At 37.4% G+C, this 72,089-nt stretch overlaps 1 protein-coding gene and 1 pseudogene across 1 annotated transcript; both read left to right on the top strand.

The window, feature by feature from the left end:
* Window positions 1-33,747: 33,747 nt before the first annotated feature.
* On the top strand, window positions 33,748-36,096 carry LOC113265736 (serine/threonine-protein phosphatase 4 regulatory subunit 3B-like). The gene is made up of 2 exons (XM_026513239.3): window positions 33,748-35,246; window positions 35,412-36,096. Exons 1-2 carry the CDS (start codon window positions 33,748-33,750, stop codon window positions 36,094-36,096), a joined length of 2,184 nt encoding a protein of 727 aa, XP_026369024.2.
* A 23,226-nt stretch (window positions 36,097-59,322) lies between these two features.
* On the top strand, window positions 59,323-70,700 carry LOC113265797 (protein tyrosine phosphatase type IVA 1-like; annotated as a pseudogene).
* The last annotated feature ends 1,389 nt before the right edge of the window (window positions 70,701-72,089 follow it).

The following is a 72,089-nucleotide window of genomic DNA, read 5'->3' as shown; positions in this document are numbered from 1 at the left end:
GTCCCTCATTATTTATTTTTTGAGCCATTGCTTCTTCATTCTATGTTAACAGAAAGGATCTTTTATTTATAGATATTATTATGACTTCCATAAATAGTCAATACATACATAGTGCACATATTCACTTTCTGTGTGCTCTATTATGTTGTACAAATTCTCTTCGTTGATGTTCAAAACTATAATTAAAGCCAAGTCTTAATGCTTCCCCTTCACTAACACTTGTATTTTGTTGTAAGCAAAAGAACAAGAGTTGAGCTTATCATGGTGATTTATTTGATTTTCATTTCAGTGATAGATTTACATCTGTCCTCACACAGAATGGAGAGAAATCAGTGAACATTTACAGAACTGACATAAAAGCCAACTTAAGTTTTCTAAAACACAATAATCATTAGACAACCTGCAATTGCTTTTCTTTTTTAAATTTTCATTTACAAGAATATTTTGTGTAGAATTATAGTCTCTGTTAAGAAGTCAGGAAATGTCAAATTGTCTGACAAATGTTCTCATATCCTAGATTTACAGCAATATCTATGCTCAGGAAGAGGTTTTTAAACAGGCAGCAATTTTATACAAATCCTTACAAAATAATCATGGATACCAAGTCAAAGGCTGAATGTCATTCAGTAATATTCAACTAAGGAAAGAGAGTTGAACACCATGGGAGAATGGAGGGGCATGACATGATGTCGAAATCTCTAGGGGAGGATGTTTCAAATCTTAGAGTTCCTGAGTTTCTTATATGCTCTATGTCTCTGCTCAAGCCCTCTAAAGGGCAGTGAAAAACCACTGTAGCTAATGGCAGAATGTTGTATCTACCATCTGATACCAGATAGAAAAAAAAAAACTTTATAAACAATTGTCCTGTTAGAACAGCTATTCCTAGTACAACAGTGGGTTTTGTGGTGATCCTCTATCTTCAAAGACGTCGGAGGTTTTGAACCTAGTCCAGTCGTCCTTGTAACTCTAACTCAAGGAATTTATGGGTGCATGTCACATCCAAGAAAGTCTTCCTGAGCACTATGAATCAGAACAAGCACTATATTTCATTGTTGAGGGGTTTATCAATGATGTGTAAGTAGTATTGATGAGACACAGTTGCACCAGAGAATGGGAGGTACTTTTTTACTCTTGATGGTGCTACGTGGCTGCCAAGGTACAGAAGTTGAAGAGCCACTAAATTTCTTGAACTGAAGTAGTCTGTGCCAATCCAATCTCATATAGTGTGATCACACATGTTCTAAGAATGTAGTGACTGGGGCATTAGCAGTTGTGTTTATGAATCAAAAGATCACTACAGTGCTGCTGTGTGTGCTGTGCTGCCACCTGCTCAGTGTCCCTTTTTACAACAAAGTAAACTTGATATTGGGGAAAGTGCACTATGTCTCCTAAGCTTGACAATCCAAACTTAGACCACGCCCTGTGGTTGATCAGAGTTTAACCTGTACACATCTATTTCATTGAGCTTCCATTTCATGTTCAAAGTGTACCTTTGGCTTTCCTCATAGAGTGTGATTCTAGTTTTCTTCTGCTTCTCTTACTATACTTCTGGTTTTACTTTGAAAGCTCCTGCACTTTCTTCCATCTCCTAAGTGCATCAGTTTACCACTGAGGTAGATGGATCAAAACTGTTAGACTTATACACATCTGGATTTGCATCCTGGCTCTGAAACTCAAGGGCTGTTTTATCCTGAGAAAATCAGTTAATCTCTTGGAGCATCAATTTCTTATTGGTATTCTAGGTGTTCCATATCTCATAATGTTATTTATACCACATATAAAGTTATTTTGAATGTGTAAATGGATGAATGAATGAAAACACACCTAGTAAATACACTTATATGGGGGTGCCTGGGTGGCTCAGTCAGTTAAGCATCTGCCTTCAGCTCAGGTCATGATCCCAGGATCCTGGGATCAAGTCCCGCATCAGGCTCCTTGCTCAGCAGAGAGGATGCTTCTCCCTCTGCCTGCCACTCCCCCTGCTTGTACTCTTTCTCTTTCTCTCTGTCAAATAAATAAATAAAATCTTTAAAAAATACACTTACATGAACCTATATGTTGCAAAAGTTAAGAGTAGTTGTCATCATCAGTTTTTGCATCTTACAATACCTGTAGTGGGGGACACTAATATGTATTAATGGCATGTACTATACCATATATTTACATAGATTATATCACCCAAACCATCAATGTAAACACTATATTCATTTTACATAAAATCGGAAGTTCTGAGAGTTTTTTTTTTTTTTTTTTGGTAATTTGAACTTTATAATTGCTAGGAATCAAGGTCATTTTATCAATTTCACCAAGAGCATCATATTAATACCATCATCATATGCAATCTTCAAAACAAGTCCATAAGTACTATTATCCCATTTCATAGATGAAAGAAATGGATATTTAGAATTATTAGCATTTTGTGAAGCAAGTATTGAAATTCAAGCTTGCCTTATTCTAAAGTCTATAATCTTTCAATTAATAATGCTACCTCTAATTAATTCAGTGACTAGAACACAATATGTGAGAAATATATATTTGATGAATATATATTTTGTACTTTGTTCCTTTGAGGTAATATCATTTGATATCTCACTCTGTAAAGGGGATGCACTATCATTCAGCCTGTGGATGACAGGAAAGTATGTGGCTGATATTGCAACAACTTATATTAACATAATCTATGATAGAAAATTTCACATGTGGAACCCCTAAAATTAGAATAAATTTCAGAATTTTAAAACCAAATGTAATAAAGGAAGAAAATATTCTTACTTAAAAGATAGTATTTTCTAAATGCTTCTTTTAGATAGAGATAGAACTAATATTTTAATGAATTATATGTAATGAAAACTCTGCTACAACATTGCCTATAATCTGTTGAAGAGTACAACAATTAGAATATTGCAGGGAAAATAGGATAGTAGACAGAAAGGTGTGGAATGATAGAAAGTATAATTTGTTTGATTGGCATAGAAAAAGTTGACTAATGTAACAAAGCCAAGGATAGATGTTGGGGGAAAAAAAGACTTTATAAGACAAAAGAAAGAAATACTATTTGTTATGGGTTGAATTGTGTCCCCCACCAAAAAAATATGTTGGAGTCCAAACCCCAGGAACCTTTGAATGTGACATTATTTTGAAATCAGGTGTTTGCAGATGTAATCAAGTTAAGATCAGATTATTAGGGTGAGTCTTAATCCAATATGACTAGTGTATTTATAACAAGAGGGAAATTTCAGGAACACACAGACAGGAGAATGCCATTTGAAAACACAGGCACATCGAGAGAAGACACTTATGTGTAGACGGAGGCAGAGACTGGAGTTATAGTGCCACAAGCAAAGAACATCTAGGGCTACCAAAAGTTAGAAGAGGAAAGGAAGGATCCTCCCCCAGAGGTTTAGAGTCTTTATAGAGAGTAAGGCCCTGTCAAGATCTTGATTTCAAACTTCCAGCCTCTAGGATTTAGAATAAATTTCTATTGGTCTAAGCCACTAAGATTATGGTACTTCTTTAAAGCAGTTCCAGGAAACTAATACACTATTTTTAATATCTTCATTGGAAAAAAACCCCTAAAAACAAATAAACAAAAACCTCTATACTAATCTTTTCATAGGCCATAGAGTATACAAAGTTGTTTTAGAGTGGAGAGTTGTGTGAAACTCTCAATTTTCACTCTGTAAATATCTTAACATGGGTATGTTCTCATTCTTGACAAAGATTTGAAGTGAAAATGAAAGCTTTTTCACTGTTTTATAAATCTGTGATAACATGATTTTTCTTTGTCTTCAACAATAATATGATTTTTTTCCTCATTGCTCTGTTTGCCAAATCTTGACAAACTAAGCGCAAAGAAAGGTTGAGCCAACTTATATTTTTCTCTGAATTACGAAAGCTTTTTTGAGGCTCGCTTACTTCATAATTGCTTCAAGGTCACATTTTACTTTGATGTAGGGTCCTGGTCAGAGCAAACCACCAGAATACAGCAGTTTAAAAATGAATAACTTATTTATGTGAGTTATTTATTGCTGTGTAACAAATTACCCCAAAACTTAATGGCTTAAACCAACAACATTTATCATCTCACAGTCACTATGAGTCACGAATCTGAACACGATTTAACTGGGTCTTCTGGCTTTAGGTTTCTCTCAAGGCTGCTTACATCTATAGGCTCAACTGGAAAGAATGTGTTTCTTCCTTTATTCAGGTGGTGCTGGCAAGATTAGGTTCCTCATGGGCTGCAGGATTGATGCCTTAGGTCCTCGTGAGCCATTGACTGGAGGCCTTCCTTGGTTCCTTGCCATGTGGGCCTCTCTAGAGCATCTATCTTGTTTTATGACAGTTTGTTTTATTAAGTGAGAGAGCAAGAGAGAGTAGCAGCAAAAAAGAGTACAGCACAATAGAAGGCATATACCTTTGTAACCTAATCACAAAATGATATCACTTTTGCCATACTCTATTCATTAGAATAAAATATTCTAGTAATTCCGATTCTATTCATTAAAAGCAAGTCACTGGGTTCAACCTATCCTCAAGGGGAGGGATTACACAAAAGCATGAATATCAGGAAATTGGGTCACTGAGAGTCACACTAGAAACTGCCTACCATATTATTGTGAGGCCAAATGATAAATATGGCTACCAGCATTAAATGATGATATATCTATTTATTGGAATAACAGATAAATAATAATAAATAACATCTCATAAGCTGAATCAATAAGTAGGTATAATAATCTTATAAAAAAGACTTTGCAATCAATAATTAAGAAATTACATAAATTTCAATGAAAAAGTAAAAAAGAATGAATGAGAATTCCAAGTTACTATTTTGACAAATTCATGTATCAATGCCAAACATTTAGCCAACAGTTTTACATATTCTTCAATGGATGAGAGCAAAAGCTTTGAAGTCATGCACATATGTGTTCAAATCTACGGTCCACCATTTAATAGTTTTGTGACTTTAAACAAGTTATTTAAAACTTCTGAGTTCTGTTTCTTCAATTCTAAAGTGAGAATACTAATGCCTGCATATGAGATATTTAAATCTGATCTTACATATAAGGTACTTAACCTGAATAAATAGTAGCCATTGTTATTTTTATGACTTTTACTGTTTCAAGATGATCATTTGCTCTGCAATGAAAGAAACAGTTATAATTAGAACAGAAGGAGTGTTTCAATATCAGAATATAATTACTGATGCCAGGAGTAATACACTGGGCAGGTGTATAAGCTTCATTTACAGCAAGCAAAGATCCAAAAAAAAAAAAAATCATTGAACGTGTGAAAAATCCTGACAATAAACAGAAACAAAATGTGACTCAAAGTAAGCATATGGAACAAAGTTGGGAAACTGACAGTGCATTGAGATATAAAGAAGTAGGATGTTGAAATTTGGCAGTGATTCCTAACAAAGATATCCTTCCACCTCAGGAACTAGTTTCACTGATACACACATGTATGACAGTTTTGTAACCTAAAGATTCAGCTTGAAATCTATGGCAGATTGGTTGCCTCCATGAGTCAGTCCAATTTTTCATTCTTCCCTGTATCCACTCCATTGGGAGCTTCTCTCACTAATAAGTAGTGAGGCATAAGGGATGCTGTAAACATTCTGGGTGATGAGACAGTGCCAGAAAAGGATGTCTACCCAGTCCCCCCTCAGAGGCCCCCTTCATTTGGTTTTCCATGGATTCACTGTCCCATGAACATAAGATTCTTCAAAAGAACAATGACCATTTATGTCCTACTATCTGTCAGGCATTTTCATGAACAACGCACACACACAATCACACAACCAACATATTATTTCTGACTTTTTGACTTAGTGATTATACCATTTGTACAGAAGGGAAATCTGGATTTGAAAAGAGTTAAGAGATACGCCTAAACAAATATAGACATATAGATCAATGGAACAGAGTAGAGAAACCAGAAATGGATCCACAACTATATGGTCAACTAATCCTCAACAAAGTAGGAAAGACTATCCAATGGAAAAAAGCCTCTTCAACAAATGGTGCTGGGAAAACTGGACAGCAACATGCAAAAGATTCTGGACCACTTTCTCACACCATACACAAAAACAAATTCAAAATGGATGAAAGACCCAAATGTGAGACAGGAAACTATCATCAAATTCTAGAAGAGAACACAGGCAGAGACCTCTTTGACCTCGGCTGTAGCAACTTATTAGGCACAATGCCGGAGGCAAGGGAAACAAAAGCAAAAATAAACTATTGGGACTTCATTAAGATAAAAAAATTCTGCACAGTGAAGGAAACAATCAATAAAACTAAAAAGCAGCTCAAGGAATGGGAGAAGATATCTATCTGTAAAGGACATATCTGATAAAGGGTTAGTATCCAAAATCTATGAAGAACTTAACAAAGTCAACACCCAAAAAACAAATAATCCAGTTTAGAAATGGGCAGAAGACATGAATAGACATTTTTCCAAAGAAGACATACAGATGGTTAACAGACACATGAAGAGTTGCTCAACAACATTCAGCATCAGCGAAATGCAAATCAAAACCACAAAGAGATACCATCTCACACCTGTCAGAATGGCTAAGGGCTGAAATTAACAACACAAGAAGCAACAGGTATTTATGAGGATGAGAAAAGGGAACTCTCCTGCACTCTTGGTGGGAATGCAAATGGGTGCAGCCATTCTGGAGAACAATTTGGAGGTTCCTCAAAAAGTTAAAAATAGAACTACCCTATGATCCAGCAATTGCACTGTTATGTATTTACCCAGAGGATATAAAAATACAGAATTGAAGGGGTACATGCACCCCGATGTTTATAGCAGCATTATCAACAATAGCCAAACTATGGAGAGAGCCCAAGTGTCCATTGACTGATGAATGGATAAAGAAGATGTGGTAAATATACACAACGGAATATTATTCAGCCATCAAAAGGAATGAAATCTTGACACTTGCAAAGACATGGATGAAGCTAGAGTGTATTATGCTAAGTGAAATAAGTCAGTTATAGACAAACTCCATATGATCTCACTCATATGTGGAATTAAAAAAAAATAGATGAACATATGGGAAAAGGGAAAAGAAAAAAAAGAGAGAGGGAAACAAGCCATAAGTGACTGTTAATGACAGAGAACAAACCGAGGGTGAATGGAGGGACATGGGTGGGGGATGGGCTAGATTGATGATGGGTAATAAAGAGGGCATTTGTGATGAGCACTGGGTATTGTATGTAAATGATGAATTACTGAATTCTATTCCAGAAACCAATATTGCACTGTATATTACCTGACAAAATTTAAATTAAAAAAAAAAAGTACATTGAGAAAAAAAAAGATGCCTAAAATCACAGAACTCATAAATGTCAGATATTGGATTTAAACATAGGTTTTCCCACTCCTAGGTAAGTGAGTTTCCACTAAAATCCTTCTGCCAGTAAGATGTTAGAGTTAGGGTCAGACGAGATTGATCTAAAAGATAATCAAATAATTTAGAATAATAAACTTTTTACATGACTTTGTGTTCATTTGCATTTGATTTATATGTGTTTCCATGTTGTAAAACAAAATATTTTCACAGAACACAATGTAATAGATGTTATACACTAATTATTGCAGCTCACATGGTAAAGCCAGAAAATTCAGGTTCATAAGAACAATCACTAGATCTGTTTCCTCATGTATAATGATGGGTGCGAAAATTCCATCAGAAAATTTTATTTTGTTTCTGAAATCATAAAACTCTAAAGAAAATAAAATTATATTTTTTCATCTCTTTTTTATATGTTTACTTTGTCCTTTTAGATAAAGCCAGGAATGAATAGTTTATACATCAATAAAATGCTGTGTAATGGCAGTGTAGATAACCTACAAAAAACCATTTATTAGGGCTGAGTAGATAAGCTAAAGTGAACTAGAATAGCTAAAACAATTATGGAAAAAAAAGAATATAGCTGGAAGAATCATACTATTTGATCTTAAGAATTGCTATATAACTACAATGTGATATTGACAGAGACACATAGATCAATGGAACAAAAGGGAGAACCAAAACATAGACCCACACAAAGATAACCAACTGATTCTTCAAAGTGTAAAAGCAATGCAATGGAAGAAAGATATTCTTTTTAGCAGTGTGAATAATTAGACATCCTTAGGCAAAAACAAACAAACAAAACACCTCAACCTGAACCTCACACCTCATACAAAAATTAACTTAAAAAATTACAGACTTAAATGTAAAACTATCAAACTTTTGGAAGAGAACACAGGAAAAAAAATATTCATGACCTATAGTTAGGCCGAGAGTTCTTAAAGATGACTCCAAAAGCACAACCTATAACAGAAAAATAAGGGTAAGTTGGACATCACCAAATTAATTTTTTTGGCTTTGCAAAAAACTCTGCTAAGAGGATTAAAAGACAAGCCACAGAGGAAGAAGAATATTTGGAAATCACATATCTGATAAAGGACTCATCTAGTATTAAATGTATCAAACCGACATGTTGTATACCTCAAACTTATACAGTGTTATACGTTAACTATATCTCAATTTAAAAAAAATAAGAACTGAAAAGAGTATATAAAGAACTCTCTCTTCTCAACAGTCAGCAAATGAACAATCCAGTTAGAAAATGGGCAAAGGCTTGAATAGGCATTCCACCAAAGATATCCCGCATGGACTCTCTGACTAATGAAGCAGAAGGCGAAAAGTTTTGGAAAATATTTGCTTTGCTGATATGGGTAGCAACTTTTTCTTTTCCTCTTTATTCATGTTCCTTCCCAGAAAATGTACGTAATGTTTGGAAATATGAAATCCATCTTGAAATGAGAAAGACAAAATTCGCATAATCAGTATAGTGGAACAAAAAGATAAAAGAAAACTGATACCTTATTGACATTATTGATTTACTGTGTCAGCCTTTCCCCTATTTTTATAGATTTCCTCTTCCTCCATTGAACATCTTCCCATAAAAAAAATGAAAATGAGTACACTGGCAATGTGAATTTTCTGTATTGTTTGAGAACATTCAGTTCTGCTATAGAGAGAAAGAAGACAAATGAGATAGATGAAACTCATACCAAGTATTAAGCATAGAGAGTAATTTAAGCAGGTAGCTTATGAAATATAGGTGAAGCTCACAGGATTTGTTAAGAATAAGTAATAAGTAAGGAAATGTCTTATAAACCATAGGCAAATTTCATAAGATGTGTTAAATTTTGATAGTAAGTTAGCAACTGATGGAAGAGTCCAACCCCTGGTTAAAATCCTATGTGTGATTTCTCAGGCCTGACCATAGGCACTTAAAATGGCTTTGCCTGACGGTCCTCATGGGGGAAAGCCACCCTCTCCACAACAGACTGGTGCATAGTCAGTGCACTGCAGTCTCTGAAGGGAGCTGCAGCAGGGGCCTCGAGCTCCCTGGCCAGTCATGCTATTTCTCATGTTTATATTCCCAGCTCCTGTGTCTTCATTCCTAGGTCTCTTTATCTGAGGCCTTGGGCAGAACGGTTCAGGAGCCTTGGCTGAGGCATCCTTACAGGGAAGGGAAGAGGGAAAACCTGAAGACACTTTTCTCCACTCTGATGAAGTATTCAGTACTTTTCCACTTCTAGCTTTTCCTCCTTGTCTCCCCACACCCCCAAGCCCCAGACTCCATCTCCACTCCAGGGTCTATAAAACTACTGGAACCTTTTGTTCAGGACTCCCTCAAAAGTGAGACAACCTCCATGACTGTGCAGATCCACCTGACCCTGACCTGTGCACCATTCTTTGGGGAACATGGAACGAAGGGAGTCAGCACTTTCTCCCATTTTAAACTCTTGCTTATATCATCACAGTAACTGGTTAAAGGCTTAAGTCTTTCATTTTTGGCTTGCTGCTTTCATCAGCCACTCTAACACCTGACAGCTCAGCTCTCTCTCCCCCAACTCAGCTGAGCTTCTGAAACTGGTAAAACATTTAATATGTAATATATGATGGAAACAAGTAACACAGATAAGAAAGGGATACAAAGACAAATAATCATGCCAAACTTTGGCATGTGATCCCTAAATCAATCACCCACAGGTGTTACCTAATATGGTCCCATTCTGACCCTACATGACATCGGCCTAAGTAACACATGCACGTGTGCATACACACACACACACACACCATAGTTCTTCATAAGGCTAATTGGTGAGCTCCAGCTGTTGATCAGGCATATTGCCCCCACATACCTCAATTGAGCAAGTATGTGTTTGGCACAGAAAATTTATTTTGCTCTTTTACTCAAAATACAATTTGTTTTATTTTATTTTATTTTATTGCCTATTTCCTTCTTTCTTTTTTTTTTTTTACTTTTTTTTTTAAAGATTTTATTTATTTATTTGACAGAGAGACAGCCAGTGAGAGAGGGAACACAAGCAGGGGGAGTAGGAGAGGAAGAAGCAGGCTCCCAGCAGAGGAGCCCGATGTGGGGCTCGATCCCAGAATGCCGGGATCACGCCCTGAGCCGAAGGCAGACGCTTAACGACTGAGCCACCCAGGCGCCCCTTACTTTTTTATTTAAATTCTAGTTAGTTAACATATAGTGTAATATTAGTTTCAGGAGTTGAATTTAGTGATTCATCACTTACATATAACACCTAGTGCTCATCACAACAAGTGCCCTCCTTAATACCCATCACCCATCTAGCCCAGCCCCCACCCATCAACCCTCAGTTTGTTCTTAATCTTTAAGAGTCTCTTATGGTTTGCCTCCCTCTCTCTTTTTTCTCTTTCCCCTATATTCATCTGTTTTGTTTCTTAAATTCCACATATGAGTGAAATCATACGGTATTTGTCTTTCTCTGACTGACTTACTTCCCTTAGCATAATACGCTCTTGCTCCACCCACGTCATTGCAAATGGCAAGATTTCATTCTTTTTCAAAACTCAATTCCTGTCCTCATAACCAACTTTCTGGGGAGGAAGGCTAATGCAGTAGCAGTAGATAAAGGCATAATACTAACAAATTTTTTCCTACAAGAAACAGCAAGAGTACAACTAATAATCTAAAAGAAATTAAAACAATCCACATGATAACATGGATGTGAAAGTCACAGCAGCATTATTTATATTATCAGTAAAGAGGAGCCACCACATGCCCTTCAACTGGGGTCAGATGAAAAATAAAACACACATATATCCACACAGTGTAATACAACTCCATGGAATACAAATCTATGTTAATGGATCAGAACATTCAATATTATTAAATGCCAATAGAATGAGGGAGACCTACAGATTTTAAAACATGGCTATTAAAATTGCAGTTTATTTTTTTAGCAGATATTGACACATTGACACTAAAATTCATAAATTAATGTCAGCGTTCCAGAAGAGCCTTAAAAATCTTGAAAAAGAATAACCAAATAGTAGAATGAAAATTTTCTCATTTCAAAGCTTATTAGAGAGAACAGTACCAGTAATAGAATATAAATATAGACCAACTGAACAGAACTCATAGTCCAAAATAAATGCATATATTTTTCAGCAACTGAAATCTGGCAAAGTTTCCAAAGGATTCAATGAAGAAATAATAATTTTTTCCACAAATGATGTTGGAATCATGACATTATCATCATGCTAAGGATGATTGAAGGACCTTAATTCAATCCCCTCCTCCCAAAGCAATTAATTAACAATAGACAACAGGCTTACAAGTAAAGGCCAAAGCATTAAAACCATTAAAAGAAAATGGAATCCTGCATCTTTGTGCTCCAAAAATATACAATGATCTCTTAGACACAACACCAAAACCACACATGCAAAAAAGAAATGAATCTATCAAAACTAAAACCATTTGGAGATCAAATACTAATATTAATAAAGAGCAATAGTAAATCACAGACGCAGGGAAGTATTTGGAAATCATATATTAGATAACTGACTTGTGTTTTGAATACATAAAGAATCCTCCAAATGCAAGAACATGAATAAATAAAATTCAATGTAAGCAAAAGATTTGAATAGAAACTCACCCAAGAAGATGTACAAATTGCCAGGCGACCTATGAAAAGATCAAAATCATTTGATTTAAGGACATAAAATGTCAAAGCCATTTTACACCCACAGGAAAGGGAAAATTAAAAAAAGAGAAACAAAGTAACAAGTGTTTTTGAGGATGTGAAGAAACTAGAACTCACATCTTGCTGGCGAGAATGAAAACAATTGCAGCCACCTTGACAAGCAGACTGTCAGCTTCTAAGATGTTAAAAATTGAAAAGGATTCAGTAATATTGTAAAAATAGATTTCTACAGCAGAGAACTGAAACATAGACCCAACCAAAGACTTGTAAGTGAAGGTATAGGAGCATTACATATAGTAACAAAAAAGTGTAAATATTTGGAAAGTTCTTCAACTGGTGAATGCATAAAGAAAAACTGGTGCATCCATAAAATTGAGTATGAGCTGCATTATGAAAAAACAACGTTATGATACATGCTACAAGAATGATGATCCTCAAACAATTATGCTAAGTAGAAAAAGAAACAAGACCAAATACATTGTATGATCCCCTTTCCAAGAACTTTCCAAAATGGCAAGGAAAAGAGAGAGAAAGTGGATTTGTGGTTTGCTGGAACTGTGGCTGGGAACAAGGATGGCTGGAAACAGGCACAAGGTTTTATATTTGTTGTGGTATTACTATTAAAAATTGAATTCTGGCAATGGCTACCCAACTTTGTTGCTTTACTAAAATTCACTGGATTGTTACATGTGTGAATTTTTATGCTATATAAATTATATCTCAATAAAGTTGTCAAAACAATCAATTCCATTTCTCCATGCCAGAAATGTGAAGTCAGAAATTAGAATTTAGGAAACATTATCATTGTTAGTAGCCTGAAAAAGAGGAGAAGAATTTGGTGCAAAATTAATAACAGATAAGGTGCCTTGAGTCTTTGCTGTTCTTTTACTCCATTCAATACAGAGTGCACAATTTAAGATTTTTTAGAATTGCTTTTATATATCATGCATACTCAGTAGATTCTGTGTCCAATATAATAATCAGTTTTGCACAAAAGAAAAGGAACTTGTTTAAAACATACAAGGGGCACCTGGGTGGCTCAGTTGGTTAAGTATCCAACTCTTGGTTTCAGCTCAGGTCATAATCTCAGGGTCATGGGATTGGGCCCCATGTTAGGCTCCACACTTGGCCCGGAGTCTGCTTGGAATTCTCTCCCTCCCCCTCTGCCCCATCCCTGCACTCACTGTGTGCTCTCACTCTCTCTCTCAAATGAATAAATAAATAGAATTTTTTAAAAATAATAAAACATACAAATAATTGAAAGCATTATGAAAAGAAAATATAACTTATTTACACAGTATTTTCATTCAATTACATACTAATTGTTTCCAAATAAGACTGATCTGATTCTAACTCATTATCCATATCTATAAAGCACACAGGGATACCTCATTTAGCTTAAGCATGAAATCACAAGTTGTTCTGGTTGGTTTTTATAGTTATTATCATTGTGATTTGGATATATTACTTATTTGCTGTCACAAATGGGGGGATGGGGGAATTCCTATACTTCAGGGGTCATATTTTCTTATCTTTTCAAGTTAGTACAATAAAGATTTTACAAGTTTTAAATGGAAGAGGATTTGTGAAGCTCTGGAGAAGGATTTGAATTTAATCTGAAAATCACTACGAGAACAAAAATAATTTTGAAAGGTTTGAATTTTCACTGATTAGTAGTTAAGACATCGTCAAGAGATGTGTAAACACAGATAATTTCCTATCAGCATTTTTTGTTTGTTTTACTATCCCTGAAGAGATGAATAATTTGTAATCATCCTCTAACTGTATTGGAAATTGTTATTGCGTGGGGCGCCTGGGTGGCTCAGTCAGTTAGATATCTACCTTTGGCTCAGGTCAAGATCTCAGGGTCCTGGGATCAAGCCCTGCATCGGGCTCCCTGTTCAGTGGCAAGTCTGCTTCTCCCTCTTCCTCTCCTTCTGTGATCTCTCTCGCTCTCTCTCAAATAAGTAAAATCTTTTTTAAAAATAAAAAAATAAACTGAAAAAGGAGTTGTTAATACTTGCTAATCTGCAATGCTGAGATACTCAAATCCTTTGATACCATTATTAAAAAACAATACTTAAAAGAATTTACTTAGATGCCAACGATATGTATTTATTCTTGAAATGACATCGATTAGAGATGCCAAACGCCAGAAATATCTGCTTGAGTTTCTTGTACAATGATTTAAATTCTAACTCATTCACACTACTTTTCCATATTCTAGAGTATTCAACACCAGAACATATCTAAATCCATGGAAGCCACAGATCCTTTCCTCCCCAACCACTATGCATTTTGCTGCTTGACTTAGGTCAGTTTATTTGAAGAAAATAATCACTTTTTGGTGACGTTGTCTGAATAGATGACATCTCAAAACTTTTAAAAATGGTGTACAGATGGAAGTGGGAAACCAATAGGGAAGGAAGGAGACTCTTAATGCTTGCAGCTAGTCACACCTTGCACTTCAACATCCAAACCATGACTGTACCATAACATTCTCCCTCATGCTTTAAACCTAAGTAAGCAAAACCCAAGTGGACAAGAGTAAAGTGGAAACAAATCTATTTGGCCCTAGATAAAGGGCCTGATTTTTACATTAAGTTACATCATTTGATGTACTATAATACCAAAATATGTCTTAAATGGTTTTATTTTAATATTATGCAAATTAAGCTAGTCAATGAATCTGGTTTCATGCCCCATCACCAATTACACACTATTGTACAAAAAGTTAAATAACCTTTAAGCATTTACTATTTTAAAAATCACCTTTTCATCATGTCTTGTTTTAATAAATGGTGAACATTCCAAGTCCATCTTGTATGTCTTTGTGAAAAGAATGCAAATTGTCTTTTCCTATGCATAGAGATGGTTGAACATTTTATTCTCTTCTGTGTGAGGTAGAACACTAGCCCTTATTGATATGATCTTGCATTACTCACAAAAATTTTTACCAAAATTGTTATGTTAAACTGATATAAAATGTTTAAACATTCAAGTACAGATGTTTGCATCAATGCAATGTTGTTTTAAATTCTCTCTGAAAAAGCTTCTTCCACATGATAGCTACCTGGAATTTTATGTTATCATAAAATTACTAAATTAATAAAAACATGAAATGAAGACAGCAAAAGCAAACAAATACAAACAAAAAAACACCAAAAAAAAAAAAAAACCACCTACCTCTCCACACATAAATTAAAAACAACACAAACTGGAATTACTTTTGCAGGTACAGGGAGCTTGCTTGAAGCACAATGAGACACTATTCTAAAAGTAGAGTGGTAATCTCAGAATAACAGATTATGTGATCTTGACAGATGTCTTTCTTGACATAAAGAGTTTAGAATGTTAATGAGGTGAACCTGACATGTGAATTAATCCAATAATGTGCAGTCAAGGAAAGTTGTCCTCCACATTTTTTCCAAAAGTTCTCTCCATTAACAGCCTACAAAACCCTGAAAGAAGATCGTTCATTTAAAATACTCTGATTTTTTTGTAAAGGAGCATTCTCAAAGTACTGAGCATAACCGTATTCAAAAATCAGATTTTCCCCCTGGTTTTGTTGAAATTGTTGAATGTTTCTAGTGACTTGATTCATAAAGATGTCCACATTTTCATTCCATATACTTTGAAAATATTGCAATATCATATCTAAACATGAGCTTTCAAGAAAAAATGAAGAGGAAACTAAGTCAAGAACTTTAAATGAGTAAATGTAATTAGCTCTTTTTTATGAAACCTGAAGTAATTCATATTTTCTGAGCACTAAAGTTTGGAATCGGCATTTGATCCATTGACTTAACTCTGAAATGTAGAAACTATTTGGCGTTCTATTTTTCCCTCCTACTCAAATTTTCAGAGAGGACCACATTGATCACCACAAACTAAGAGTTGTTACGTTTCTAAAATTCATTCAATTTGCCATATGATTAACAATGTTAGTCTAGGAGGAGAAAAAAAAGTAGGTGTCATCATGAAAAGCATAATTCAATTAAAATTTCCAAAACTTTAGTAAGCTTCTAGTGTACGTCAAGGGATGTGGAAAATAGAAACACTAAAATGAATAACATACTTGCAGAAAACTAAGCTTTCCAAAAAGTTATTTAAAATATTTTCAAATGGAAATGCTTATCTTACCAAGATTACAGTTAACAAGTTCATCTACTCAAGATCACAGATGACATACCTAAAATATGTTCATACCAACTCTTCGCTAGTTGACTACCCAACAGAGCAAAAGTTTAAAAATCCAGTAAAGGGGATTATTAATGCTAAATTCAACACTGCCATCCTAACAAATAGACTCTTATACTATTTTTCCAATGATATTCAAATAAAAAAATTCAAAAGATCCAAAAGAACTTATTATCTTACTCCCCAAATCTATTCTTTCTCTAGTTTTTCTAACCCATTAAATGGAATCATCATTAATATTTTTGCCAAGGAGAATCAATTATGTCACCTCCCTTACCTCATCTGATTTACCCCACTCTCCAAAGCAACACTAAAGCACTTTAAATAGCTTTAGTACTTTATACAACATTGCCCAAACTAGCATCACTCTTTTACTACAGTAACTTTTTGTCTCTCCTACCAGTGTCTATTTACAAGCCTTCCTAATTTATTCTGCACATAGTAAAACTTTAAAAAGCATTTAAAAACACACATATTTAAAAATACACACATTGGAACATGTCACCTCATTGCTCAAAATCAGTTGCCCAAAACCCATGAAATGTTTCCCATTGCTCTTATGATAAAGACCAAATTTCTTAACATTGACTAAAGCCCTGTAAAATTGAGTATTTTATGTACTTCATCTCATGCCATGTTCCACATAGCTCTCCAAACTTTAACAACACTGACCTTCAAGTTTTGGGAAATTACAAGCACATATTCTTCCTGGAATGTTCTCCTGCCTGTCTTACCTCATTTTGACTTAGTTAACACATTTTCATATTTCAGACTTCAGTTCATCTCTGACATCTTCAGGGAAAGTCTGACTGACACATCTCTTCCCTAACCAGTTTGAGTGTCCCAGTGCAGCCGTCGGGGACCAGTTAGGAAACAGAACTCACACCACGGAGGTATAGACTAGAATGGGTATAAACTATAGGGAAGAAATAGTGTTACCAGATATCAGGAGTTGGAGCCAGCAAATGGATACTTGAACCACAGAGGTAGAAGCTGCCCAGTTGGAGTTACAGGCAAGGAGGAAACAGAGCCACTGCTGAGAGACCCTCCAAAAGCAAAGAGAGAGGGGAGAGTTATTCTGGCCTCTCTCTGCTTTGGACCCTCCAACCTTCTGCCCAAGCCTTCCATTAGTCAAATCCATGAAGACACCAGATGGCAGAGAAGCCTGCACAAGTTGTTTGCAGAATTAGCTCTTGTAGTATTAATTGAGTGAGAGAAGGAAGAGAATGGATCTGACAGCAAAGAGGCAAACAACTGGCACACCCAGTTTTATGTTTACAAACAATTTCTAATTTGTCTTCCCACAACTCCTCATGATTAATATATGGCTTTCTTACTAAAGTGTGGGACCCTTGGGAGAGGAATCACGAATGTCTTTTTAGTGTTGTAACTGCTGCCTAGCATGGTCTTTGGTAGATGTGTTGAATAAGTACAAAAACCGTTTGATTAAACCAACTACCTCTTGTTATTAAACAATGTTTTAACCACTATAACACAATTAGTCTGAGTGTATTCCAGGTATCCTTTAACATATTTGGGGGCCACTAGCCTTTTTTAGTATCTTATGAAAGTCATGAGCTCTTTCTCCAGAAAAATGCACAGAAGCACAGAATATTTTACATTGAGTTTTTGGAGAGGAGGCTCATAGACAGGCTGAAGCCCACCCCAGAATTTTTTGTACTTCTAATCTAGAACCAACATGATCTTCTCCAGATGGATGGGGAATTCTCTGGGTACCTTTTTGTTTTCTCAATATCTGGGACCCACTACTGTTCTTTAGTGGGAAGGGACCAGGTGATGTATACTTTTTGCAGAGAAAAATTTTCTCACCCAAAATGCTTGTAATGACCCATCATAAGTCTCAGGACCTCAGATTAAAATTATCCTGGAAAGGAAAATTACTTATCCATTAAATTCAAAATTATGTTTCCTCTTTCTTCAGTGACCAATTCATCATGAAAACAGTCTGATTTTAAAATGGCTTCTAGGACTATATACATGTTCCATATTTATAAATGTTTAATTTACATAACAGATGTCACTGAGCTTTGATAAATTTATACACAATAGAAATGTAAATACATAAAATGCAGTATAGTAGTGAATATTTATTTGGGACTTTATTAGTTACCTATTTCTCCATAGCAAATTATCCTAAAACTTAGTGCCTTAAAGCATCACATTTATCAGCTCACAAGACCTGTGGGTCAGGAATCCAGGTGCAGTTTACATGTGCCCTCTGGCTTAGGGACCAGCAGGCTATGATAAAGATGCTGGCCAGGGCTGTGATCTCATGTGAAAGCTCTACTGGGGAAGGATCTACTTTCAAACTTATTTACATGGTTGTAATCAGGATGCAGTTCCTCAAGGGCTATTGGACAAAGGGCTTCACTTTTTTATTGGCTGCTGGTCACAGGCTACCCTCAGTTCCTTGCCACATAGGCCTCTTGTGGCATCTTGTTTCATCAGAGCAAGCAAGAGAGAAAAGCCAGAGGGAATGCCAGAAAGAGAGAAAGAGAGAATAAGCAAGGTGGAAGCCACAGTCTTTTATAGCTTCCTCTTGGAAGTAATGTCACCTCACTTTTGCCATATTCCATTTGTTAGAAGCAAGTCACCAGGTTGAGCCCATACACAGATGAAGGGGATTACACAAAGGCATACATACCAGAAAACAAGATCAATGAGAGTCATTATAGAAGACTCTGTACCACAGGGATGAAGTCATAAAGGCGAAAGGAAATAAGTTTCTTGAAAAAATTTAAGTTATCTAATGGTAATTATATTTTAACTGCTAAACAGTCAATGCTTTTATTCCTAATTTTTTAACAATTAACTTTCTTATTCATCAGGAGATAAATATGTATGGGGTGTCTGGGTGGCTCAGTTGGTTAAGTATCCGACTCTTGGTTTGGGTTAAGGTCATGATCTCAGGGTCCTGGGATGGAGCCCCGTGTTGGGCTTGTCACTTATTGTGGAGTCTGCTGGAGACTCCCTCTCTCTCCCTCTCTCTGCTCCTCCCCCTGCTCGCTCACTCTCTCTCTAAAAATAAATAAATAAATAAAATCTTAAAAAAAATAAACATGTGAATATTATCTAAGATTTCTCTTCGTTTTCACTCTAGTAACTCCCTCCTCTGTATCTGGGCATTCTTTTAATGGAAAAATTAAAAAGAAGGGATTATGTTTTAAAAGTTAAGATAAAATAAACTTGAATGAGTTATTACAGAATAGTTCAACTATCTTACTCCTGGGAGTGATAATATAATTTTACTTGTGAGAAGACCTTTACAACTCATTAGCTTATGAATTATGTATCTTTCACATAAAGAAAGCAAATGTAATCCTAACTCTTTATGGGTGAGACACCCTATATTTATTTCTCTTAAAACTAAGTAGAGATGCCTTCAGATATTTCATTACTCTTAAAGAATTAAATGACTAGCAAAAGTCAACTTTGTCTTCTCAGCAGGCAAATAAAAAAAGCTCTTATTAATGCATGAATCCGCTCTTCGGCTTGTATATACTTAATAACAAGAAGAGGAAATTTACATTTTCAAAATGACCTTTGTACCCCCCCCCCTTGTAATTACAATCGCAACAGCTCAAAGAAGTGGTGGGTGCAAATACTTTATTTCAGTTCAGAATTTCTGGCTTATTTGGAGGTATAGGGTTAACAATATTTAAAGGACTGTATATAACTGAGGGGAAAAAATGCCTTTCTGGATATCAAGTCTAAAAATATCTATCCCCAAAATAAGAGAATGGCAAAGCAGAATTGGACACATGAGACTAAAGATTCATCAAAAATCATAGTTGGGAATGAACTCAAATCAATGGGGTCATTGCAACCAGGCCATACATCCCTACTTGGTGAGCTAACAATCCACATTCTGGGCATTTTCATTCTAAAAATAACTGAAAGATTTATTGTAGAAGACTTACTTGAAGTTTAAAATGTGGAGCATTTTTTAGTCTTGCTAGTTGTCTTTGAATGACTGTACATAGGGTCATTTAACATTGCTTATTACTAAAAGCCCACTGACCCCCCCCCATGTTCCCCATAAACTGCATACCAAAAATAGTATAGGTTTTGATGACAAAATGGGTTTTAGGGACTTCTAGGAAAAGGGTTTAAGGAAGAATACTGGGTCAGCAGTAGAGTACAGGGCAAATGTCTGCACAGAAAGAGGTCAAAACAAAGTCCAGGCGAGGCCGCGAAACACACACAAACACGTGTGCACACACAGAGAGAAGCCCTGAAAATTAGCTTATGATTTCCCCCTTTTTGCCTGGAATCATTTCTGTTCTCTCCTTCTCAGAATAAGGAAGTCCAAATTCCAGACCTCTGCAGACCAATTACCATGTTACGTTAAATCTACTCAGAAAAAGCAGGAGGTTATTTCCTACATATCGCTCTTGCAACTTTTAGGGAACGGAAAGGTAGAAGAGCTGGAAAAACACATCCAGGAATATAAGAGTGAGGAAAACACACAGAATGTATCATCCTTTTTTCAATGAGTTACCTCCTTTCTTTTGTTGTTATTGTTTTTTAAAGATTTGATGTATTTATTTGAGAGAGCGAGAGGGCACAAGCGGGGGGGCAGCAGGCAGAGGGAAAAGGAGAAGCAGGTTCCCAGTGAAGGAGGAAGCCCAATGTAGGGCTCGATCCTAGGACTCTGGGATCATGACCTGAGCCAAGGGCTGCCACTTAATCAACTGAGCCACCCAGGCGCCATGTTGCCTACTTTCAACTTATCCTCAGGAGTAATTGCTGGCAGCCTAAGAAAGAGCGCAGCAATTCTCAGCTCTGCCATTCACAGCTTAGGAAGCACAGTTTTGTCTAAATATTGGTAGAGTTTAGCCGGAATCAAATAGACGCAAACCTAGAAGAGAAAGTAAAGCAATGCTGCAAGAAGAAAAAAGCACAGGAGGCAAAATTAATCTCTCTTGACAATTTTGCAGTGATTCTTTGTTACTATGCATTGACACCTCTCTCTTTAGCCTTGACAGTTACCTTGGGCTTTTCTGATGGAACAGCTGGCTCTATGGCATGAAAATATTCAGTTCATCATTTCTGAAGTTCCTCCAAACACTCTGCAGAACATTACTGTGTCACATCCACATAAATAGAATAAACAGATTAAATAGCCATTGTATCACTCCACAGCCTTATTATTGTGGTGTTCTGTCTTGTAAGTATGCCACCCTCAATTCATCCAAACTAAACTAATCTTTCGCCCTAAACCCACCCTTCTTTCTAATTGAAAGACATCACCATCTACCAAGTTGGTAATTATTTTTCATTGTGTCTCCACTTGCCCTGATCACCCTCATTCTAATCATCAGGAAGTTCTGTTAATTAAAACCTTTAAATGTCTCTTGAATTTATCAACTTCTCCTTATCCTCACTGCTAAAATTGCAGTCCAGACTACAACAGTCTCTCACTAAGATGTCTGCAACGTTCTTTATTAGGATCCCTGATTTGCTTTTCTTCTCCACTCTCCACACGATACAGATAGGATACTGCTATGCTCTTCTTTTCAGATTTAACCACTGTACATGATTTTCATGACCTAGGACCAGCTTTTCGTCCTAGCTGTGGTCCCTTCTGTTGTCCCTTTGCCATGTTCACACACACACACACACATCTATAACCCTAACTGTACTTCAAGATACAACTTAATCATTATTTTCCCTGGAAGGACTCCTTGATATGTCTAGGCTGTCTTGTGTGCCCCTGTGATGTGCATAAATTACAGGTGTTTAAGTGTCTCCTTTCTAAGACTAAAAATTCAAGAGGGGCTAAAGGTGGGCGTCCATCTTAGCATTCACCATTGAGTCCCCAGGAAATTTCCTAGCTCATAGGAGGCACTCAATAAATACTCACTGGATACTTGAAATAACTTCATTTAACTTTCATAAATATCAGTTCCAGTTTTCAATGTCTAGTCTTTGACAGTGTGTTGCTTTGCATTTAAACACTTATGCAATTAATTTTGTTAGTTAAGCATGAAATTCATTCTCGGATATTTTCAGCACTTATATGGTAAAGCTTAGGTGAAAAAAACATTTTTTTTTAAATTTCCTTTCCCAGGTCCAGTCTCAAAAGAGAAATCTTATTATCATTCCAATCCCATCACAAAAGAAACGGAAGCAAAAAGAAGAGTTAGGTCACTTACCCAAGTGACACACTGACAATCCAAAATAAATCCAGAATTAATCCTCTGAATATTCTGAGTGCAATATGATTGCTTAGCTCCTGAGCTGTGCTCTTTAACATTCACAGGGGAAAATGTATTTTGCAAAACTGTTAGACCCTTGATGATGAATGTTATTTTTGTTTATAAGAAATGCATAAATATCTTCAAATATAAATTGGCTCTAGGCTAGAAAAATCTAGCAAAATTTAGAAATTTTATAAGTGTCCTCTAGAGAAACTATACATGATTGGGGAAATTTGACTTTGGTGATCAAAATGTCATTGTAGAAAATTGCACAACTCAGGGTAGAGTACCTACCTCTAAGGGAAGTGGATATCATATTAGTGTGCTCAGCAATTTTAAAGTCCTTCTGTTTAAGTAGTAGCCCATGGAAAGGGGAGACTGCACAGACTGACTCTGCCCTGGACTCAAGCTGTAAGTGAAACTGAGCAACTTGACCTATTTTCAGAAGAAAACCAATTACCACCGATGGTATTGAGAAAGGGCAAGATTACCCAGAGGCTGGGGGGGGGGGGGGCGGGGGTGGTGGCTGGTGGGGAGGATTTCTATTAAACAGCATTCACCATCTCACTCCAAAATGCACCTTAGACCAGCCCCTCCTCCAAAGCCTCCCAGACAGGGAGCCAATCCTGCCTGCCTCACTTTCTTTGAGGTTCTTCTTTGCTGTCTTCACCTCAGACAGTGCCAGGGCCAGGGAAGTAGGGAGAGGGACTTCTTGTCTCTTATGTAGCTCCCTTCGGGCACTAAATAGTTCACTCTTTGCCTACGGCAACATGTCCAAGTCATGATAAATTTGCATTTACCACCTAGCCCCTTGGCCAACAGCAACAAAAAGCTTTCAGTTTCTTGGACCCATCTGCCTTAGAAGAGAGAGAAGTGTGTTAAAGAACACTTTTTTGTTTTTGTTCAGGTATAAGACTTTTAAATGAACCACCATATTTAAATAATAACTTCACCAGGCACCGTCTAAGTGTCTTATGCCTGTTACCACTTCTAATCCCCTAACAGCCAAAGGAGGTAGGTAATGGCTGCACTTGAGATATGCATAAATTGAAGCCCACACCTAGTAGGTAGCCTGTCCACGTCGCATGTCTAGTGCCTGGCAGAGCCTCAGTTTCAACCTGAGGGATCAAATTTTGGTTTTGAGCTCTTAACCACCAGGTGTGCTTCCTCTTGGTTACGGACTGGATATGTGTGCACATGTGGAAGAGTTATAAATATGGATGCAAATGTAGATATAGATGAATATAGCTATATGCCACTATATATTTATCTTGTGACTATAAGAGAAACAGTAAATATATGTCATTGTACTTTTTTCAATGTGCTCTTTTATTTTCTTTGTAAGTTTTCTTCTCTCAGTACCTTATTTCACTAACTAGGTTTCTTCCTTTCTTTCCTTGTACTATTTTCTGCGTGGTGATAATTGCTTCTTGTACCGTGAGCAACTGACACTTCCCTGAAATAACTGAAAAGACCTGAGGGACAGATTTATAGTCAGAGGCCTTAGGTGTTAAAATACCCTCGATACTCCAATTGAGCCTGAACATTGAGCCCTAGGGAATGGATATGCCTTATCATTTTTCTTTGCTTTTCTCTGCTGATTATTCTTAATAAATGGAAAAGACTCCTGTAAGTATGTGCCCAGAGCAACCTCAAGAATATTGCAAAAAAAGCACATCCTTCCTCTCGTTTTCCCATTGTTGAATTAAAGTGAAACACAGGCTTATATTGCTGAAGGCAACTTAAGTACACATGACATGCAGACTGGATAATTAGATAGGTATAATTTTAGAATAATGGAGGATTTTTTTAAAGATATTTAGAATTGTCCTATATTGGAATGATTTTCTCTTTGAGATATGCAATTGCAAGTAGTTGCTATGAAGAGAAAAAGCACAACAAAAAAAAGTCAGATTAGCAATTGGTTGCAAAAGAGATCATAAATGCAATGGTAGGGTCAGGTATGTTTGGCCTGAAAAAGACTGGCCTTACCTTCAGATGAAAGAACACAGTTCAACATACGTGAATTCTACTCTCTGCCTCTGTCAGGGAACAGAGAATAGGAAGAAATTAAAACAGGAAGGTTTATTTGAGAGAAAAGGTTTTAAAAAAAGTGTCCCATTGGTGCAAGTTGAATGATGCTAAAAAAATATTACTTATGGAAGTCATCTCCTTACCTGGAGGTTTTTAGAATTAAAGCAAAACAAATAGCTGCTCAGCATTAAAAAAAAGCCAGTTGAGGTAGTGCAATTCTAGATGTGGATGCCGTGTGCTTGTGTGTGGGGGAGAGAGGAGATAGGTATCAATTAAATAATCTCAAATAGAAAATGTTAAAAGGGCTTCTATATATACAACCGCAATAACGAGATATAGTTGGGAAATTAACGGGAGGCTCCATGATGTAATTATTCCAACGAATAATCCTATTGAATAACAAAAGAGACAAATGGTTATAAAACCTATGTTTACAAAGATCTTTTAAGAGTCCACAGTGAAAAGAAATACAGAAAGAAAAAAAAAGACATTTTTAAAGGAGAAAAAAAGTGTAAAAAGTGAAAGGGGCAAGATATTGCTGAAGGCAAATTCAAGCAACACATCACAGGCATGAGAAAACAGGAGAATTAAATTCAAGGTTAGTTTTTCTCTATTTAGAGCAAAAAATCATAAATAGGATAGGGATGTTTCTATTTGAGGGTCAAATACTTTAAGGGAGGGAGATAACCAAGTAGAAGCACATAATGTCTAATTGTCCTCTATGCTTTCCATTATGGAGCAAAAGAGGGGGGTGAGGGATATGAAGGGAAATGTAGAGACATATATTTGCTTCTCCCCAAATGCTTAAGATCCTAACCTTGTGATTTTATAAGGTACAGATATGCTGTAGTTTCAGTATCTATTTAAAGAAAAGGAAATGAGAATGGTGACATGCTGTGTAGCAAAGAACTTAAACACACAGATTCTAGAGTCTGACTACCAGGGTGCAAAACTAAACTCTGAATGCTTACTTACTGCTGAAACTCAGGCAAGTTTGTTAACCTTATTATCTTCATGCAGAAAGTAGTATAGGAAAGAAGTAAAAAAAAAAATCTGGTTAATGAGACCACATACTAAAGTAACACATTTTAATAAAATGACAAGGGACTTAATTCTTTTTATATAATGCAGTATTTGCACTCTAAAGTTGAACATCATTCGAGAGAGAGAGAGAGATACATGACTCATACAGATAGATCGATATAGATGGAGACATACACACACACACACACATTTCTGTAGATATAGAGGAAGATACATACACACATATAAATGTTTATCTATCCATCCATCCATCTCTTGCTATAGGTACAACTATCTATTTATAATTGAGAGATAGCATGTCTAGAGATTGAGAGAGCAAAGCCTCCATGACCTTCAATAAGTTACTTATTTTTGCTATATCCCAGTTTCTGCATCAGTAAAGTGAAACTAATAATGATACCTGTCTTATGAGGATTAAGTGAGAGCACCTATGAAGTACTTGGAATGGTGTCTGCCACACAGAGCAAACACTGGCAATTGTTAAAAGCTGGTTAATGAAGGAATCTTCGGATTGCATACCTGCCATGCACCAGGCTCTTTTCTAGACCCTGGGAATACAGCAATGAACATAAACATTTTTACTCTCAATTTAGAGTACTATCAGTGTTATTGTGCAAGTTATGAATGTGATTCTTGTTTTGAGTATCTGCTTGACTATTTTAAGATAGAAGAAACTAGAGCACATTTAATTGAAGGGGGAAAAGAAATGATTCCTAAGCAGAGTTTAAAGATTGAAGTCACAGAAAGAATAATTTACGGCACAAGAAGTATCGGGAGGCCAGAAAGGGCACAATAGGCAGAGCACAGAATACAAGGTGATTCTTGAAGAAGAGAAGCCTCACTTCTTTTTCTGAGATGGAAGAGGGAGAGGTGCAAATTGCTAAACATATGAGCAAGGTTGCTTGAAAATGGAAGGTGAGCCTTGAATTGGTGTCTATTCTCTCAGTGAAGTACTGGATAAGAGTTCTTGCTGAAAGATAATTGGGGTGGAATGTTAATGTTGAGGAGAAAATGTTGATAGTTAGACTATCGAATGTAGTTGAGAGGAAGAGTTGACTATGAACTTCAAACAGGGCTAAAACACAGACCTGGTGACAGGTGATGACATCTCAGTGAAGGTCCATTTTAAGGAGATGATCTCTTACAAATGTCATCCATGTCTCTGTGGCATGTAGAAAAGTGATCTTTACACAGTCTTTCAAGTACTCATCTATCAAATATTTGCTGAATGCCTATTGTCCCGTAGGGGAAAATAAGACTGGCCTGGACTCATCTTTGCCTTTGGTGGGGTAGGAGTAGAATAAGATGATAAGAGTAAACAAATAATGTGGTAATTCTAGATTGGGAAAGTTCTATTGAGAAGCTAAAATAGCGTGATGTTAGAAAGCATGAGAGGAGAAGGGGGTGCTGTCTTAGATTGTGCGGGGAGAGAAGACCTTCAGATGGAATAGCTTTTGAGAGGCAATGTGAATGATGATGATGGGGACATGGAAATACGCTGAAACGGAGTTTTAGTCAGTGAAAGTAGCAAGAGCAGACGCCTCACATGAGAAAGAAATAAGAAGGCCAGTGAGTTGGTGCAAGGCAGGGGAGAGGTACTCACAATGAGTGTGAAGAGGTGAGGCCTTGCAGGATGCTAACGGGCCTGGACTTGCAGAGAGGAATATGAAAGCACTGGGTGCTGCAGGGAGGAACCTGAGAGACAAAAGGAAGGTAGCCGCTAACACAACAGATTCATGTAATGATTATCTGGGAGAGAGGTCTGATAATAAATGTCACTTACCGCTTCACTATAAATGTGCAGAAATCCTGGCTAATAGAAATCTGGGGTGACAAAAGTTCAAATTAGCTGATTTTACTACATTGGACATAAAAAGAGGGGACCTCAAAAATTGTTTTTTGAACCACTTTGTGCCTTTCTAAACACTTAGTAGATGATGAGAACTGAAAATATTTACTAGTAGTTGATCTCAACTGAGGATAACTTTGCCCCCAGGGGGACAGTCAGTGCTGTCTGGGGACATTTTAGTTGTCACAACCTGGGGAAGAGATGCTAACAGCACCTACTGGATAGGCATCAAGTATCCTACCCTCGGTAATCAACCTATCAAACAGACAAACAAACACAAATGTAGGAGTTTGTAAGGCATGGGACCTTTATCAAAGTTCACTTTATAGGGTCATGTTTCATGGGAAATATAATCCCTAAGAGCCATTCGAGACACAGGGGAACAATACAATCATTGTACTTAAGAAGTTATGCAATACATGTTGATTACAACAACGTTTTATGTTTGTTTTATGTGATGCTGTATATATCGATTATATATCTGATAAAGAAATATGCTAAGTCAAGAGGTTTTAAAAATTATTCTGTTAAATAACTGTAAAAAAAGGTTTTATATTTTTCTGAATGAGATCAGCATTCAAAAATAAATTCCTACACGGCCATGGCAGCTCTCCCACTTAAGAAAGTGGTAGCAGATCACCTAGAGGTAGCAAAACATTAAGTTATTTTTCAGGAGGAATGAACCAGGTCTTCACACTTCAAGTAGTAATATACCCAAAACCAATACTAGCCAGGGTGTTTGAGATTTTCCCTTATCATGAAAACACTTTTTTTCTGTCTCTAACTCAATCCAATTATATCAACAAAAAATCAAATGTATTCAAGGCACTCCTTTAAATATTAATGGGATTAAAGCAAAAATGTTAAGTTGAAATCAACTACTCCCTAAAAAAATGAAAATTTAGATTTTACGATATAAATATATCTTGTGCTACACTGGAGAAATGAAGACGATGACTGCCTCTAAGCAAACACTGAGCAGTATTTAGCTCCAAATGATGCTTATGCTATTACTTACATAACATGGTTGTAGGGTAATTAGTAAGTAGTCAGCTAGTGTTATTTGTGGAGATCTAGGTAGGAACAAGAAATAATATGGTCTATCAGGATAAAGAAGGAGGGGATCTATGAATTGTACACTTTAAAACAAAACTTGGAAAGTCAAGAAGTAAACTATTGGAACAGAAGAAAAAGAGGAGAGCATGGCACTGAAAGTCAAGGTCTAAGATGTACTTGCGGTCAAGAGAGCAACAGTACCCCCCCCCCTATTTTCTTCCTCCTTTACTTCCATGTGGTGTGAGCAAAAGATTCGGAGCTTCCAAGGAAGCCAAGCACTCAGTGGAAAATCAGCTAGTGCTAATGGAAACTGCCTGTGGATCCAAAAAACACTTAAAGTGGTTCTTACCTCTGAGCACTGGGAAGATAATAGCTGGTGCTTTTGAAATGCACACATAACAGGATGATGTTTTCAGCTGAGAATAAACGGTTTTAAAGATTTATTTATTTATTTATTTATTTGAGAGAGAGAGAGACCACGAGTGCAGGGAGGGGCAGAGGGAGACAGAGAGAGGCAGACTCCCCACTGAGTGTGGAGCCCCACAGGGGCTTGATCCCACGACCCTGAGATCATGACCTGAGCCGAATCCAAGAGTTGGATGCTTAACTGACTGAGCCACTCAGGCGCCCCTTAAAGGTTTTAAATATCCACACATCCTAACACTCTTTATACAGGGTGACCATCTATCCCTCTTCGCCCATTAAAGTTCTGAGTTAGGGTTCTTTCAATACCTGAGAGTTGATGGAAAAACCGTGATTTAGCCCAAGGTTGGGGAAGGAGAGTTTGACAGAACATGGAGGAAAACATCCAGCTTATTCAATAAACTAGTTTTTCATGCAATTAAAAGCCTAAAACAGGATAATATTGCTTCCCTGGTCTCCATCAATAAGAAGAAAATGATCCAAAAGGGTGGGACTGGTGGCACCTGAGTGGCTCTGTGTTGTGAGATCGAGCCCTGCATCAGGCTCCCCACTCAGCAGGGATTCTACTTGAGATTCTGTCTCTCCCTCTCCCGCTTCCCCTGCCCCCCTCCATGGCATGTGCACACACTTCTCTCTCTCTCTAAAATAAATAAATAAATCTTTAAAAAAAAAAAGAAGAGTGGGAGTGGGGCAGCAGGGGAAATGCCAGATGTATCTTGTAAATTAGAAATATCTCCTGTTAAAACTATTTATTTGTTCCATAAGATAACTGGAAATAAATTTCAAATTCACTGTTTTATCCCCAGTGCTTGATATAGGGCCTATATATAGGGGGTGCTCATAACTTTGTGAAGAATAAATAAATAGGTTATTGGAAATCATCCTAGAAAAATATGTATTCATTTATGTATTTATTTAATAAATAATTGTTGAGAAACTATTATATATCATGATTTATGGTGGGTGCTAGGCACACAGCAGCTAGAAGAATGAGCAGATAAATCAAAGCCCTCAAACAACTGATAGTCTGGTTGCAGAAAACAGAATAGATGAAGTACAGAATTTTCAGATGATGCTAAGAGAAATGGAGAAAAGATACATCAAAGAAAACGGATGGGTTGGGGTAGAAAGTCTCCACAACTTTAAAAATGTGCTTAGGGATGGTCTCACTGGAAGAAAAGGGCTTTTGAATAAGTGGTTTAATGAAGTCAGGCTCTGAGCCACGAAGATACTGAAAACTAGTGTTCCAGGTAGAAGAACGGGCAGGTACAAAGGCCGTGAGGCATGAGTGTACCTGGTGTGCTTCTGACAGAGTAAGATGGTTAGTGTGGCTGGAGCAAAATAAGAGAGACAGAGAATATTAAGAAGGGAAGAGCTCAGATTGGTCAAGGGGGACAAGCCTCATAAACTATGGTTAGAACTTAAGCTTTTACTCTAAGTAAGGCAGAAACACTGATTTTGAGCAGAGGAGTTGGATAATACAGCGTGTTTTAAGTGAGTCCTCTCCAGCTATTGTACTGAGAATATACTAGTGGGAGGAAAAGGTAGAAACCAGGGGAGACTATTACAGATTTCCAAATTAGAGATCATAGTAGCCAAAAAAGGGCAACATTCCAAGAAATAAGTTACCTGGAAAACTTGTAGTGAACATACATGGATGTTTTTTGCTAATGATTTTGAAGTTGAAAATTTTAGAGCAGATACATTTGAGTAATTCTATTTTTAATGCTATTTCATAAAATTAAAAATCACCTTGTTCTTCCCACTGTGAAATGTTCTCTCCTCTTAGAGATAGAATATTTAGATATTTAAATTATATATATATATATATATATATATATATATATATATATATATATATATATATATGGCTTGAGTTACCTATCCCTAAAATTCAGAAATATAGACTCATTCCTTTATCATTTTCTAAAATAACTCTGAGAAATATAAAACTTAAGCTCTAAGTAGTCATAAAATGTGGATTAATTACAAGGTCCTTACCTAAAACTATTTTCAGGGCAGAGTCATCAAGAACTACTTCGTACTACCCTCAGGTCATGGGGAGGAAGCATGAAAGAGAAAGGCATCCAAAACAGAAGAGGGATCCTGAGTCTTAATACTAAATCCACCTATTTTAATTGTGAACTGCCCTCAGTGATTTTCCTTCACAAAATAAAACAGAGAAACATCAAATAGCAGTGATAGTTGGGATAAAAAAATCGCAATTGTTATAAACATTTGCTATAACAATTTATGCACAGTCTAAGAGAAAGCTTTGCATATTGGGAGCCGCAAAGTGGAGAGTTGGAATGATATAGGCCTACTTTCAAATCCTAGCAAAATCACTTACTGCAGAGGTTTGAACCAAATGTATGATTCAGTTTGGGAGTTTCAAGTTTCTTCCCTCTCTAATATGGTAGTAATATCTTCCTCAGGCCATTACTGTATGAGCGTTAAATAAAAAACAAATAATACCTATAAAAGGGACTACATAGCCCCTAGAATATGGCATTTGTTATTCATATGTATTCATATTCATATGCTCTCTGTAAAACAATGACACAACAATAAAATAATAATCTTGGGGAGGTAGAACTACTAAAGCAAAAAAGGGCATTGTTCTACTTCCCAAACCAAATAAGACAGGGACTGAGAGAATCTACTGCAGAAATAGCAACAAGAAATTTGGACTTGAGGTTCTTTCAGACTGCAAAGAGATTCTCGTTAACCTAATTAAGATAAAGGGACCTTAATTGGCCTAAGGGAAACTCCCTGTGATAAAATTGTGAGGACACACAGATTTGTGCTGAATGCCTCTCAGAGAATGAAACCTGAAGGCATATTCAGACAATTGACAGTATTATAATTGATTCTGATAGAAACTTTAATATAACCACAGCAGAGGAAAAAAGTGGACCATTAGCATGTATGTCATTATTGTTATTACAAATTTGCATATTCTCTCATTGAAATAAGACAGGAATTTTAAACTAGTAAGTACATATATCAGTGTTTGTATTTGTCATTTATTAATTCTTATGTGTAAGTATTATTAATGATTTGTAAAGGTTTTTAAACCAGCAGTATCCTCGCATTGATTTGAATTTTCTCATGAAATGATTGTCATTTCCATTCAGGTCTCCAAGTGCCCCAGATGTACTGTCCCAGGGAATAGTCCTGTACTGTAATCTCCTGGAGGCGACATTGCAAAAGAGGTACGTCAAAGAGTTTTTCTGTGCTCTACTTGAGAACTGTCACACATTTCCAATGCTATGTGAAATGAGTTACAAACAGGACTCTACAAGTCCAAATGTGCTTGATATGGCCCAATTCTGTTTTTCCCTTGCAATAACAGGGTTAATGTTTGGGGGGGAAATTCTTTTTTAAAGAAAACTGCAGAAGTTGCTGCTACATCAAAAATCAACTTGGTTACTATTAAAATTATATTTAACAAAGTTGCCATATACAAGCTTCTATTTTTTGGTTGGCTATACACAGATGTGGATCTAAAGAAGGAAGTGCGTGACTTTCATCTTCTCGATAATTTTATGTTGATTACAAATTATATAGATGGAAGGAATGTGAAATAAAATGTAACGAAGGCCAAGAAAAGAAGGTGCTAGCATAGTTCAATGGCTGAAAAAACCAATTTTGGAATCAGAAAGACATGTGTTCAAATCAGAGTTCCTCAACCTATTAGGGGTGTGACCTTCGGTGATTTATTTAAATTCTCTAAGGACCCTTAATACTCCTATATCACAAGGTTATAATGAAAATTAAATACAAAAAGATATAAAAGTTCTTGTCACATTGTCTTGAACATAAAAAGTACTCAAGTATTTAATGTGATCAATTATGTTATTACTTTTCTCTGTAATACTAATAAGCCCTCAAGTATTACTACTCAGTTGTGGTTGTTATTACCACTGTAATGATCAGGACAGAAATAAAACCATTGATCTGTGGTGTACAATAGGCACTCTTAGCTAATCAACCCAGTTTCCCTCTGGCCCACTCCTCTAAGGGAGGAGTGTGGTTATAGATTGGAAAAAGGTTTTCCCATTGTGGTAAATGACGGCGCTTTAGGTGCAGCCAAACAGAATAAAAGTGTTGCCAGCTCCTTCTGGGAACAAGATCCTCCCCCAAGGATGGGTTAAGTGAATGACAGATAATAGGCCAAGCTTTGTGGAGAAGACCCACCTACAGATCTCTGATTATCGCTAATAGTCTACGCTTCACTTGGCTCCTGCTTCTTTTTTTGGGTGGGTGGGTCGGGGGTGGGGGAAGCCTCAACTTGGAATGTGAGGTGTTGAATTGGTCAGGACATAGTGATTCAGCTTTCTTTTGTTTAAAGTCCTAAGTCTCCTACACACCTATAAGTGAAAATGTTTCTGGGGAACAAAAGTTTTTTGTGGAAAGAACAGCGCTTTGTTCTAATCACTAAGCCTCCATGTAAGCTTGGCCGCAATGCCTCAACGCGTATAGAACATTCCGTTGGGGTAGAATCCGGTGACAATCATAAGAATCCTGCCATAATCGAGGCTGTCCTAGACGACCGGGAGCAGGCCAAAGACTCACTTCGTAAAGCCACGTTAAAAAGGACTATGCGAGGGCAAAATGGAGAGAGGGAAACATAAGATGGAAGGGAGAGGAGGCGGGACTCCGGAGAACTCTACAGATCTCCGGAACCGCCAGCGTCCACCTGAACGCTACTTCTCTGCCATCTTCTCGCGGAATTTTCCCCTCCCGCCGCCTGAGCTACCGTCGCTGCCACAACAGCGACAACTACAGTTGACTCCGGGCGCACGCGACCCAGCGGCCCCCCACACCGAGACCAGGGCTGGGGACAGGAGGCCAGGGGTCGCCATGGCTGACAAGCAGTATCGTGTAAAAGTCTACTCACTGAACGAGGACCAACAATGGGATGATCTCGGCACTGGGCACATCTCTTCCAGCTACGTGAAGCACCTCCAGGGCACGTACCTGTTCGTGCGGTCGGATTCCCATGACGCACTAATCTTGGAATCAAAGATAAATTCAAATACGCCTTATCAGAAACAACAGGAAACCCTGATTGTCTGGTCTGAAGCAGAGAACTATGGCTTAGCGTTAAGTTTCCAGGACACTGAGGGTTGTCATAAGATCTGGGAAGAGATTTGCCGGGTTCAAGGAAAAGACCCATCCGTCGAAATCACACAGGACCTCTTGGAGGAATTCGAAAATGAACAACTGGATGAAGTACTGGAAACTAATAATGTGTTTGAACTGCCTAACTGTGAACTCGGTAAACTCGAAGAGATTTCTGACTTTGTTACCTCAGTTCTCACTTCACCGATCCGCAAGGAGAGACTGGCTCTGATCTTAGAAAATGAGGACTATATTAAAAATTTGCTGCAGCTGTTCCACACTTGTGAGGACCTACGGGACACTACAGGCTTACACCATTTGTATGAAATTATTAAAGGCATCTTATTCCTTAACAAGACAGCTCTCCTTGAGATCATGTTTTCTGCTGAGTGTATCATGGATGTGGTGGGATGCCTCGAGTATGACCCTGCTTTGGCTCAGCCAAAAAGGCATAGGGAATTCTTGACCCAAAATGCAAGGTTCAAGGAAGTTGTACCAATAACAGACCGTGAACTTCGGCAAAAAATACATCAGACATACAGGGTACAGTACATCCATGACATCCTTCTGCCTGCACCATCCATGTATGAAGAGAATTTTCTTTCTACTCTTACCACTTTTATTTTCCTCAACAAGGTTGAGATAGTCAGCATGCTGCAGGATGATGCCAACTTTTTGTCTGAAGTGTTTGCACAGTTAAGGGATGAGACTACAGATGACGATAGACGGCGCGAATTGCTATTTTTCTTCAAGGAATTCTGCGCGTTTTCTCAGACATTACAGCCTCCAAGCAAAGATGCACTGTTCAAAACATTGACAGAATTGGGGATTCTTCCTGTTCTTAAAATCGTCATGAGCATGGAGGATTTGCAGATAAGGTCAGCTGCTACTGATATATTTACTTATCTAGTGGAATATAGTCCACCCATGATTCGAGAATTTATCATGGAAGAAGCCCAGGAGAGTGAAGACGGTAACCTTTTCATTAATTTAGTCATTGAGCAAATAATGTGTGATACTGATCCTGAGCTGGGAAGTGCTGTTCATTTAATGGGACTTCTTCGTACTCTACTTGATCCAGAAAACATGCTAGCAACATCTAGTAAATGTGAAAGAAGTGAATTTCTAAATTTCTTCTATAAGCATTGTATTCATAACTTCATAGCACCACTTATTGTCACCACTTCAGAAGATATATGTGAAGGGGATAATGTAGTTGGATCCGACAAAAACAACACAAATTCCCTCAATAATTATCAAAGAGCACAGCTGCTTTCTTTAATTTTAGAGCTGCTCACATTTTGTGTGCAACATCACACATACTACATAAAAAACTATATTTTGAGCAAAGACTTGCTAAGAAGAGTCTTGATCTTGTTGAATTCAAAGCACACTTTCCTGATCTTGTGTGCTCTCCGCTTTATGAGAAGGATGATTGGCCTTAAAGATGAACTTTATAATTGTTACATCATCAAGGGAAATCTTTTTGAGCCAGTTGTCAATGCTCTTCTGGGTAATGGAACTCGGTACAATATGTTGAATTCAGCTGTTATTGAGCTGTTTGAATACATAAGAGTGGAAAATATCAAATCTCTTGTTGCACATATAGTTGAAAAGTTTTATAAAACACTTGAATCGATTGAATATGTTCAGACATTCAAAGGATTGAAGATTAAATATGAACAAGAGAAAGACCGGCAGAGTCAAATACGGAAGAATTTACATTCTATACTGTATAGTAAAATACTTTGCAGGGGTACCAGAGTCGTGGAGAAGAAAGAAGAAAAGTGTTCTAAAGGAAATTCAGAGGAAGGCGAAGCAATTATACCGCCACTGGAAAATGATTTTCAAGATCGTTATAAATTTATGGAGACGAAAAAAACAAAAGAAAATGAAGACAAGGTAGATCCTCCTAAAGGAGCATCTTCGGGGGGCTACAAATTCGCTTCATCCCATGCTGCTGCTGCTAATGGAACACGTAGCCTGCACGGTAGCAGCACCGTTGGCTTAATGAATCGTCCCAATGATGAAGAAAAAGATAAGGAAGATGAAACACCCCCCAGGAAGAGACCACATCTTAGCTTGTAAAATCTTTATGAGAGACCCTCAACATTACTAAACTCTACCTTATGAAAATTCTGTAAACATCAATTAGCTGAAAAGTCTGAATCCAAAAGCTTTCTCATTTGAACTTCTAAATATACAATAAGTAGCAAAGATGTCAGGGTCATCACCTAGGAGGGTTTAGTTCTGTAAAAATCAAACTTCACAGAATTAAGAAAAAAAAAAGTAAACTAAAAAACTAACCGGAACCTGAACTATAACTTCTTTGCAAGAAAAAAAAAAAATCTTAGTTTGGGGGGAGGAAACAAATTGATAATATAAGATGAATGTCGTTTTGTTCCAGGGCTGTATTTTAGAAACAACTATTAACACTGCAGTTGCAAAGCCTATAACATTACTTGCCCAGTGGTTCTGGCTATGATATTTTTTTTTCCTCAATTGCCTTTTTTTTTTGCTATAAAAATTCACGTTTACGTGGAAAACAAAGTCAACTGTAATCAAAAAACAAACTGAAGCTATTCACATGTCTGTGAAGATTTAACACAAATTCAGCCTCTGGGTAATTGGAGGGAAGTAACTTGTAGTGTGTATTTTCATGAATAAAAAAAGGAAGCTGGATTCAAAATGTGCAATTGTGAATTGAATTTTTTTTTTTTTTTTTTTTTAGATTAGAGATGCCAAGAATCAGTCCACTGGTATTCTGAAAAGGTGTTCTCTATTACCCTGGTGGTGGGTAGAAGGGAACACTTTCAACTGCCAGATGGTGAAAGGTATTTCTGAAGGTATTTCCTGACTCATTAAAAAAGTTGTGTCCATCTTCAGAGCAGCAGGTTAAGTTTTAAAGTATAATTTACAAAGACTAACATACAAAAAGTAGTGCTGAATGAGGTGGCATTTAATATCTAGGGACCATTTTGGACCAAGAGGAAGTTACTTAAGTGTCAAATTCCACCAACAGTACCCGGAGTGTTTTTCCTGTAAACAAACAAGGGTGTAATATGAAAGGTGCTTTCTGAAAGGAGTGAATGCAATGCATTTCTAAAAATAAGTTGTAGCAAAGAGTTAGGGTTTATTTTTAAAGGAGCAAGTTAACTTGGTCCATTTTTCCTGAAATGGCTAAAACTGAAGCAGTTTCTCCTGTTTTAAAGATTTTAGAGTTAATTTCAATTTTGGTCATTGTTTGAACCAGATGGGCTGTCTGTATGGACATGAAGTATAGTTTTCCACAAGAGAGATTTTTGTTTTCTATTCAAAATACCATCGTAGTAGTTTTGCACCATTTGATGATATTCATGTTGAAGTATAAAATTCAGAAATTAAGAAGTCAACTTGTGGGGCGCCTGGGTGGCGCAGTCGTTAAGCGACTGCCTTCGGCTCAGGGCGTGATCCCGGCGTTATGAGATCGAGCCCCACATCAGGCTCCTCCGCTGGAAGCCTGCTTCTTCCTCTCCCACTCCCCCTGCTTGTGTTCCCTCTCTCGCAGGCTGTCTCTATCTCTTCAAATAAATTAAAAAAAAAAATCTTAAAAAAAAAAAGTCACCTTGTAATTCCAAAAACAAAAGAGACCATCTTAAATATACTATTGTGCCAATAGGAGACAGATCTCAGGCAAAAGGAAGAGAGAGTTGTGTAAGAGCTACAAAGAGAGTGTATTCTTAAAATAAGAAATAATCATTTCATCAGACATAAAGTCTGTTAAAGTGTGGACATGACCTCAGGAGATATAATCACATATTGCTAAGGACATGACACAGCAGGGAAACTGCATTTTTACATCTCTCAAGCCATGCTAGTTAAATTAAATGTTGTAATGGGACTATTCATGTTGTGAGTGTATGTCAAAAAAGGCAGTTTGTTCCAAGAGCATGTCATGTTTTCCTTCTGGCTAGACTGTCTTGGGGAATGTTATCCAGAGTACACACATTTACATGCACACTCAGAGTGTTGTTTTGAAAAAAATATGCTTAACCCTTTGTTTTCGTGGAAGTAGACCCAATTCCTTAACAGAGCAGTTATTTACAACTAGAGAGAGGAGAACAATTTTTCTATCCTCTTTCTGCTTATTCTCTTTTCTTCAGCTAGTTTTAATCAGCCGGTAAAAAATAGACACTGTAAAAAAATCTTTTAATGGACACTTGTAGGAAGGAAAAAAATGAATATTTGCATTTCTTGCTGTATTGTTTCCAGTGAATTTGTAAGGAAGGGTGGAGGAGGGCATAAGTGTAATGAGAAGTTAACAAAAAGAAGAAGAAAAAAAAAAAAAAAGAAAAAGGAGAGGCTTTCTATTGAGCTGTGTAACCTCTATGAGCCCTTTCCTAGTCTCAGCTACTTAATGTTAGGGAAACAACATGACAGGCAAAATGGTGCAAAGGCAAATTGCCCATCACATGGCATAACCTACTATTACAGGAACACTTAAGAGGGCAACAAAACACAGAAGAGCAATCCTTGCTGTCTGCACACTGAGTGAAAAATTGACCAAAATGTTCAGCCTCTCTAGATACTGTGTGCGAGGAGATACCATGTCAAAAATGTTTAATTTCATCTTTAAGATTTTTAGAAGTGGGTTACTTATGAAAAGAAGAAACAGTTTGGAATGGTCTCGTATGTACAATAAAATGTAGGTGAGCAGTTTTGGAGAGGTACCCTGGGCTCATCAAAATCAGGGCTTTAAATACATGACTTCCAGTAATTTTTATGGCACAGTGACTTTCTAAATATACCAACAAAGGAAAGGTGATACAACAGATAAGGCAAAAGCTTCATATTCAGACAGCTCTTGCTGACAACACAGGCTCTGACGCTTACCAGTCCCATGACCTTAGACAATTTACTTCTTTTTTCCTCTAACCACAATTTCTCCATCTTGTCTTAAAACTCAGCAACTATTTGTAAACTACCCAGATCATATTCAGCACTTAATAAATAACTTTTGAAATTCTTTATTATCGACAATAGTAGCATAATCAATTCCCAGAAGATTGGCAATAAAGTCAGGTAAAAAAACACTTATATCACAAGTTATACTCATAAATCAGTAATCCTATATTCTCAATCAAATTAGTAGCAACATGATAAATTCAAAATTAAGAGTTCAGTTCTGGTTAGCAGACAAGTCTATATGTATGCATCATGCCCTGCTGAGACACAATTGAAATAAAAAGCATTAAAGTAGAAAGAAAAATAAGCTTGCATAGCAATAAAGACACTTGGGTGGAGTGGTATCTGGGGTGTTAACCATGGAGCGTAGAGTGAGAATGAAATCAGAAGAGTAGCAGGAGAGGTGGGGGAGGGCATCCAAGATCTGTGAAAGTGACAACAGTAAGTAAGCATCATTCCCTTCCCCACCATGGCCCTCCCAACAAGCAGAGCAGTCAGCTAGAATGTATCCATGGATAATAGTCCAAGTGTCCTTTTCCTTAAAGCAATTGAGATAACAGTCAAAGCTGAGGGCCCTGGTATAGATGAATGTTGTTGCCTCAGAGTTAAGCTCTTCTCTTTAGGGTGTTGGAGGATCCCAGATGCTGCAAGTTTCCCATCCTAAGGTGCAAGTCACGGTGTTTTCAGGAGCGAGACATGTTAATGGTTAGCTCCCACCCAACAATTACAGTCTCAAGAGTACAAATGACCCACTGAAAGGAAAGTCTTTAAAATTGGCAGGTCTGTCAGGTAATACCTGCATCAGTCAGGAAACACAGGTTGAAAATGCTAGCAGCTAAATGTTAAGGTTCGCAGCTCAGTTCAAATAACGAAGCCAGTTCCTCGTTTTGGAGGGTCTGCTGAATGCTATCAGTCCAATCGTTCTTATTTGTCCATGCCACCAGCATGGTGGTGTGACATTAACCCACCCCATGGTGACTGAGGTTGGGGGTGAGGATGACACCCAGAGGTGTGTGTATGTGTGTGTGTGTGTGTGTGTGTGCATGTGTGCTGCAGGAAGCGGGAGCATCCTTTGTATCGTCTGGTAGATCTCTCAGTGAGGTTAAGGGAATCGTGGTCAGGGCTTTCTTTCCAGCTGGGTATGGCAGACCCAATAGTCAATTCAATTGAAGATGCTTCTAACAGTTTGGAAGAGATGCACCAGAATGTTTTCCTTGGGGAGGAAGCCTTCAGAAGCAGTTTTGAAAGACAGAGATCATTAATGCCCCTTCCTCCCCTGTGCAACCCTCGATTCTAGGTTGTTGCTCTTCTTCCGTTTCCACAATACCTGAGTGTCTCTTTCTAGTAACTATAACTTTGCCCTTTCTTTCAGTTATTCCTTACTCTCGCCCAAACTTTTCATCTAGGAGGATCAGTGTGAGAGGGACAAAGACATTTTTATAAAACCAGAATTAAGTTTGAACCACATAGGTTTCATTTTTGCCAGGCTGCCACCCAGAGCCTGTATCAACCATCTGGCCTAGGAAAAGAAATACTCATCATACTCAGGAATGGCCACGACAGAACCCTAAATTTTCAAGATAGATCTAGATAATTTCCTATCCCTTTAGTCCTGACTCAGTGATCAGATTATCTTATTCTAGTGTAGGGGTTCTCAGTCTCACCACAGATGACATTTTGAGCCCGATATTTCCTTGTTTTGGAAGGCATTCTGTGCGTTGTAAGAAATTTTGCAGCATCCCTGACATCTACCTACCAAATGCCAGCAGCACACACCAGTTGTGACAACCAGAAATGTATCCAGAAGATGCTAAATATCCCTCAAGAGGCAAACTCACCTTTAATTGTGAACCATTACTCTAAAGACATGTAGAGCTTGATTCAAGAGCTTCTCTTACTTTATGGATATTGGGTTCACATCCACTAGGCTGAGTTACCTTTTTTCTTATCCTCTACCTGAAAGGGCCAAGTACACACACGGGTCAGGTGTATAATGCACTTTAATCAAAAGAGAATAGACTTTGCTTAGAATTACAGAGATCCTGTTTCTGCTTTTCATTACATATGTAACGGTGGCATTTTATGTGACACCTCTAAATCTCAGAGTTCTTATTTTTAGTGTATGGCTGACAACACTGTAACGTGTGAATTGTGTCCCCCAAAGTTCACATGTTGTAGTTCTAACACCCAGGGCCTCAGAATAGGACTGTATTTGGAGACAGGGTCTTAAAAGAAATAATTAAGTTAAAATGAAGTAATTAGGATGGACCCAACTCCAGTGTAACTGGTATCCTTAAAGAAGAAATTTAGACACAGAGATATACACAGAGGGAAGACCACATAAAGACACAGGGACAAGATGGCCATCTACAAGCCAAAGAGATAGGCTTCTGAAGAAAGCAACTCTGCTGACACCTTGATCTTGGACTTCTAGCCTCCAGAACTGTGAGAAAACAAACTTCTGTTGTTTAAGCCCCCCAGTCTGTGGTACTTTGTTATGGCAGCCTTAGCAGACTAATACAAACACCTAATGGGAAGAAGTTCTCTGAGGGTTAAACAATATGTAACTTATGAATATCCCTGTTATGATAAGCAGTTCACAAATAACATGTCAATAGCTAGTCTTTTATTGAGCATCTATTATATGTCGAGCACACTTTTCCTATGCAATTTACCTGTATCATTTCTAATTTCACAATAAATCTGCGAGGTAGATGTGGTGGCCATGAGAACACACCTTGTAGAGAGGGAATATAATAAAATACAAGTAAAGGCCCCAGCCACTGCTCTGTAGTCATTGCCCCACTTTCCCCCAAGCCATGCTTCGTGGGGCTGCTCCCAGCTAGTGATTTGAAGGCAGGGGTACAGAAGCAGGCTTGTTCTTGGGAGATGAGAGACTCCTCTGACTGGAGAGTTGTTTGAGGACTTTCTGAAGGCTCTCCTGAACAATCTTTAGACTACAGGGTGATCTAGGATGTTTCCATCATTCCCTCTCTTCTTCATTTGAGGTCAGAATGTGTCATGATCTGATGCTTGTCCCACCCTCCTCCAGCTTGCTGTCCATTGCTCCTCACCAACATATTCTCTAATGAAGTCCTTGTATGCTAACTTCTCTCATGACGGCTCCTTCCTGGAGAACACGAACTAACACAGTACAGATTTTGACTTTTTTACAGAAGAAACAGAGGCACCCAGAAGTATGTAACTAGCACTTGTGAGAATGTATTCAGATATGTTTGTCTGACTCCATAGGCTGAGTTCTTTCTCCTACATATAATGTGTCTTGAAATGTATCATGAAAGTACTTTAAACATTAGAACCATTATATGCACCTACCAGATATATTTATTAATAATAAAGTAGAAATCTGGTATCAGCATATCAGGTCTGTGAAAAATCTATGCACATAGTGTCCCTCTTTCTGCTTTACCCATGCTTCCAAAGGTCATATAAAGCTAACACTGCTTGAATTCTTCTCCATAAAAACACAGTACTCTGCAAACCACTGTCATTACACTCACCACAGGAGTTGCTAAAAAGGTAGCAGCGAAATTTTTACTCTTGCCTCAGAAATCGAGAGAGAATAACTAACTTTCACTACATGCCGAGCACCCTGCTAAAGTACTTTATATGTGTCGTGGGATACTTTGACGGAGGTCCACATCACCAATACTCCTCATGCATTCCCCCATGCTGCAGTTTCATTGCTAATGTGAGAAAAATGTGGGGGAATAGAGGCCTACTTAGTTTACTGAGATTAAGCTTCAATTCCATTGAAGAATGGGGGCTTAAAATAGAAATTATGTCCAATTATATACAACTTGAAATTAAATACCTTGCACATCTGAGTGTGTAGACTGAGTTTCCTAGCCACTACACTTGCATCAACTCCTGGTCCATTTCTGGATTTTGTTGTTGTTGTTGTTTGTTTTTTTCCCCTTTCCCATTTATTGCTATGAAAGGTATTCTTTTGATTCTAATCTAGTAGTTAGTTACCTTTAAGTTGTAACACGCACACTTCATTTTGCAAAGACTAAATTTAATCAGTCTATCCTCCCCTGGAATAATAAAGGAAATTGTTTTATATCCATCATCCCTCTATAGTATTGCATATGATTGCTATTTTAATATAGCTGACACTTTTAGCTGTTTTTACTAGGTTTTTGGTCTCCAAACTGTTGGAATCAGAAGCAAACCAAATTTGAGATACATTATTTCCTGCCCCCACTGCAATGACTAAATTGGGCAATTACGTGGGTAGTATTTGGAGAAAACTGCAGAAAACTACTTTTGTTGGAGAGTTACTAAGGCAACCCTTTAGAAAAGAAGGACGTATGAATGGGCTGAGGAGCCTGATAAGCTACCCAATAATATTGGGATGTTTCTGCTGTAGACATTTTCAAAGATGCCCTAAAAAATCTGAAGAGTGCTTTAGTCTATCACATTTGGCAGTGGAGAAGATACAGTATTTTTGATGTATTTCCAAAGATTGCGAAATATCAAAGAATGGTTGATAGTCTGTGGAAGCTATTTATATTTTTCTCAGATTTGAGTATTACTCTTTAAATGTACTAAAATTTTGTATGATTTCTATTGATCTTAAATATGAATATCCTTTTCAATATAGAGTAGATTACATATTATGCGGAAAATCTCACTATGTTAGAGTTTAGAAAATGCATCAGTGTCCTATAGACGAATACATTTTTAAAAATTTTTATTTAACTCAATTTAGTTAACATATAGTGTATTATTAGTTTCACGGGTAGAATTTAGTGATTGATCAATTGCATATATTAGAGTGCTCCTTGCATCAAGTGCCCTCCTCAATGACCATCACCCAATTACCCCATCCCCCCACCACCTCCCCTCCAGCAACCCCCAGTTTGTTTCCTAGAGTTAAGAGTCTCTTATGGTTTGCCTCCGTCTCTGTTTTTATCTTATTTTATTTTTCCTTCCCTTCCCCTATGTTCATCTGTTCTGTTTCTTAAATTTTATGTATGAGTGAGATCATATGCTATTTCTCTTTCTCTGACTTATTTCACTTAGCATAATACCCTCTAGTTACTTTTTTCCAGATTTATTAAGAAATAATAGACATATAACATTGAGTTAGTTCAAAGTGTACAACATAATGATTTGATATATGTGTATATCGTGAAATGATCCCCACAAGTTTAGGTAACATTAGCTCACATAGTTACAAATTCCTTTAGAAAAGTATGTTTTGAATAATAGTATTATGCATGGTGCCTTTATTTGTCTTCACTAATATTTCAGACATAGATGAAAAGTATACTGTATGGGATATGTATTTAGAATGGCTAGGTTTGTGTCATTATTGAAGTACTTCCTATTTAATCTGACTTCAGTTCATTCCTATAACGTCTTTAAGTCTCTGGGTACTTATCTATAAAATTATGCGTATGCTATAAATAACAATGCAGGTAAAGTCACAACATTTTAAAGTACCACAAGGATGTCAATAAAAATTTCCTACTTAGTTAATATGATACTGTAACAATTTTTCTTTTATACCTAACAAATAATGTGATTTCATTATTATTTCTCAAATAAAGTATTATATTAGGGTATGCAGATATATCACTCCATACTGATACCCTGGAAGTGAACTATAAGCAATGATTTACATTAACTTCTATATGTTGTTCTTTTTAGGGTATTCAACTTAGCTGTAAGAAAATTGGTACATTTTTCTCTTTTTCTTCCTATCTCTGTTTGAAATTTATAAAATGATACTTAATACATGAATATAGTATTTCTATAAAAATATCAACTATAAGATTAAAAGCCCCTTTTACCATTATCTGAAATCTAAGATCTGTTTTTCTTACGTTTTGCCCAGGAGCTCATTCTTACCAGTTTGATTACATGAATTTGGTGTTCCCTGGGCTTTATATAAATATATTTATGGCAAATTCATATTATAGCTGTGTGCATATGTACATAAAATATATAATTTACTATGATACATTAATAGATATTGACTCTTGGTCTTTTCCATTCTCCCTCCCTTCCTTAAGAAGTATTCTAAATTTCCAGTAGGAAATTCAATTCCCAATTCTTAGCCAAGCAGTTTGAGTGAGATTGACCCTACCCCATCAGCAGGCCCAAGGATGTATTAGCGTATTCCTTGACATTTGTTACTAATAAATGGATAGATATACAACAAAGGCAAAGCAAATGAAATGCATAAGGTTCTAGGAATTGTACTCCCTTCTTCCATGAGAACTACGCGAAGAGATTCTCTTTGCTGCTGGATGCAAATGAGAAATGTCTGACTTTTGGAGCTGATGGCAGCCATACTTTGAGAACAAGGGAAGAAGCTTTCTGCAGTAGAAACAAGTATCAAAGAAGCAAGGCAGGCAATGTATTGAGAGAAATGCGTCTATAATATTTAATCCCTAGATCAAGTGGCACCTGACTCTTTGCTTTTGGATTATTGGATAACAAGAGTAACTGTTCCCTTTGTAATTTAAGCTAATCTACATTGGATTTTCTGTTGTTTGAAATATTCTGAGACTATAACAGGTGAATTATTTAATCTACAAGGAAAAAAATTAACTCTAATGTAATTTTATCTGTTTCAGAACACAGACAGAGAAAAGAAGCTTCCAAATACTTCAAAAATTGGATTAGAATTTTGCTAGAAAGAAAGCAGACAAGGAGAACCCTCCTCCAAAAAAATTTGATTCATATTGAAGCAAATGCCTACAAAGAATATCACCAATTGTAGCCTAACAGTGAGTGCATCGTGATCATTTTATCCAGAGAGTAAGGAAAGTTTTCCATATTAAAACTACAATAAGAAAAAAAAATTCATCTTACAGAAAGCAAAAAAAGAATTATAAAATTCAATGCCTATATCTGGTAAAAAATAATACTCCCTTAACTGTTGTAGCATGTATTCATAGAGCTGATATGTGGTCAGTACATACTGGTATAGCACATCAGGTGGTGTACAATTGGGCTGGCTGCTCAGTGCTCATAGATAGAGGTCAGAGTCTGTTGGGTGGATACTGTAGTATGTTTCGAATATCATTCCATTATATGTTCCGGTGTGTGTATATGTGTGTGTGTGTCTTTTAATGAAAATATTTCCATATGTATATATGAAAATCAGCATCATATTTAATGGTGAATCTAGAGGACTATCTACTATAGTTGAGAACAAGATAGCGATGTCAATTAACAGCCATTATTTTACATTGAACTGTGGCTCCTAGCCTATGCAATTAGATAAGAAAGAGTTAAGAAATGAGAGCTATAAATATTGGGAGGGAAGAAGGCATATTATGTTTTTCACATATTATTATAATATACTGTGAAAATCCAAAAGAATGTGAAAAACAAAAAGAAAATTCAGTAGGGGTGTTGATGACATAAATTAGTACAAGACAACCAGTAACTTTTCTTTATCCAGTAATAAGCATAGCAGTTACTTAAATTAAATGACTAGTAATAAATATGATACAAATCTATGTGAAGGAAGCATTAAAGTTTTTTAAGCTACATAAAATCCTTCAATAAGATTTTTAATAAAAATCCTTTAATAATAATGTGCCTTGATTTTTGGACGGGAAATCATTATTATGAGGCATTCCATCTTTCCAAACATAAGTTTGTTAATTTAATGCAATCTAAGGAAAAGTACTGTGAGGATTTTCTTTTCTTTTCATTTTGAAAACACAAAATGACTGTGAAATTCATCTGGAAATAGTATTAGTCAGGAGTAACATGGGCTTTTAAGAAAAATAATAACGTTGGAGGACAAGTTCTACCAGATATCAACATATGTAAGTCCAGTTTGGTAGAAACATGACTGCATGGGTGCAGCAGCAAAGAAACATTTTAATGGAAAGAAAGTGTAGAGCTATGTGTAAGGGGGTGAGCTATGATATACAAAATAGGTGTTGCTTTAGCAGTCTAGAAACTAGGAGAAAAATGCAGCTTCATTTTATATTACTTTTCTTATTAAAATACATTTTACTAAAATCAAATACTTCAAGAAAAAAATTATAAACCTCTTAGAAGTATATTTGGTAAAAATTTTACTAATGGTAGATAGTAAAGGTCTGTTATTTTTTTAATGACAGGAAATCCAAGTGGTGACAATGGGGAAGACTGACATTTGATGACTAAAAATGTTCTGTATTAGTAGGGAAAAAGCCAAATATATCCCCTTTTCTATGGGTTATGCCTTCATTTTTATAATGAAAATAGAAAAATGCAAATGACTAAATTTGACCATAGGAGAAAGCAGAAATTAGCAGTTTGCAGAAAAGGAAATACCCCAAATCAGTAAACATACCATGTACTCTGTGGCAAGCTGAAAATGATAACCCCCCAAAAGGTATTCACATCCTGGAACCTGCAAATGTTACTTTATATAGCAAAATCTTTGCAGATGTGACTAAATTAAGGATCTTGGGATGGCAAGAATAACCTGGATTATCCAGGTTGGCCCTAAATGCAATCAATCACGTGCCCTTGTAAGAGGAAGGCAGAGGGAGGTTTGACACACCCACACACACCCACACACACAGAGCAAAAGACAATGTAAAGACTGAGCAGAGAGACATTTGAAATCTTAGCTTCAAAGATTGGAATACTGTGGCCATAAAGCAAGGAATGCCAGCCATCACCAGGAGCTGGAAGAGACAAGAACCAAATTCTTTTCTACAGCCTCTGGAGGGAATGTGGCCCTGTGGACACCTAGTGATACTAATTTTTGAACTTTTGTCCTCTAGATGTGTAAGAGAATTTTTTGTTGTTGTTTTAAGTTACATAGTTTGTGGTAATTTGTGACAGCAGCCACAGTAAACAAATCCATTTTCTAACAATTAAGAATATAAATTAAAATAGCAATGACATGTTATTCTGTGCTAATCTCATGGGCAGAGATTTAAGACCTTAATGATATTTGGAGATAGAAGAAAAAAGTGAGGTATTTTTATTCTGTTCCACTACAATTTCAAATATGCATAGAAATAAGCACAACCCTTAGTTCATACATAATCTTCTTGGAATTTTTCCTAGTAACATATTCAAAAATTGTGAAGAGACAAATGTACCTTGATATTTATTGCAGCATTGTTTAGAGTGGCAAATTCTGTAAGTAACTGATGTGTCCATTGAGTAACTAGAATTACCCATTAAGCATAGTATGCACTAATATAAGATTATTTTAAATGAGATTTTTGTCTGAGTTTCAGCGGAGGTCCTAACCTTGAACAACAAAACCATAGTTGCCAAAGTGAGACACTAATCCATTTATGCAGTTCATATAAAGAAGTTATATGAAAAAAGGTCTTATGACCCATACCCCACACCTGAGACTATAAAGGAATTTAATTTGAAATTAAGTAAGGAGAGAATTTCTTTTGGAAATGTTTGCAGTAAGACTCATACTTTCTCTTATTTTCACCATTACACTTACTTCTTGGAAGAAGATGAAGGTACTTCTCATTGCTAGTCTAGTGAGGGGGCTTTATTTAAGGAAAGCAGTGAAGATTTCGAAAAGTGTCCACCGAAGTTTGGGGAGCACAGAGTTCTGGTGTTTGACTCATACCTGAGAATTCTAAAGAGGCTGTGGAATCATCCAGAGAGAAAAGGAGTCATACTGTGGACAAATTGCACTTCCGCCCACAGAATGAGCAAGGCTATGAGTGTGTTTTCCACAAACCAGTATGTTGTTATATGATCAGAGAGATAGAAAGAAAATGGCTTGAAGCCATCTTAGCAGGGAGTTGGCCCAAAACAGCTACCTGAAAGGGAACTGGGGTTCCAGTCTGAAGACTACCAGATACGAAGGAACGGAAAGGCCATCCCACACATTATAAGGATGAATTTCTCAGAAATCTTTAAAAATCATCCTGTGAGAGAATAAGCTATCTTTGAACAACTGCGAAACCAAGAATTTGCTGGCTGAATACGTCTGTGACTCTAACCACCCTCCTCCTCGAATGGTCAGAAACTAATATAGTTAGGGAACAAAGAGGCAGTTGGTGAGGAGAGAGAGAGTGAGAGAGGACGCAAGCTGATTCTCTTTGCAGATTTCTTGACTGAAACCGAATCAAGTTGAATCAAGATGCCCTTTGGAGGTTCATCTTGTTGAAAGGTTCGTCACACTGAACAATTTATTATTCAAATGAGATGGATATAGTATCTAAAAGGTACCCGAGGACTACTGCTATTACTATCGGAAAGGAAGTGGAAAAAGTTGTAAGTATTATCCAAGAGGAAGAGAAGAGAGTCCACAAAGCAAGGAGGAAGGCACCATGAGACTACTTGCACCTGATCAATTTGAACCTCTTCAATAAGACTGTTAAAAAAAATTACTAAGTAAAGTTGGTCAAAATATGTAGACCCAGGAAAATATAGCACAGATGCATTTTTAAGTAACAGAATATAAAAGGGATGTAGAAGAATACAAATAGCAATATCCCATTATGTATTTTTATAAAAATGCACTCAAGGAAGACAATGGCGAAGAAGGTTGCAATGAGGCTGAGGACAAAAAAGAAGATGAAAAAGAGAAACCACATATTATACCCTCTGCTGCTACAAAATTGTCCCTTACACTCTGTGTTTCCACGGGACCAGCTTTACTGCCTCTGCTTTAAGAACCTGGCCAATAAAAACAAAGGGTTTGTTCAAGCCCTACATGAATTGAATACCAGGCACCATTCCTTCTGATTTGCATCAGCGGTTCTTTCCCCAGGCTTGGGTAGGCTGTTCCCATACCAATCTGCTGGTTAGTAGTCAGCCAGATTCTTGAGGGGCACCCTCTGCAGATCTCTGGAGTTGTCTCTTTCTCTCCAGGTCTCCTTTCTAGGAATAAGAGCTACCCTCGTCTCTTCCTGGACTCTCAGCTCCATCCCAGGGATCCTACAGGGCCATGACTAGAAACTTGATGGCCGGGAAATTCTCTCTAAAGAGTGAACTCAGGCAATTCTAGGCCTCACCTTGTTTATTTCCCATCTCTCAAAAATCACTGTCCTTTGTTCTCTGATGTTTAGTGTCTTGCAACTGTTGCTGTTTTTGGTTGTTACAAGTGAGAGGGTGAATCCAATCACTGTTATTCTAAATTGGTCAAACTGCGGCTCCAAAGTTTTTGAAGTAAAATTGCCAGGGAAAAACATAAAATCCTAAACAAAATAGAAAAGGGAGTATTATCAAATACATATATCTTCCTTCTCATCCAAAAGGCTTTTGAAATGACAGCAAAGGGGGAGGAGTTAAGATGGCGGAGGAGTAGGAGACACCTTTTTCAGCCGGTCCTCCGAGTCGAGCTGGATAGGTACCAGACCAGCCTAAACAACCACGGAACCAGCCTAAGACGCAGGAAGATGCATCTGGAGCTCTACAAATGAACATCTCCAGTGCTGAGTATAGAGGTACGAAGCGGGGAGCCGTGAAACCGCGCACAGATATCTGAAGATAAACGGAAGGGGGAGGGAGCCGCCGCGTTAGGGCGCCGGGAAGCGGCAGCCACCTGCACGGGAGAGCGGGCGGGGCTCGCAGACGACACCCGCAAAATAGCAGACTGAGACCGTGAGCCGGGAACGCGCGCCACCAGGCTTCTCACGGAACACCGGAATCCCGGTGTGCTCACTGGATCCAGACTGAGACCGGGAGCTCCGGAGCGCGCGGGGGCGGCTGGCGGCTGGCGGCATTAGAAACACAAAGGACAGAGACGCGCCGGCCCTGGAAGTGAGGGCTGGGACGCCGGGTGTGGGGCGCACATCCCGGGACGCTGCAGGGTTGAGCAGCACCAACAGTAACAGAGTTAAAGTGGCCAGAACATTAGTAGAGAACGGGCCGCAATCCTTCTGTTCTGTGACAATTCAGCCTCTGCTGCTCTGACTCTCAGAAGAGGCACAGCAAACCACCAGGGAAAGCCGCCGGAGAACAAAAGCCTGGAAACACCGGCTCACAGGGTACCCATCCCCATCCCCCCTCGCAGGGGACACAGAGACTCTACCCAAACAGGGTTGCCTGAGTATCGGCGCGGCAGGCCCCTCCCCCAGAACACAGAAGGCAGGCTGAAAAATCAAGAAGCCCACAACCGGGGCGCCTGGGTGGCACAGTCATGGAGCGCCTGTCTTCGGCTTAGGGCGTGATCCCGGCGTTCCGGAAAGGAGTCCCTCATCGGGCTCCTCCGCTGGGAGCCTGCTTCTTCCTCTCCCACTCCCCTGCTTCTGTTCCCGTTCTTCCTAACCGTCTGTCTCTCTCTCTCAGATAAATAAATAAATAAAATCTTTAAAGAAGAAGCCCACATCCCTAAGATCCCTATAAAACAAGGGGAACGGCCTGGGACCCAGTCAATAATTTGGGCTCTGGACAACCCCGGAACCTCTCCTCATCAGAATGACAAGAAGGAGAAGCCCCCCCAGCAAAGAAAAGACAGTGAGTCTGTGGCCTCTGCCACAGAAATAATGGATATGGATGTAACCAAATTATCAGAAATGGAATTCAGAGTAACGATGGTCAAAATGATGAGTAGAATTGAAAAAAACTATTAACGAAAGGTTACTGAGAATATAGAATCCCTAAGGACAGAAATGAGAGCGAATCTGACAGAAATTAAAAATTCTATGAGCCAAATGCAGGCAAAACTAGAGGCTCTGACGGCCAGGGTCACTGAAGCAGAGGAACATATTAGTGAATTGGAGGATGGGTTAATAGAGGAAAAGACGAAAATAGAAGCTGGTCTTAAAAAAATCCACACCCACGAATGTAGGTTACGGGAGATTACTGACTCAATGAAACGATCCAATGTCAGAATCATCGGAATCCCCGAGGGGGTGGAGAAAAACGGAGGTCTAGAAGAGATATTTGAACAAATTGTACCTGAAAACTTCCCTAATCTAGCGAGGGAAACAAACATTCGTGTCCAAGAGGCAGAGAGGACCCCTCCCAAGCTCAACCATGACAAACCTACGCCACGTCACATCATAGTGCATTTCGCAAATATTAGATCCAACGATACAGTATTGAAAGCGGCCAGGGCAAAGAAATTTCTCACGTACCAAGGCAAAGGCATCAGAATTACGTCAGACCTGTCTACACAGACCTGGAATGAGAGAAAGGGTTGGGGGGGGGGCATTTTTAAAGCTCTTTCAGAGAAAAACATGCAGCCAAGGATCCTTTATCCAGCAAGGCTGTCATTCAGAATTGATGGAGAAATAAAGATATTCCAGAATTGCCAGTCATTAACCAATTTCATAACCACAAATCCAGCCCTACAGGAGATATTAAGGGGGGTTCTATAAAGGTAAAAAGGCCCCAAGAGTGATACAGAACAGAAAGTCACAAGCGATACAAACAAAGACTTTACTGGCAACATGGCATCATTAAAATTCTATCTCCCAGTTCTTAGTGTCAATGTAAATGGTTTAAACGCTCCCATAAATGCCACAGGGTTGCAGATTGGATAAAAAGAATTGACCCATCCATTTGCTGTCTATAAGAGACTCATTTGGAACCCAAAGATGCATTCAGACTGAGAGTAAGGGGATGGAGTACCATCTTTCACGCAAATGGACCTCAAAAGAAAGCTGGGGTAGCAATTCTCATGTCAGATAGATTGGATTTGAAATTAGAGACTATAGTTAGAGACGCAGAAGGGCACTATATTATTCTTAAGGGAAGTATTCAACAAGTGGATATGACAATTATAAATATATATGCCCCCAACATGGGAGCAGCAAGATACACAAGCCAACTCTTAACCAGAATAAAGAGACATATAGATAAAAATACATTAATAGTAGGGGACCTCAACACTCCACTATCAGAAATAGACAGAACACCCTGGCAAAGATTAAGCAAAGAATCAAAGGCTTTGAATGCCATACTTGACGAGTTGGACCTCATAGATATATATAGAACACTACACCCCAGAACCAAAGAATACTCATTCTATTCTAATGCCCATGGAACATTCTCAAGAATAGACCATGTTCTGGGACACAAAACAGGTCTCAACCGATACCAAAAGATTGAAATTATCCCCTGCATATTCTCAGACCACAACGCTCTGAAATTGGAACTCAAACACAAGGAAAAATTTGGAAGAAACTCAAACACTTGGAGACTAAGAACCATCCTGCTCAGGAATGACTCGATAAACCAGGAAATCAAAAATCAACTTAAACAATTTATGGAGACCAACGAAAATGAAAACACAACGGTCCAAAATCTATGGGATACTGGAAAGCAGTCATAAGGGGGAAATACATAGCCATCCAAGCCTCACTCAAAAGAATAGAAAAATCAAAAATGCAGTGTTTATATTCTCACCTCAAGAAGCTGGAACAGCAACAGAGGGACAGGCCTAATCCACTCACGAGGAAGCAGTTGACCAAGATGAGAGCAGAATTCAATGAATTAGAAACCAGAAGCACAGTAGAGCAAATCAACAGGACTAGAAGCTGGTTCTTTCAGAGAATCAATAAAATTGACAGACCACTGGCAAGACTTATCCAAGAGAAAGGAGAAAGGACCCAAATTATTAAAATTATGAATGAAAAAGGAGAGGTCATGACCAACACCAATGAACTTGGAAGGATTATTAGAAACTATTATCAACAGCTATATGCCAAAAAACTAAGCAATCTGGAAGAGATGGAGGCCTTCCTGGAAACCTATAAACTACCAAGACTGAAACAGGAAGAAATTGATTTCTTAACAGGCCAATTAATTATGAAGAGATTGAGTCAGTGATAAACAACCTTCCAAATACAAAACTCCAGGCCTGGATGGTTTTCCTGGGGAATTCTACCAAACATTCAAAGAAGAAATAATACCTATTCTCCTAAAGCTATTTCAAAAAATAGAAAAAGAAGGAAAGCTACGAAACTCATTCTATGAGGCCAATATTACCTTGATCCCCAAACCAGGCAAAGACCCCATCAAAAAGGAGAATTACAGACCGATTTCCCTAATGAATATGGACACCAAAATCCTCAACAAGATCCTTGCTAATAGAATCCAACAGTACATTAAAAGGATTATCCATCAGGACCAAGTGGGATTCATACCTAGGATGCAAGCGTGGTTCAACATTCGCAAATCGATCAGCGTGATACGTCATATCAACAAGAAAAGCCTCAGGAACCATATGATCCTCTCAATTGATGCAGAAAAAGCATTTGACAAAATACAGCATCCTTTCCTGATTAAAACCCTTCAGAGTGTAGGAATAGAGGGTACATTTCTCAATCTCATAAAAGCCATCTATGAAAAGCCTACAGCAAATATTATTCTCAATGGGGAAAAGCTGGAAGCCTTTCCCTTAAGATCAGGAACACGACAAGGATGCCCACTCTCGCCACTATTATTCAACATAGTACTAGACGTCCTTGCAACAGCAATCAGACAACAAAAAGGGATCAAAGGTATCTAAATTGGCAGAGAAAAAGTCAAAATGTCTCCGCAGATGACATGATACTCTATATGGAAAATCCAAAAGAATCCACTCCCAAACTATTAGAAGTTATAGAGCAATTCAGTAATGTGGCGGGATACAAAATCAAGGCTCAGAAATCAGTTGCATTTCTATACACAAACAATGAGACTGAAGAAAGAGAAATTAGGGAATCCATCCCATTTACAATAGCACCAAAAACCATACGTTACCTTGGAATTAACTTAACCAGAGACGTAAAGGACCTATATTCTAGAAACTATAAATCACTCTTGAAAGACATTGAGGAAGACATAAAAAGATGGAAAAATATTCCATGCTCATGGATCGGAAGAATTAACATAGTTAAAACGTCCATGCTACCCAGAGCAATCTACACTTTCAATGCTATCCCAATCAAAATACCGATGACATTTTTCAAAGAACTGGAACAAATAGTCCTTAAATTTGTATGGAACCAGAAAAGGCCCCGAATCTCCAAGGAACTGTTGAAAAGGAAAAACAAAGCTGGGGGCATCACAATGCTGGATTTCGAACTGTACTACAAAGCTGTGATCACAAAGACAGCGTGGTACTGGCACAAAAACAGACACATAGACCAATGGAACAGAATAGAGAACCCAGAAATGGACCCTTGGCTCTTTGGGCAACTAATCTTTGATAAACCAGGAAAAAACATCCAGTGGAAAAAAGACAGTCTCTTCAATAAATGGTGCTGGGAAAATTGGACAGCTACATGCCAAATAATGAAACTTGACCACTCACTCACACCATACACAAAGATAAACTCCAAATGGATGAAAGACCTTGATGTGAGACAGGAATCCATCAAAATTCTAGAGGAGAACATAGGCAGCAACCTATACGACATCGGCCAAAGCAACCTTTTTCATGACACATCTCCAAAGGCAAGAGAAACAAAAGATAAAATGAACTTATGGGACTTCATCAAGATAAAAAGGTTCTGCACAGCCAAGGAAACAGTCAAAAAACCTAAGAGGCAGCCCACGGAATGGGAGAATATATTTTCAAATGACGCTACAGATAAAGGACTGGTATCCAAGATCTACAAAGAACTTCTCAAATTCAATACATGGGAAACAAATAAACAAATCAAAAAATGGGCAGAAGATATGAACAGACACACAATGAAGACATACAAATGGCTAACAGACACATGAAAAAATGTTCAAAATCATTAGCCATCAGGGAAATTCAAATCAAAACCACACTGAGATACCACCTTATGCCAGTTAGAATAGCAAAAATAGACAAGGCAAGAAACAACAATTGTTGGAGAGGATGTGGAGAAAGGGGATCCCTCCTACATTGTTGGTGGGAATGCAAGTTGGTACAGCCACTCTGGAAAACAGTGTGGAGGTCCCTTAGAAAGTTAAAAATTGAGCTACCCTATGATCCAGCCATTGCACTACTGGGTGTTTAGCCCAAAGATACAGACGTAGTGAAGAGAAGGGCCATATGCACCCCAATGTTCATAGCAGCATTGTCCACAATAGCTAAATCGTGGAAGGAGCCTAGATGCCCTTCAACAGATGACTGGATTAAGAAGTTGTGGTCCATATATACAATGGAATATTACTCAGCTATCAGAAAGAACAAATTCTCAACATTTGCTGCAACATGGACGGCCCTGGAGGAGATAATGCTAAGTGAAATAAGTCAAGCAGAGAAAGACAACTATCATATGATTTCTCTCATCTATGGAACATAAGAACTAGGAAGATGGGTAGGGGAAGAAAGGGATAAAGAAAGGGGGGTAATCAGAAGGGGGAATGAAGCATGAGAGACTATGGACGATGAGAAACAAACTGAGGGCCTCATAGGGGAGGGGGGTGGGGAAATGGGATAGACCGGTGATGTGTAGTAAGGAGGGCACGTATTGCATGGTGCACCGGGTGTTATACGCAACTAATGAATCATCGAGCTTTACGTCGGAAACCGGGGATGTACTGTATGGTGACTAACATAATATAATAAAAAATCATTAATTAAAAAATAAATAAATAAAGCATGGTTTCCAGGTGAAAAAAAAAAATGAAATGACAGCAAAAATCAATCTCTAAAAATTCGAATTCCTTGTCTTTTAACTCTTCCTTCAGATCTCAGCTCACTCTCTCAAGATTCATTTCCCTTATCTCTCACTTTTTTTTTCTTCAAAATTTATTTATTTATTTCAGGGTCACTGGGTGGCTCAGTTGGTTAAGTGTCTGCCTTCGTCTTGGTCATGATCCCAGGGTCCTAGGATCGAGCCCCACATCGGGTTCCCTGCTCAGTAGGGAGCCTGCTTCTCCCTCTCCCTCTGCCTACAGCTCCACCTGCTTGTGCTCTCTCCCTCTCTCTGTCAAATAAATAAATTTTTAAAAAAGATTTATTTGAGAGAGAGAGAGACAGAGAGGGGAGAGAGCATGAGCCTGGGAGGGGCAGAGGGAGAGAATTTTAAAGCAGTCTCCCCACTGGGTGTGGAGGCCAGTTCGGAACTCCATCTCACAACCCTGAGACCATGACCCAAGCCAAAACCAAAAGTTAGACGCTCAACCGACTAAGCCACCCAAGCGCCCACCTCATCTCTCACTTTTGAGGCTCTCTATGCCCACAATTTGGAGTATATGCCTCGGTTACAATTTTATTTTTATGTAAGCAATAATTTGGTTAATGTCCATTCCCCTTTCTAGACGTCAAGCACTGTGAGGATAGGTGCCTAGGCCTTTTTTGCTCACTACTCTCTCCCCAGTGTCTGGTTGTTAGAGTTCTAGAGAACAAGCAACTGTGTCTCCTACAAAATTTGAGGTACTTCGGGAAGGTGAGTATAGATGGAATCACAGGAACAGAGAAATTTGAGCAAAGGAAAATATTTTCTAAAATTAGGCCATCAAATATATTTGCTAACATCCTTATAAGAATTTTGAAAAATTATGTACCCTCCAAAGCACATATTTAAGTGGCACTTAAAGTTTTGGCATAATGTGAAATTATTGTGAAGGATGTAATTTCTGATATACTGTAAAAATTATAATTTAAAATAAACCATGACATCATTTTTAAAATTGTAACCAATGGAATTTAAATATCATGAGTTTTTACTCATCATCATCATCCATCAAAAAAATACATGAAAAGATCATTATGTAAAGATTCTCTATTTTCTCTTTATTTCTTGAAAGTTGTCATAATCTATTTTATGTTTGCACATATTTTGATAATCACTGTTAATGGAAAATTAACAAAAACTCAGAAATAAGACACTTGAGACTCTAAAGGAGTTCAAATAGAAGCTAGGTAAACAGATCATGTTTTTCTTTTTCACACTGGACCATTGTCCAAAAGATTCACTTGAGATTATTTGATTCTTTAGGGGATTGTACCTTTTTCTGGTTTATTATTTATTAGGGTTTAGGCTCTATGAAGTTACATGTTAACCTATAGAGATGGTAGGCAGTAGAGATGCACTGTTGTTCTCAGATAGAGAAAATAATTCTAATAATTTATTTTTCTAGTAAATTATTAAAGAGCTTTGTCTCAAACTTAGCAAATGTATTGTAGCATGCCTTTCTTAAACTGACAACGTAACCTCTGTTTGAGTTCTCCTTTGAACTAGCTTTCTCACATGCTGTTTTCTTCATTATTTCCCTCATTATTAAGTTAAATAAATATTTGACATGTGTTCACTTTATAACTTTAACTGTTGAAAGTTATTCTTGTATAATACTCTACCCTAAGTGAGAAAATGAAAGTACTGTACGCACGTAGATTGAAATTTTAATGTGTTTTATGGCCCCAGGCATAAGAATTTAAGGATTAAAATAGGTTTTGGGGATTTATTTTTGTTATGATGATGGTTGGTATATAACTGACCAAAACAGTATACATACATTATACATTTTAATAATTACTACAAAGTAAAGTTTTATAGAAACTGTACTTCCTCATAAAATAAAATAGGATAGAAATTAGCCTCATTATTTAATATCTGGCAGCTAACATTCTATTTTTTGTTAATGGGTGGTAGAAAATCTTCAACATTTTAGTAGATGAAATGAGAATTGAATGTAAAAAGAACAAATATTTCATCGTATGACAAAATAAGCTTAACTTCATTATCAAAAGCCTACACTAAATCAGAAAGAAATCACAGAGAAGTTTTATTCTTGAATTTTATCCAGGGTGTCTTGCAAATGCTGCATATGAACCTTCCACTTCCATATAACAGTATAAAGGTCACTAACCAGTACTACTTGGGCTACTGGAAGGTAGTTTTCTTTCAGGCTGATGACTTGCCTTTAGGGATGAGTATTGAGAAGAAGCTGGAAAGAGTTGCTTATATTGTGTATGTGGAAAAATATCATTTTGAGGACTCAATATGTCTTACTAAATCTTTCCTTACTTTTCTCTCATGAGACTCTCCTTCAAAGATGTATTCCTTAACCATAGTCTGATGGAGGAGAGAGTCATTAAATAAAAATTATTGTTACTGTTACCATCAAACTGTACCACATACCTGAATTCAGAATATCTCATCTTGGGGAAAAATACCAACATTCTAACAGATGGCTCATAACTGAAATATGTAGAAAACAGGAAAATACAGGAAACTTCACAGGTTTATGCTTTCTTGATTAAAGTTTAAAACAGGCTTTCCCTTGGTTGGTGCCCTGGAGATTTTCATACCCTGAGGCAATGCTCCATAGTAGGCCTAGGGTTGGGTGAGAATTGCAAAGATGGGTCAATATGTCATTCCTATGTAAAGACAGAGGAATTCTACTGTGAACTCAGCTTCCTCAGTCAAATCAGTTTCAGAGAAACATACCAAGGCAACGTGACTATTTGGGGTTTTATGCCTTTAAAATTATCTATTCGTAATTCCCCACAACCAGAAAAGGTTTGGCTAACCTCCGAGGATGGCTGATCTCCAGATAGAAGGCTATTTGTCCAAAGCATTCAGTGTGCTTCGGAGCAGAGAAATACAAAACACAGAAATGTGCCACAGGGCAGTGTTTCCTAATGATAGGAATTCCCTGATGTTCTTGCTAAACTTTGCAAATCCACCGCGCTTCCCTGGAAATTCTGATTCAGTAGGTCTGGAGTGGGACCCTGCAATCTGTAGTTTTAACACATGATGAGGTGATATTTGCAACATCTGAAACTAGTTACACTTTGAGAAAAATGCCTCAAGGATGTGGTTTTCAAATCTGGCTGCTCAATTATTGATTTTGGACTGCTAAAAAAAAAACAAACAAACAAGCAAAAAACAGTTGCCTGGCTTACTTCAATTAAATCATACTTTATGGGTTGTAAAGCATAGAAAACTTTTTATTAAGACTTTATTGTTTAGTGTAGTTTTAAGTTCACAGCAAAACTGAGGGGGAAAGTACAGAGATTTCCCACATACCCCCTGCCGCCACACATGCATAACTTTCCTAGTATCAATATCCTGGCCCAGAGTAGCACAGTTGTCACAATTGATGAACCTACAATGACCCGTCATAATTACCCAAAGCCCATACTTTACTTAGGGTTCACTCTTGATCTTGTACATTCTATGGGTTTGGACAGATGTATAATGACATATATCCATCATTATGGTATCATACGGAGTATTTTTACTTCACTAAAAGTGCTCTGTGCTCCATCTATTCACCCCCCCTTCTCTCCCCAGACCTTGGCAAACACAGATCTTTTTACGGTCCCCAGAGTTTTGCCCTTTCCTTGATGTCATATAGTTAGAATCATAAAGTATGTAGCCTTTTCAGATGGAGTCTTTCACTTATTATCATGCATTTAGGGTACATGGCTTGATAGTCCATTTCTTTTTAGCACTAAATATTATTATTCTACTGTCTGGTTGTGCTACAGTTCATTTATCCATTCATTTGCTGACGGACATCTTGGTCACTTCCAAGTTCTGATAATTATGAATAAAGTTACTATAACATTCATGTGCAGATTTTGGTGCAGACATAAGTTTTCAAGTTTTCACCTCCTTTGGGTAAATACCCAAGAGCATGACTGCTAGATCTTATGTTAAGGGTATGTTTAGTTTTCTAAGAAACTGCCTGTCTTCCAAAGTGGCTGTATGATCGTGCATTCCCAGCAGCAGTGACTGAGAGTTCCTGTTGCCCCACATGTGGTATTGTCAGTATTCTGGATTTGGGCCATTCTAATAGCTGTGTGGTGGTATCTCAGTGTTGTTTTAATTTGCATTTCCCTGATGACATATGATGTGGACCCTCTTTTCATATGCTTATTTGCCATCTGTAGAGACATCACTTTTTAAAGTAATTCGGATGTTTCAGTACAAACTCTGAAATGGAGGAGGGTAGCAAACTACTTCACATGGGCCAAATCTGGCCCACTGCCTGGTTTTGTAAATGTAGTTTTATTGGAACATAGCCACTCCAATTTGTTTATGTATTGTCTATGGCTGCTTTCATGCTACAATGGCATGGTTGAATAGTTGTGACAGAGACCATATGGCCTATAAAGCCTGAAATATTTACTATCTGGCCCTTTATAGAAAATATTTGCTTACCACTGCCTCAAATTTAGAGCAATCATCATGGATTTTTTAAGAATTACTCTAGAAAGACCTGGGGTAATTGATGACTTGTACCCCAACTCAGAGAAACGTGGCTAATAGCTTTCAGCTTCTCCTTCAATATTGTACTTCTTTAAGAAGTGGATGATTTTCCTGGAAAGGGCTCCTAATGGGGTCTGAGGGAAATGGCACAAGATTTGCAATAACTCCACACTTCAAAAATACAGACGGATACTTGTTTCTGAGGTACTGTAGTCTCCTCTTATTTCTGGTTTCTCTTTCCGCAGTTTCACTTCCACGGTTTCGGTTAGCCCTGGTTAACCATAGTCTGGCAACAAACTGTCTTCCTTCTGACGAATCATCAGAAAGTCAATAGTACTTAGTGCTACGTCATAATGCCTGCGTCATTCACGGCACTGCGTCTCATCGCGTAGACATTTTAGCCTCTCACACCGTCACTCGAAGGGTGAGTACAGTACAATAAGATGTTTTGCTGTGTAACTTTCATTATGCTATATTGTTATAATTGTTCTATCATCAGTCATTGTTAATCTCTTACTGTGCCTATTTATAAATTAAAGTTTATCATAGGTATGTACGTACAGGAAAAACAAAGTATATACAGGGTTTGGTACTGTTTGCAGTCTTAGGCATCCACTGGAGGTATTGGAATGTGTCCCCTGCAGGTAAGGGGGGACTATTGTACATGTTTGGAAAAGCAACTTTGCTTATGACAAACTTGCATATGAATAAAATTCCATTGTCCAAAAGACAGGAAGTTGGTTAAATACTAAGCACACAATAGAGGTCTTGCATAAATGGAAACCGTTTACTTATATGGGGAAACTCAGTATTGTCATTTTCTCCTACATCAATCTATAACTCCAATACAATTCAAAATGAGTTTACTATTACCAATTAAGATAATTGAAAAAGTGATAGAAAAATAAAGACAGAAGAAGTTCTAGGGGGAAAACTACAAACATAGGAATGAAGAGGGAATTCCTCTCCAGATATTCAATTATTTATAATGTTTACAATGAAATGTATTATTGGCTCAGGAATAGACAAATCACTGGAATTTATTAATATATGAAAAGTTAGCTTTTTATATCAATTGCAGAAAACTGTATATTGCTTTCATTCTCTCAAATATGATGAAAAGTGTTCACTAGTCACAAGAGTTTGAAAAAACCCTTGTTAAAAGCTAAATGCTATAACTTTAGGTTTCCTAAAGTTGGATGATGTGTGACCACATAGAGAAAGATAAACAAGGAACCAGAAATCAATAAATAGCATTTGACTATAACATGGTCAGTCTTACACTAGCTGATACATGATGTTAGGAAAATCTGTTTGGTATTTATAGAAAAATAAAAAATAAAACCTGATTCCTGCTTTATCAAATATAAAAAGATGAATTCCAGATGGTTTAGAAAGCTACATATGGAAGACAAAATTATAAAGTCAGTATAGAACAATTTAGGAGAATATAATTGTCAACTAAGTTTGGGTGAGAACTTAAGTAAGGCTCAAAAAGAATCAGTCATGAGGTCCAGAAAAGGAGTGATTTGATTACATCAAAATAGAGGGGTTTTTTGTGGGTTTTTCCTAATGAGAGACACCAAGAATGAATCTCAGAGATGGAAACATGAGGAAATTATATTTGCAACATCTAAAACAAATAAAAACATAATCAGAGGATATAAACAGACAATTCAACAAAGAGGATATTTAACAGGTGAATGAATACGTGAAAAGATAAACACATTCATAATCAAAAAATGAAATTACAATAACAAGGAGATATCACTTTACATTGACAAATAAGAAAAAGTTGCACATTGCAAGTATTGGTGAAGATGTGGGAAATAAGAACCCTGTGTCCTGCTGTTGACTGTTGCAAATGTGGGTATCAATTTGTCAGTAATTTAATTCAAATTAAATTCGAATGTACTCTATGATATAGTGATACCACTGAGCAGATAGAAGGGGAGAGATTATAAAGGGCTGTGAGGAAACTTTTGGGGATGATGTATATGCTAATTATCTTGATGGTTTCATGGGTGTAAATGTATGTCAAAATTTATCAAATTATACACTTAAAATATGTGCAGTTTGTTAAATGACAATTACATCCAAATATTTTTGTTAAAATAGGAGCAAATTTTCATATTCCTAAAAAAGTATGAAGTATTATGCATTTCAGGATTCTAAATTTTATGTAGGCTTTGAAACTGTGATATAAGGAAAAGAGGCATCATGATGTCTTGACTCACAATTTACTTTATGTTTTGCCCCAGGCAGACACATTTGTTATTGGAGGGGAGTATGTATTATTTTATCCATAACCCTAAGTAGTATGTAATGCTGTTTTTAGCCATATTATAATGGTCAAATGTGTATGCCGGGACCAAAGATACCACTAATGCATGTCCCCACGAAAAGTTTAAATCAACTCTATTCTCATTAAATTCAAATGAATGCCAGCAGCCAGGCACTTTAATTGTTTTTGCCTTTCAAAGAATGGAGCAGATTTTATTGTGTGAATATTAATGGTGGTCCTGGTCTAGAAATTAATTCTTTTTGCACTCTTCATTGAGTGTATGAATATTACATCACTACATTAATGCAACAGTCAGGTAGGTAACAGGCCATCTATTGTGTGAACTGTTTAACCATAGTGGCAGGAAAGGAATCCATTTACCACACAAACGCGAAGAACATTGAATCCTGTGGTTTTAACATAGAATGCTATTTGGCAATGAGTTTGCTCTTCATACTTCCCTTTAAGATTCAGGACAAAAGAGAAGGGAGGAATTTCTCCAAATTTCTCCCATCCCCTTTAATTCTTTCTCTTTCCCTATTTCTCCCTGATTATTTTGCCCCTCCCTAATTTTTCCCTCTTCTATTCTATTGAATCTCCTTCCTCGTTAAAAAAAAAAAAATGTTTATTTCCCCTGATCTAGTCTAGTAAAATGACAAGAAAATGAAATATCAAGAAAACTTTGCGATTTCGTACTCTTTTAAAAAATTAAATGGCAAGATGGTCTAAAATGGTTACATCCACATCTTTTCACAATACCTGTCATTGTTCCCCTTTCCATGATCCAGATACAATTGTTTATTCTGATTCAGCTTTCAGAGTTTAGGCTTACACAAGGTATTTGTTACAGATGAACTCTGTAAATAAATTTAAAGAAAAGAATTGAAAACAAGAATTTTATACCACATTTAATGAATACCGTTTATTTAATGACATATTTTACAAACAAAACAACCTTAATGCTAAGTTAGATTAGACCTTAATAATTTATGTGAAAAATAATCATTTTCTGATATCTAAAATATTTAGCAATTTCTTTTTTTTTTAATGATTTTTTATTATATTATGTTAGTCACCGTACAGTACATCCCCGGTTTCCGATGTAAAGCTCGATGATTCATTAGTTGCGTATAACACCCAGTGCACCATGCAATACGTGCCCTCCTTACTACCCATCACCGGTCTATCCCATTTCCCCACCCCCCTCCCCTATGAGGCCCTCAGTTTGTTTCTCATCGTCCATAGTCTCTCATGCTTCATTCCCCCTTCTGATTACCCCCCCTTTCTTTATCCCTTTCTTCCCCTACCCATCTTCCTAGTTCTTATGTTCCATAGATGAGAGAAATCATATGATAGTTGTCTTTCTCTGCTTGACTTATTTCACTTAGCATTATCTCCTCCAGTGCCGTCCATGTTGCAGCAAATGTTGAGAATTCTTTCTTTCTGATAGCTGAGTAATATTCCATTGTATATATGGACCACAACTTCTTAATCCAGTCATCTGTTGAAGGGCATCTAGGCTCCTTCCACGATTTAGCTATTGTAGACAATGCTGCTATGAACATTGGGGTGCATATGGCCCTTCTCTTCACTACGTCTGTATCTTTGGGCTAAACACCCAGTAGTGCAATGGCTGGATCATAGGGTAGCTCAATTTTTAACTTTCTAAGGGACCTCCACACTGTTTTCCAGAGTGGCTGTACCAACTTGCATTCCCACCAACAATGTAGGAGGGATCCCCTTTCTCCACATCCTCTCCAACAATTGTTGTTTCTTGCCTTGTCTATTTTTGCCATTCTAACTGGAATAAGATGGTATCTCAGTGTGGTTTTGATTTGAATTTCCCTGATGGCTAATGATTTTGAACATTTTTTCATGTGTCTGTTAGCCATTTGTATGTCTTCATTTTGTGTCTGTTCATATCTTCTGCCCATTTTTTGATTTATTTGATTCTCGTGTATTGAGTTTGAGAAGTTCTTTGTAGATCTTGGATACCAGTCCTTTATCTGTAGCGTCATTTGCAAATATATTCTCCCATTCCGTGGGCTGCCTCTTGGTTTTTTTGACTGTTTCCTTGGCTGTGCAGAAGCTTTTTATCTTGATGAAGTCCCATAAGTTCATTTTATCTTTTGTTTCTCTTGCCTTTGGAGATGTGTCATGAAAAAGGTTGCTTTGGCCGATGTCGTATAGGTTGCTGCCTATGTTCTCCTCTAGAATTTTGATGGATTCCTGTCTCACATCTAGGTCTTTCATCCATTTGGAGTTTATCTTTGTGTATGGTGTGAGTGAGTGGTCAAGTTTCATTATTTGGCATGTAGCTGTCCAATTTTCCCAGCACCATTTATTGAAGAGACTGTCTTTTTTCCACTGGATGTTTTTTCCTGGTTTATCAAAGATTAGTTGCCCAAAGAGCCAAGGGTCCATTTCTGGGTTCTCTATTCTGTTCCATTGGTCTATGTGTCTGTTTTTGTGCCAGTACCACGCTGTCTTTGTGATCACAGCTTTGTAGTACAGTTCGAAATCCAGCATTGTGATGCCCCCAGCTTTGTTTTTCCTTTTCAACAGTTCCTTGGAGATTCGGGGCCTTTTCTGGTTCCATACAAATTTAAGGACTATTTGTTCCAGTTCTTTGAAAAATGTCATCGGTATTTTGATTGGGATAGCATTGAAAGTGTAGATTGCTCTGGGTAGCATGGACGTTTTAACTATGTTAATTCTTCCGATCCATGAGCATGGAATATTTTTCCATCTTTTTATGTCTTCCTCAATGTCTTTCAAGAGTGATTTATAGTTTCTAGAATATAGGTCCTTTACGTCTCTGGTTAAGTTAATTCCAAGGTAACGTATGGTTTTTGGTGCTATTGTAAATGGGATGGATTCCCTAATTTCTCTTTCTTCAGTCTCATTGTTTGTGTATAGAAATGCAACTGATTTCTGAGCCTTGATTTTGTATCCCGCCACATTACTGAATTGCTCTATAACTTCTAATAGTTTGGGAGTGGATTCTTTTGGGTTTTCCATATAGAGTATCATGTCATTTGTGAAGAGAGACATTTTGACTTCATCTTTGCCGATTTGGATACCTTTGATTCCTTTTTGTTGTCTGATTGCTGTTGCAAGGACTTCTAGTACTATGTTGAATAATAGTGGCGAGAGTGGGCATCCTTGTCGTGTTCCTGATCTTAAGGGAAAGGCTTCCAGCTTTTTCTAAAAATAGTCTGGATATGTGGAAGAAGGGGGAAAACCTACTATTCATTCAGCCTTATGCTTTTCTTAACTTTTTATTTAGTAAGATAGTATAACCTTTTATTCTTCATGAATCAAAACTAAAATAAAATATTAAAATAACTAAAAAATTCAAAAATATAATTTCTACAGGGTTTGTAGTTAACTTTGCCAAGTGTATCTTAAAATATCTCTCATATTTAATATATCTTACATAAATAATCCAGTTTTCCCCCTAAGAATCCCTTGAATAGGTGTTAGAATTTTTTTTAAGTATAATTGATTTTTTTTAGTCAGTTTTAAGTAGTTTGGTTTCACATGCAGCAGGTCTAATTCACTTCAGAAATCTTCCAGTTTTCTCTGCTTTTTCTAGGGCATCAAAGATCAATTGCTGAAATAATTATTTTCTTATTTCTTCCTAGTTGTATTTCACTACAACTTGCATGATGTTTCCTTCTTTACTAATCTTGCTTCGTTTCCCCATTGGTTATTCGCTGCCAACTTTTTTTTCTTGGGCATTTTACACTCATAAAAGCATATATAGTATACGTCTATTGTAGAGACATATTGCAGTTAAAATGGTGAAAGATCAATGTATGAATGTAGTAAATGTCACTTTGTCCGAGAAGCCTTGTTCTAGCATTCTGCTTCATATGCCAGACAGATTTACTCGTGTCCTCCCCTGAACTCAGTTCGTTCTTATTATAGGTACAATGTCTTTCATTTTTTTAATTTAGTTTTATATATGCAGATGTAGAACTCCTCCTGTAGATAACAAGCTTCTAATGGTCTGGGTCTAGATTTTACCAATATTTATATGTCTGGCACATAGGAGAGCCTTAATAAATGTTTATTGAATTAATGCAGAAATACCCCCATGGTCTCCCTTTATACATCCATTAATAACTCATTTTCCTTTTTATGGGATGTTATAAATACATTATTTTAAAGTGCATATATTTCCTCTCATTTCATGGAGTTCTAGTCAGGAGTTGGGGAGATGCATGTGCTCTGAGAGGGAACATAATTTTACAAATTATGGTAACAAAATGAGAGACTTGAATATAAGATTTGTTTCTTCCAGATTTTTATTTAAAATGTCTGGAAAGGGAAAAAGAATATGTTTCCAGAGAAACTTTAGGTAAATATGACAAATGGCTTCTTAGGTAGTCTACTTTTAATTATTGTTAATTTGGATATGTCATCTCAGAGAAGGAAATATGTAGTATACATGTTTGCAGAAGCAGAACTAAGTTATCATACCCATAATGTAATGAAAGTAATGTATGCTTGCATATGCACATGTGTGTATACATGCATATATGCATGTAGTTGTACCTCTGCATGTAAATCATCTGATTTGCAATGTTCCGGTGACTCAGTGAATTATAGAAGTTAATCATACTGTGTTATGGTAAATGTAGTGTAATTTTGAATTACCTACTCACCGTTTCCTTACCATGTGCTTGAATAAAGAATGTGAATACAGCCATATAGACTTACATCATTTTTCTTCTTCTTTTTTTAAAATAATAATATTTTGTTATTTTATTATGTTAGTCACCATACAGTACATCCCTAGTTTTTGATGTACATCATTTTTCTTCTTATCCACTGTGAGAAGTATAATAAATTCTCATTTTACACATACATGCATCGTATACTACCTTTCCACAATCTCTTTTTCTACACAAACTTCCTTCCCACCCAGTGTACTTTAGATGGTGAAAAAATTCCTTTGGATTTTTTCAGAAAACACAGTGGTTATTTGTATTCTCTTGTGTCAATTCGCACTCTAGGACAGAAAGAGTTAGTTGTTCTTATTCACTCCACAATCCCTTTCCCTGTCTCTTTTCCTGGATAAAAGTAAAGATAGGGAGGTTTAGATTCCTCTTTAAACTGGTTGCCTTATTTTCATTCTTTTATTTATTCTCTCTCTCTTTTTTCTTTTTTAGATTTATTTATTTGACAGAGAGAGAGAGCACAAGCAGGCAGAGCAGCAGGCAGAGGGAGAGGGAGAAGCAGACCCCTGCTGAGCAGGGAGCCCGACATGGGGCTCGATCCCAGGACCCTGGGATCATGACCTGAGCCAAAAGCAGACGCTTAACCAACTGAGCCACCCAGGCACCTCTATTTACTCTCTCTTTTTAATACTTTTTATTTTTAAGTCTTAGAAACCAGATCATACTTGTATGGGGGGAAATTGATTTGAAATGCCTGTAGAGACTGGATCTAGAACACATCAGTTCTGCAGCAAATGGAGGAAAAAAACTGAAAGATTTCTAAGTCAGCCTGCAGCCCAATGCTACCTAACAGCTGCGCCAAAAGAATAATCAGCATCATAACCAGTTATTCTGTTGTTAAAAGATTATTAAATTTCCATTTTAATACAGGACAACCTCTAATATCAGTTTTTATTTCTTGCTTATCTGAAGAAAGGGAACTGACACTCGATGGTCATGTAATATGAAACATTATGTGTGCCTTAGAGGCAATGCATGGGAAGATCTGTAGACTAATTTGTGAAACATTTCCATAGAAATAAACAGCTCGGCGTGCCTGGGTGTCTCAGTCAGTTAAGCGTCTGCCTTCAGCTCAGGTCATGATCCCAGGGTGCTGAGGTCAAGCCTCATGTCAGGCTCCCTGTTCATGGGAAAACTGCTTCTCCCTCTCCTCCCCGTTCATGCTCTCTCTCACTATCTCTCTGTCTCTCAAATAAATAAATAAAATCTTAAAAAAAAAAAAAAGAAAAAAGAAAAGAAATAAACAGCTCTGGCATGTGAGCGGCCACTTCCCCTCTGAGATGCTCCAGGTGTCTCTTTACCCGTGCCTCACCCCTCCTAGTTAGTACTAGGCTGAGATCCCCTGATCGTGACTGGTGGCCAAACTCTCCCTTTGTCCTTTGTGCAGAGAAAGGAGAAAGAGAAGGCTTGTGGTATAGAACATTTAAGGCACGGTTTGGACTCAGATGGCAGTAAATCTGCTCAGAGAGGCAGTTTCCCTTGGGCTGTGCACTGAGCAGTGACTACTGCCTCAGGACCGCTGTCCGATTAGACCACATTCATCAATGAGCAAACATATCCTTCACTTCTCTGGTGTTCTTGGGCACACATTTATGGACTTAGGAAGAGGTAGTCCAACCTCTACGTAGACTAGTGAATTCTAGAAAGTTGTTAACTACCTGAGAAGTACTAATAAAAACGAATAACCTGAACATTTAAGAGCCAAACTGAATGGCAGAACATTTTATAAGAGTTCTGACACAAATGGGGTAAAGCGGAGTCCACTTCTTTTTTATTGACTCAGTGTTACTATACTGAAACATTGACACTTTTTGTCTGAAGGTTGATTTCATTTGTTATTACTCCCAACTTTATATTCAACTCACTGAAAATTTCAACTGGTGTATTTGGGGGTTTTTTGCTTTTATTTTTTTAAGATTTTGTTTATTTATTTTAGACAGAGAGCACAAGCAGGGGAGGGGGCAGAGGGAAAGAGAGAGAGAATCTCAAGCAGATTCTGCACCCAGTGTGGAGCCTGATGTGGGGCTCAATCTCACAACCCTGAGATCACGACCTGAGCCTGAACCAAGAGCCAGTGCTCAACCAACTGTACCACTTAGGTGCCCCTCAACTGGTGTATTTTGAAGTAGACTTTAGTTTCTTTCTGTATTTTTTTAAATTTAGTTACGTCAGCAGAACTGGGATGAACTACCTGGCTCTTGCAGAAATTGCATAGAGGAATATGAGGTTTCTTATTGTGCACCATCAAACCCATGTCTCCTTAAACAAATTCTTAAATGAATTTAAGAAGAACAGAGTTACCACCATCATGAGTGTGTGCGAGGCAGCTTACCACACTGCCATTTTGGAGAAAGAGGGCATCTGGGTTCTGGACTGGCCTTCTGGTGATGGTTTTTGATAAATGGTTAAAACTTGTAAAAATATAAATTTCATGAAGATCCTGGTTCCTGTATAGAGGTTCACTGTGTTGCAGATCTTGGGAGAGCTCCAGTGCTGGTTGCCCGAGCATTAAATGAAGATGGAATGAAATATGACGGTGCAGTACAACTCATAAGACAAGGGCAGTATGGAGCTTTTAACAGCAAGAAACTTTTGTATTTGGAGAAGTATCATCCTACAGTGTACTTGCCCCTCAGAAACGTCAGCTACAACTCTTTCATTCAATGAAAGGGTGCTGCCTGATACTATGGCCTTGGAAGTGAAACTGGAGAGAGAATCTTATTTTATTTATTTATTTTTTATATCAGCCAATATGGACCCTTGGTGAATAATATGTCAAATGAAGCTTTTGTAGGCACATTGAAAAGCAGTTTTAGCAGGCCACAAGCTTGCCAAAATTAAAGCCTCTGTATATTTGATGTTATTTTCACACTTATTAAAAGATTCTAACTCTTCAATATTTAAAATATGTTTTCCATTTGTATCAATTGTATCTTAGCAATATATCAGAACTCTAGACTAATGAAGTGCCAAAATCCTCAGCCCAATACCTGTACACCTCTAGTCTCAAATAGTCCTTAGGTGACTTATTCCTTCAGTCATTTCAAACATTGAAGGTAGTACCTATATAGTCACCTGCTCGCTTATATTTAGATCTTCCACGTCCAAACTGACATATAGTAAGGTTTGTACAACCATTAGTTTTGCTGAATTCATACAAAGTCTTAGGTGAGTTTTAATTTGTTTCTATAAATTTAATTTTTCTTTTAAAACAGTTGTACCCATATAACTATAGAAGTATATCACATGAGCATTGCTTTTAAAAATATAAAAAGAAAGATGGTGGATTCTGGAGTTGTGCATTCTTTTTCTGATTGTTAGTATTTTAGAAAATAATATATTGAATTAAAATGAAAATAGGGCTCCTGGGTGGCTCATTCAGTTAACTGTCTGCCTTCGGCTGCCATCGTGATCCCAGGATGCTGGGATCAAGCCCTGTGTCCTGTTCCCTGCTCAGCAGTCTGTATCTCCCTCTCCCTCTGCCCCTCCTCCCTGCTCATCCTCTCTCTCTCTCTCTCTCTCTCTCACACACACACACAAATAAGGGAATAAAATCTTTAAAAAAAGAAAAAAAAAGAATATTTAATCTCTTCAATGTTATCTTCGGAAATTTGTATACTTTTCTGATTGAGTCATTAGCTATTATTTTATTTTGATACAACTTTTAGTATGTTTAAGATTATTTTCAAGTACCAGCAAGTTTGGAGCAGATAATTCTGTCTTTCTCTCTCTCATGTGCACTACTCATTCCCTTATAACATTTTTGCCAAGTTATAACATCCTTGTGGTCTATATTTAAACTGATAGATGGTTTTATTCTAGTGCTTTGTATGTATATAATGTGCCATGACACAAAAATAAGTCCAATGTTTTATTTTATTTTTGAGCCACACAAGGATTGCCTGTTTTTAATACATGAGCTGTAGAGCTTGAAAATGCCTGACAGAAAGCAGCACCTTGAGGAACATAAACTGTTCCACTACTTTTTTCACAAATTTAAATGCTGTGATCAAAGCCAGCAATTATCTTTCCTTAATAACAGCTGTAAGGGGCCTT

The sequence above is a fragment of the Ursus arctos genome, chromosome X (genome assembly GCF_023065955.2).
Source record: "Ursus arctos isolate Adak ecotype North America chromosome X, UrsArc2.0, whole genome shotgun sequence".
NCBI classification, from domain to species: domain Eukaryota; kingdom Metazoa; phylum Chordata; class Mammalia; order Carnivora; family Ursidae; genus Ursus; species Ursus arctos.
Note: the sequence above shows the minus strand (reverse complement) of the source record. Positions and strands in the feature narration are given on the sequence as shown.

What these genes read in the sequence shown, in the direction of transcription:
- LOC113265736 (XM_026513239.3), top strand. Translation starts at nt 33,748, where the DNA reads ATGGCTGACAAGCAGTATCGTGTAAAAGTCTACTCACTGAACGAGGAC. An exon ending in GGATCCGACAAAAACAACAC is followed by an intron (nt 35,247 to 35,411) that starts AAATTCCCTCAA and finishes CACTTTCCTGAT; the next exon opens with CTTGTGTGCTCTCCGCTTTA.